The sequence below is a fragment of the Capra hircus genome, chromosome 1, assembly GCF_001704415.2.
Source record: "Capra hircus breed San Clemente chromosome 1, ASM170441v1, whole genome shotgun sequence".
NCBI classification, from domain to species: Eukaryota; Metazoa; Chordata; class Mammalia; order Artiodactyla; family Bovidae; genus Capra; species Capra hircus.
In genome coordinates, this window is record NC_030808.1 from 116,942,294 (window position 1) to 117,014,382 (window position 72,089).

The window sequence follows — 72,089 nt, forward strand, 5'->3', positions numbered from 1 at the left end:
CATTATGTGATTTAAAATTTTCTAGTAGCTGCATTTTTTAAAAAAACAACAATAAAGAGGTAAAATTAATTTTTAAGTGTATTTTATTTAGCTAATATACCCAAAATACATTAGGGCTTCCTGGTGGCTCAGACAGTAAAGAATCTGCCTGCAGGGTAGGAGACCTGGGTTCAAACCCTGTGTCGGGAATTTCTGGAGAAGGGCATGGCAACCCACTCCAGTATTCTTGCCTGGAGAATCCCATGGACAGAGGAAACTGGCAGGCTACAGTCCAGGGGTGCCAGAGTTGGATGTGACTGAGCGATATACTAACTTCACTCCAAAATATTTTCATTTTAGTATGTAATCAATATAAAAATATTAACAAATTGTTCTGCATTCTCTTTTTTCCATAGTAAGTCTTTGAAATCTGGTGTGTATTTTACACTTATAGCACATTACAATTTGGATTAACCATACTGAATATGCCCAACCACACATGACTAGTGGGCACCATATAGACAGGGTTGCTCTAGACCCAACACCCAATTTTGCGGATATATGAGAAACAGAACAACATCTCTCTCCATCAAATAATACAATTAACCTAAAATCTGTGAAATTCTACATGAAGGATTCAGTTTCTTCAACAAATAAATGGTAAAGGAAAATAAAGGAGAAGAGAAATTTTTATAGATTAAAAGATTCCTAAGGGACATATTAGCTGCATAAATACAATCTGTGGACTCTGTTTGAATTTTTATTTCAAAAATCAAACTGTAAAGATGTCTTTGTAGTCATTTGGGGAAACTGAATACCAGAGACTGTCTTTTGGATGATATTATTTTTTAAATTATTATTAACTTTGTTGGCTGTCCTTAATGTCTAATTCCTTGTCCTTAATGGGATAAGTCTGAGCTTATTTAATTATGTTCAAAGCCTTCCAGTGAATGTTCCCACTTTACCCACCTAATCTCAGCCATCACCATTGAAAACTAAATCCTTCCTAGGAGGAAGTCTTCGCTACCCTCACTCCTGTTAGGAATTCATGATCCTTCTACTGTTCTCATCTGAAATAACCATTCTCTCCAAAACTCAAAGACTTACACTTCCTTGAAGTCAACACTTCCTTCATAAACACTAATTTCTTTCCTCAAAATCAAATATTCACATGTGTTTGGAGTAACCCTAACTTACTCAACTCAGTTTCTCCAGTAGAGCTTACGTGTTAAGATGCTAGACATCATGCCCTTCCTTACAGACAACAGACAACTTAATAGACAGCTTTAGGAGTATCTGGCCAGCCCCAAACTCCCCTTCTCAGAATTCTTTCCACCAGACAAGGGTGGGCAACAAGTAGCCATGTTTGCATTGATCAAGGCAGCCAGCCTGGCCTTAGCAATTGGACAACGAACAGTCAGCTGCCCAAGGCTAAGCCAATCAGATCCTCTCCTGAGATCTGGGCTCAAAACTAAGATCTAACAGTGACTCATCTTCCAGGGGACCATAAACTCCAACTGTGCAGGCTGACTACATTTGACCCTGTGCTCTGGGAAGCATTGAGAGCTAGTCTGCAGACAGAGGAAGAAAAACAAATAGACTAGGAGGAAGAATTGGAGAGCCTCTTCCCGGAGGCTTTTGCTTTTCTGATTCCAATGCTGAACCCTGCCAGCACTGCTTACCCTGTTTTCCATGTGAGACCTCCTGGATTAGTCTAAGATAAGTTCCTTGCAATCAAAAGAGCCTAGGCAGACTTAACCCCAAACAGGGCACACCCCAAGCACTTTTATATGTGGTGAATTCAATGCAAGGGAAACGATTTACATGTTATCATATGGTATCCAGTCATTCATTTGCCAGGGTGATTTCTATTTGTGCTTCAGAGGTGGCAAAAGAGGTGCTGGAGGAGGGAGGCCAGTGATGGGGCAGCAGGAAGCAGAGTCCCTGATGACTTAAACAGGGATGGTGTGAAGGGCAGGTTATGGGGTGCTGAGGAGAGAACTAGGCTGAACCGACAGTGGGGGAAGTGAGGACAACACTTCGAGTCCCAGACAGGCAAACAGGAGCAATAACGCAGCTGGGCACCAAGTCCAGGGAATCAGAAGGGGAAGAAAGGTATATGCGGAAAAGCCAGAACTGGGAGGAGAGATACATGCATAGGCTTTCTGTCATTTATGTAGCACAGACAGTTGGAAAAACCAAGTTTACAAATCACCTGCCTTCCATTATAGAATCAGATTCTCCCTTTTATTGCCATCTCTTTTCTCAGACTCAATGACAGCCTGCTGTTAGATTTTTAATCTGACAAAACTGATGTTAAAGGAGGGGAATGTATTGTTTGAGGCCTCAAGTTTATGTCAGTTCTGCTGGTTCTCAAGGATCCACATTCTGTGTTGGCCCTACATGCGTGCAGTTCTCTGGGAAAACTTAGATCAGGCCTAGGGATGTGGGGAGAAGAGGGGAGTACTGGGGACCCTTTCCACTCTGCCTTTCTTCACTTCTCACTAAGGACTAAGTGTTGTTTTACTCTTAAAGGGAGAGACCTAGGAATAAACAGTCCTGGGAGAGCTGCCTGGTATACAACTCTACCTTAACAGCTAGTTCAGACAGAAGAGGAGAGCAGGATCAGATTAGGGTGTATATAAAGGAGAGAGGACAGGACTCCCAGGGGAGGTTAACAGTTTTAAGAGTATCTGTTCCCTCTCTCTAGGCTGCATTCTTTACCCCCTTCTTTGCTCATCACACTCTTACTTCAAGACCCCCCAAAAATGTCCATTTTTCTTATCATCCTCATATTTGTCCAGGAAGCATATTTCACCCTCCTCTCTTTTCTCAATCCCATTTTGACATTTATCACACTATACTAGAGTTTCCATAGAATTTCTGCTCTTAGCTGAGAAGCTAAGAGCACAGATACTAGAGTTAAAACCGCCTGCAAGACCAACAAGGGGTTAACCTCCAAACTATACAAACAGCTCATGCAGCTCAATATCAACGAAACAAATAACCCAATCAAAAAGGAGGCGGATGATCTACATAGACAGTTCTCTAAAGAAGACACACAGATGGCCAAGAGGCACAAGAAAAGAGGCTCAGCATCACTAATTATTAGAGAAATGAAAATCAGAACTACAATGAGGTATCACATCACACTAGTTATAATGGCTGTCATCAAAAAGTCCACCAACAGTAAATGCTGGAGAGGGTGTGGAGAAAAGAGAACCCTCCTACACAGTTAGCGGGAATATAAATCTCTACAGCCACTATGGAGAACACTATGGAGATTCCTTTAAAAACTAAAAATAGAGCTACCAAAAGATCCAGCAATCCCACTCCTGGCCATATTTCTGGAGAAAACCATAATTAGGATACATGTACCCCAACTGTTCATTGCATCACTATTTATAATAGCCAGGACATGGAAGCAACCTAGATATCCATAAACAGAGGAATGGATAAAGAAGATGTGGTGTATACATACACACACACATACAATGGAACATTACTCAGTCATAAAAAATGAGATAATTCCATTTGCAGTGACATGGATTGACCTAGAGATTGTCATACTAAGTGAAGTCAGACATAGACAAATATCATATATCACTTATATGTGGAATCTAAAAAAAATGAACAAATGAACTTGTTTTCAAAACAAAAATTGAGTCACAGATATAGAAAACAAACTGACTGTTACCAAGGGGGAAGGGTGGGATGCAGGAAGGGATAAACTGGGATATTGGGATTGACATATACACACCACTATATATAAAATAAGCAACTAATAACCTACTGTATAGCACAAAGGACTCTATTCAATACTCTGTAATGACCTATATGGGAATAGAATCAAAAAAAGAGTGGATATATGTGTACATATAACTGATTCACTTTGATGTACAGCAGAAACTAACAGCACTGTCAATTATACTCCAATAAAAATAACTTAAAAATAATTATATTCTGAAAAAATAAAACTCCAAAACTGGTACATCGAAAAAACAAAAAGAAAGTGAAAGTGAAGTTGCTCAGTTGTGTCCGACTCTTTGTGACCCCATGGACTGTAGCCTACAACGCTCCTCTGTCCATGGGATTTTCCAGGCAAGAGTACTGGAGTGGGGTGCCATTTCCTTCTCCCCCCCCAAAACAAAAACATCTGCCAACTCCTAGTTCTGCCATGTACCAGCTTTATGACTAAGACACTGAAGATACTGAACCTCCAAGATCTTTTACTTTCTTCATTTATGAAATAGGATTGTGGTACATGCCTCATAAGGTTATTATGAGGGTTAAACATTCTGTCCTTAGACGGGCGTGGCACGTATAGTAGCATCGTACACAAGAATGAGCCATCACTAACATTATTCCCCTCTGAGCTACTAACTCCCCAAGAAGTCAAGCTTGGGTTTGATTTCACCCTTGGCATCCAAACATGACACTATTGACCAAAATAAATCTTTGCACCTGGTCAGCTGGCCAATGACCATGACTACTTGGCTCACAACTCCACCCTCACCTCTGTCACAGCACTTAATTTCTGCTGGTCCCAGGAAGCCTCCCTCTGAGCACCAGGCGCCGCCCCCCGCCCCCCCCCCCCCCCCCCCCCCCCGCTCACCCCCCCCCCCCCCCCCCCCCCCCCCCCCCCCCCCCCCCCCCCACCTCCCCCCGCGCCCAGCCTGTCTATTTCCTTCTCCCCTAGGTCTCCAATTTCTACAGACACATGGCCTTTGAGTTACTCTTACTAGAATACCAATTTCAGCAAGACATCTCCCAGACCCAAAGCCCTGATCAAAGCTCCTGGTCCTTCCCATGGCAGTCTAGCAGTGCAGGGACCACCTTTTCTGGCTGGCTGACTGATCCTTTATGTATGACTTATTTTGGAACTAATCCTACAGCTAAATAAATTATACACTAAAATAATCCTAGAAGGCAAAGACAACCGTTTTTTTTTTTAAATTACACTTGTAACACATGAATAAATCCTCATTGCAAAAAAAAAGGAGGGGGAGGCAAGTGGAGGGAGAATAGAGAAAGATCAGAAAGACAAAAGAAAAAAGAAACTACAGAAATACAGAAAATACAAAGCAAAGCTGCCCCATACCCATACACACTCTTCCATCATGGTCATCAGTTCACTGTCTCCTTCCAGACTTTTCTATGCCCTTTTGTATACATAAAGTACTCTTGTTTTGCTTGGTTCCTTTTACATAAATGGGGTCATTTGGGAGTTTCTTGGTTGCAGTTTGCTTTTTTCACATAGAAATTTGTCTTAGAGATCTTTTCCAAATTTCAGAGATTCTGTAGGATGGCTTTACATAGTTTGTTTTCCTGTTGATGGATATTGAAGTTGTTCCAAACTAAGTGCTGATTTCACTGCAGCACATCTTTGATCACATGTTAAAAACACAAATTTAAATCAAAATAAAAACATGACTTCTAGATATCTTCTAGTATTTCATTTAAAAAATTTTACAGCTGTGTATAATACATATAATAATCATAAAAATCTTATTCCTAGGTTTGTTTCTATATATCTGAGTAGCATCACAGTCCAGGCAATTGAAGAGAAACAAGGTAGAGGTTCTGTATGTTGCATTTCTTTTGACACACAAGCTTTTGGACCTTGGACAACTGTATTAGTTATATACTGCTGCCGTATAATGAACTGCCCCAAACCTACTGACTTAAAACTGGCATTGTTTTAAAACTGTCTCACAGTTTGCATGCATTAGCTCAGCTGGATCCTCTGGTTCAGGGTCTCACAAAGGCAATCAAATTGTCAGCCAGGCCTGGAATCTTTGCTGGCTGTTCGTCAGAGACAGCAGTTTCTAGTGGTGTGAGGCTTTTCATAGTCATAGGGCTACTCGTAACATGGCAGCTGGCTTCACACACATAGAGGGCTCGGAGGGAGGAAGACAGAGAGAGCAAAACAGAAGTTGCAGTCTTTTGTAACCTAATCTCAGAAGAGGCATTGTATCACTTTGGCGATATCTATTCATTTAAGGGCGCGAGGGGATAAATTAGGAGTTTGGGATTAACAGATATACACTACTATATATAAAACAGATAAGCAACAAGGTCCTACTGTATAGCACAAGGAACTATATTCAATACCTTGTAATAATCGACGATGGAAAAGAATCTGAAAGGAACGTATCACTCTGTGGTACACCTGAAACTAACCCAACATTGGAAATCAACTATATGTCCATTAAAAATAAATAAATAAATAAATAAGGTGAGTTAGCACATTTGGCTCTCGTGATTACACTGAGGGCATATACCAGGAAGAGGGATCACCGGAGCCATCTTAAAGACTACTGCTGCTGCTGCTGCTAAGTTGCTTCAGTCGTGTCCGATTCTATGCAACCCCATAGACGGCAGCCCACCAGGCTCCCCCGTCCCTGGGATTCTCCAGGCAAGAACACTGGAGTGGATTGCCATTTCCTTCTCCAATGCATGAAAGCGAAAAGTGAAAAGTGAAAGTGAAGTCGCTCAGTCATGTCGGACTAGTAGCGACCCCATGGACTGCAGCCTCCCAGGCTCCTCAGTCCATGAGATTTTCTAGGCAAGAGTACTGGAGTGGCTTGCCATTGCCTTCTCCGTAAAGGCTACTAATGACAAGTAACTTGGCTTCTCTGTACTTTAGTTTTGTCGTCTGTAAACAGCTACCTTATAGGAGACGTTATGAGAATTAAGAGAATTAAAATACATCAAGTGCAGAGAATAGTACCTGGTACACAATGAACACTAGAGAAATACAAACTAAGTATGGATACAAAAAGTAATGCAAATGCATATACCTACTCCAAACAGTGCACAGTACTAAGTCTGGTGGTGGTTGTTTAGCCACTTCAGTTGTATCTGACTCTTTTGTGACCCTATGGACTGTAGCCCACCAGGCTCCTCTGTCCAAGGGATTTCCAGGCAAGAATACTGGAGTGGGTTGCCATTTCTTTCTCCAGGGGATCTTCCCATCCCAGGGATCAAACCTGCATCTCTTCTGTCTCTTACATTACCACTGTGCCACCAGGGAAGCCCAAGTTTGTGGCAGTTGTTCAAGAAATACTTGCCTTAAATGATCCCCTTTTAGTTACTCAAAAGAAGCTTGAGCACGCGGAAACTACCCCAGAAACAAAAGTACTTTCTAAAGGTAAAAGTACCTACCATAATTACCAGGGTGAGAGGTCACACAGTCACCTCCAAATTTCCCACTAGCTCTCCTCTTATCAGAAATTTCCACACAGCAAGCTCCAGTGCACTCCTGAGTCATCTCTATGTCTAAACAGAAAAGGCCGACCACACTTCGCTCTGAAAAGGCACACCATTTGCCCAACTGCAGAAGCTGCCTAATTAGCAAAACCACACAATTTGTAACTTACAGAAAGAAGAGTGAGAGCGTGTCTACTTCACCGGGGCCTTTCTCACCATGCTCAGCAGTTTAAGTGAGATTAGGGGTCACCTGCGAGCTTTTACAAATAAGACCCACCCTGATAAATATATAGGGAAAAAATATATAGGGATAAATATATAGGGAAAAAAATAGGGAAAGATGGGTTACTCGGTCTACCCCTAATCTGAAAAGGGTAATACAGAGCGGGAGGTGGGTTAAGGAGTGTGTCTTGCTTCACACATGTCCCTTTTGTGTAATCCAGGCCTCAGTGGGTGGGGGAAGGCAGCCAACCAGCAGATGTGGTAAATGGGTCAGGAATCAGGTGATAACAAAAGGCTGGACTCCCCACTGCCCTCCCCAGGCCACAAAGCCCCCAGCAACAGCAGCAACTCCCAAGGGCAAGTAAACACAACTCCACTCAGCACACGTGGCCTCCTGAGAGGGCGCTCCAGCTCACAGCACCCAGTGTGCAAAGGCCACCTCTATCTGATTCAAAAGCCCCAAGGAAGCAGGAAGAAGGAAGCAGGACCAGAAAGGCCAGCCTGGCAGCCTGGAGAGGGCACTGATGTAGGTTAGCCAGCAGGCCTGTCCACGCTCATCTACTCACGCTCGGCAACTGCCTCAGCAATTTTTTTAATTACCCTGCTCAACTTATTCAGAAGTGCAATGATGTGAAGGAGGGAGGAGGCATCTGCCAGGGTTAAGTGTCGATAGGTCAGTTGTTTTTTCTTTTAAGAAAAATAAACCGGATCCTCTCTGCAGAAAATTGCTGTTCCCATCTGAAACCAAACTGCTTTTAGACCAACCAGGGCCTAGCTGGCTGGAATACTGAAAATTCATATCAACGTGGCAAGGGTGGGGACCTCGCTTCTCTGATGAGAGCTAGTAAGACGGGAGAATGGGAGCCACCTGCACTGAGAGGTGGAGAGAGTGAAAGCACATGTAATAAATTCCATTTGCTTGGGTTTTAAATTAAAAGTGGAAAACATTCTATTTTCTCCAATAAATGTGAAACTGGGTGTTTTTTTTCTATTGTCTCTATTGTGTTCTTTAGGCCATAAAAAGGTAAAAATGGAACCAACAATATGATTAAATTTTTCCTCTCATGACCAGCTAAGGAAAGAATTTAGGTGAAGTGTACTCACAAAATTCAGCACTCTATTAGAGGCTGTACAGCTGTCTTCTGTGTTGAGTGTGCTACCTTTAACTCCTTAACCAGACTATAAGTACTTTTTGTGGTATAACTGAAAGGGATATAGATTAGTACTTAACAAGAAAGGCCCTACGACTTCCCTGGCGGTCCAGTGGTTAAGACCTCATCTTCACATCTAGTGGATATGGGTTCAATTCTTGGTAGAAGAGCTAAAATCCCACATATATCAACAAAACCAAAACACAAAACAGAAGCAACACTGTAACAAATTCAATACAGACTTAAAAAACGGTCCAAGGTCAAAAAAACAAAAAGCTTGGGGAAAAAGGGACTCTGAAGCTTTCCCAACATGATCAGCTATGTGATCTTGAGCAAATTAAGTCTTTCTGTGGCTCAGTGTCCTTGACTATAAAATGGAAATGATAACATTAGTATCCATCCTGTAGGATTATTGCAGAGGCCTGAAAATCATCCATTCCTGGCACATAGTGGACATTTAATAAACATCAGTTATTATTATTATTATTATTATTTTTGTATTCCCAGAGTACTCTTCCAAAAACTCAGACTCAGCCACATTACTGTGCCTTTCAAAAACCTACAGAGGCTACCCCTTGTCACTGATGTAAAGGTCTTATCAGGCCAATTGAGGCTCCCATGTACCACCCCTAGGCCCCCAAGTCCCAATACCTTCTCTCAATGTGCTTTAGCTGCTGCTACAATATCTTTACCACCACCCCACATACACTCACCTATTCATCTGAAACTCTCTTTCATGAGTATTTGGCTATTAGCATATTGTTCCCTTACTATTAGTAGACTAAACTAGAACCACTGTCAGAGTCCAACAGTGACTGCTGGTACATAATAAATGCTCAGGAAACATTTACTTAAGATTGAGCAACGTTATCTATTAACTTTTTTCAAGATTTAGATCAAATGCAACAAAATCCTTGCATGTAATCTTTCTATATACCGTGTATAAGACTAAACTTTCTTCTGGCTTCTAACAGTCTATTTTTTGGACAAATTTTATTCACTGAGGACTCATTAATATTATTAAACATTCCCTAATACTACGTTTCAAAAATAACTGCTAAACGTTTAAGCAGCTATTATGATGGGCCAGGTTCTTAGCATATAACAAACTCATTTAATCCTCACTAACCCACCCATAAGATAGGTACTGTTTTTATTCCACTTTCTCAAATGAGGAAACTGAGGCACAGAGAAATAAAGAACTTGTCCAAAGTCACATTGATGGTAAGCAGAGGCCCATTTTTCACCTAGTCTTTACCACTGCCTCGCCTACAAAGAAAGACCTGAGTCCCAGCTACATAGTTCATTGCCTCAATTCCAGTGTCAGTGGGTCAAAGTTGCAGAAAAGCAATTCAACTCCGTACACGTTAACTCGCGGTTCTCACTCCAGGGCTTCGGCTGAGCGTGTGGGGCCAGGGCCCACACCTTGCCATCAAAGTCTTGGACTTCCACGGGATCTCAAAGATAAAGATGCGTTATACTGGAGCATCATCCATTGTTTTCCCGAGGTTTCAGGACCCTAGCCGCATTTCTGGCATTCTTAGATTCTGGCGATCTCGAACTCCTTTTAGTTAACTCTGTCCGTGAACTCCCTCCCTGGCCCTCTAGCAAGTCAGAGGCGCTCAACTCAACTCAACGAAGGCTTTGGCAGGGCCAATGGTAAAAGACTAGTTTACCTCCTTTCCCCCTAGGAAGAGCAGGACCAAAGAGTGGTCCAAACATATCCTTAACATCCCAGCACTAGATCCTGCGCCCGCTGCAGACCCATCCCGAGCCCCTTGCCCTGCTCCCGCCCAAAGCTCCGGGTCTACGAGCCGGCCTGACCGCGGTCACGCCTCCCCCGCGTGCTGCTGACTCAACCCTGGGAAAAGAAACCTCTCGGTTTTTTCCGACCTGTCCCTGGGGCACCCGCGTCCCGCCCCGCCCCGCCCCCCACCCAAGCCCCCGCCCCGCCTAAAGTTATCCTTCGGCTCTGAGCCCGCGGAACGCGTTGGCGTGACTCCCCGGGGTGTGGCCGAAGAACTCAGGCGACGCCTTGCCGAAGGGCGGACTCCTCCGCGGCCCGGAAAAGGAGACCCCGCGCGGCGGCAGCGGCGAGCCGGGCATGCTCACTGGCGCGGGCCGGGACCGCAGCCCAGGCAGGAAGCGCTGGCGCTAGGCGGTCCCCAGCGCTGCCAGCTGGAGTCGGGCGGAGCCGGAGCTCCAGCTCCGGGTGGTTCTGCCAGTCCCCGCGCGCCCGGGCGGCCGCACACGTGTCCAAGCGTCACGTCCGCGCGCGCCCCCGGGGCTTGCGTCAGCGGCCGCTCCGGTAGCTGGTGGGCCGGGGTTCTGCGCACCGCTCGGCTTCGGGGCCGCGACACCGCCGGGAGGAGGAGTTTGGGGGCTCGAAGGGGTGTTCGGAGCGCCGGGGACCGCGGAGATCGTCAGCGCGGTCCAGCCGCCCATCCTGCCCGGCGCCGATCGTCTCCGCTGCTCGGTCCCGGGCTGGGCGCGGTGGCGTTGCCCAGGAGCCCGCCGCCCGCGGGGCGCGCACCGCCTTGACCCCGGCGGCCCCGCGGCAGGCAGGCGCCCGCAGTTCCATGGTTGGTTCGGAGCGCAATGAGCCGCCCGTCCTCCACCGGCCCCAGCGCTAACAAACCCTGCAGCAAGCAGCCGCCGCCGCAGCCACAGCACGCTCCGTCCCCGGCTGCGCCCCCGGCCGCCGCCACCATCTCGGCTGCGGGCCCCGGCTCGTCCGCGGTGCCCGCCGCGGCGGCGGTGGTCTCGGGCCCCGGCGGCGGCGGCGGCGGCGGCGGCGGCGGCGGCGGCGGCGGAGCTGGCCCAGTGTCTCCGCAGCACCACGAGCTGACCTCGCTCTTCGAGTGCCCGGTGTGCTTTGACTATGTCCTGCCTCCCATCCTGCAGTGCCAGGCCGGGCACCTGGTGTGTAACCAATGCCGCCAGAAGTTGAGCTGCTGCCCGACGTGTCGGGGCGCCTTGACGCCCAGCATCAGGAACCTGGCTATGGAGAAGGTGGCCTCGGCAGTTCTGTTTCCCTGCAAGGTAAGCCCAGGTGCCAGCCACGCACCACCGCCCGGCGACCTCCTGGGACTCCTGTGTCCCCAGCCCATTCGCGGGCGCTGAGAGGCAGTGGGCTTCTCTCTTATTAACTGGGGGGAAAAAAAAGTTTACACCGTGTTCGCCCTCCCCCATGCCACCTGTCCACTTTGGGAGCAGCTCTGGGCCGACTGCTGCCCGATCGCTGACCCCAGCCTGATTGGCACGCGATCACGCTGTCCCCACCCGGAGCCTGCGTACTCTGCAGACGTGTACTCAGCCTGGGTAGAGCTGGGCCGCCGAAGGAAAACTTGGACCCAGAAGCTGACTATCTGTGGGGGACAGAGGAGGGGGGAAAGGAGCGAATTAAACGCACCCCTCGCCAGCGCTGGGCTTGGAAGGACTGGTCCTGGATTCCTCCTGCCCCCCGCGTCTGCCTTCTGCGCACCCCTGACACGTGGGAGCCCTCGGGAGTGTAGCTAAAAAAAAAAAAAAAAAAAAAAAAAGGGCGCCTACAGCCTGTTTTCCTCCAACAAGAAAACCTTGTAAGCCACGCCTTTCCCTCTCCTAGCCTTCCAAGGACTGATGAGTTGTGTTATTTTACTAAGTGGGGTGAAAACAAGAGTTGATGGGGAATTTAACTGGAAGGGCACGCAGGAGCTGTTGTTACAGTTCTTTAAAGCCCACCACTTTATTTTTTGTTTAGTTAAAAAATTATCAGTGCTCTTGCAAAAAAAAAAAAAAAGGGCACATCACTGAGACAAGTGAAAGACCCAAACGTCTCCTTTCCCACCGATGTTAGGTTTAGTATGCATCTGCATGGGGTTTTTTCTAACCATGTATAAATACACTCTGCGCAGCTGAATATAGAATGGTCGATGTTAATATCAGGAAGGTTTATATATGCACACGTAAGTTTTTCTCCAAAAATGGCTTCTGCAGCTTGCTGGCTTAAATTCGTTTCATCACACATATTTTTATATGTCTGCAGCCTAAGTCTATCTCATTGTATTTTAAATGGCTGCATAATTTTGCATTGTGTGGTCATACTGTAACATCAGTTTACACTTTTGGGTAAAAATCTTCAGGAGCAGTTTCAGGAGCAGATAGAAACATATCTATCTATATTACCGCATTATAACCTAGAATTTTACCATACAGTTCATTTTTTTAAACTTAGAAATAATGTCATTAATATTTTTGGAGTTTTTTTGATAAAGCACCTCATGGGCCATTTAGGTTCTCTGGCATTGATTTCTCTTTGCTGCTGCTTACTTTTATAGGGCAAGGGCTTATTTTTAAATTAAAAATAATCCACCAGAGAACTGAAGCTTGGGACGAATGTCAGTAAAATGAGTGATTTAATTTGGTCTGTGTCCTGCCACAAATAGGGTTTAAAATAGCATATTCAAATAAGCGTTTGAACTTGTGTTTGAGCTATGGGTTTTCAGTCAACCCTAATAAATTATCATGCTTTGAACCACCCCTCATGCAATGCTTACTAATGCACCCAGCCCAGTAGTAGTTTGTCATAAAATTTACACAAAACAGTTTCAAAATTTTCTTAGGGTCGTGAACAAGGTGGCAGCCTAGTGATCAAGGGAAGATTTGGTGATTGGTGACATAAGAGTGGATATTTGAGGTTTGAGATACTTTGTGGAAGCTGGGTGAGTAGGTGGGGGATGCCCCACAGGGTTTCTGGGGAGCCATCTTCTCACCCTTCACTTTCCCCTAGGCCTTTAGTGGCTAACAGAAGAAATCATTTCAGATGAATAACATTTTACAAATGAGCATTTGATATCAGTCAGCTATCCCTATCTGCCTGACAATGCAGGAGATGCGGGTTCAATCCCTGGGTGGGGAATATCCCCTGGCGACGGGAATGGCTATCCACTCCAGTATTCTTGCCTGGGGAAATGCCATGGACAGAGGAGCCTGGGCGGGCTACAGTCCATGGGGTCACAAGAGTCAGACACAACTTAGCAACTGAATAAGCCGTCCCTAATTTATTTTTTAAAGCAGTATCATAAGAGCATTATGTTGCTTGCTCCTTAGAGAATGGGGGCAGTTGTAACATACTATATGAAGTGTGAAGTTTCACTTTCAGAATCCAGAATTATTGTTCCTACTGAAGTATATATTCTTTCTTAATGTGATATGTCTTGAAGAAGAGTTCTCTTGGGAATCAAGGGTATCCAGTGTTTCTGTTTATGTCACTGATTTTTAGAAAGGTCCCATTCTGTAGGACTGCAGCTGGATAAAGCCATTGCTTTGCAAGCTGAAGTTAAACAAGGTCAACCATCCCCCTATAGACCAGGAACCCAGCTTAGAAAGTGACCTTGGGGGGAGGAGGTCACTTTTGTGTAAATACATACATGTGAGATTTATAAAGCTGGAATATGCACGCCTCAACTTTGATTGATCAGTAATCCAGACTATTGACAGGGGAACTCAACCAGTTAGTCTGGATAAATCAAACTTGGATGGATACAGAGACCCAGCAAACAAATGAAATGATATTCGTTGGGAAGGCTGAGAGCAATAGGGAGTGGTGAGGCCTATGGCAAACTCCGACACAGTGGTCTGCTTAGCCAGCCCTATGATTCACACTTGCTCCTGGAAGTCATAGGGACTGCCTTGTCCCCAGTTGGTCTGAGTTCATGGGCTGGCTCATGGGAGAAAACCCGTGTTGGGTAAAATACCAAAAGCCAGCTCTCAAGAGTTGCCTGGCACTGCCATTGTTTGCCTGAGAGACTACCTCTGAGAGCCTGCTATTTTCATCTGTAATGAGGGGATTGGACTGTTCAACTTCTAAGGACCCGTAGGTTCTGGAACTCCATTAAAAGAAGGGAGGCTCTATGGAATGCTTGTTAAGGCCCTCTGCGTGCCAGCTCCTTTGTGTGGGTTATCTTTTATGAGTCTACCTTTCTTATTCTCAGATGGGGAAACATGCGCCTATAGAGAGGTTAAGAGTTAAGTGACTTGAGATCACACGGTGGACCAGTTCATAAACCTTCATCCTGAAGGCACACATCCTTTGATTTGGAGTCTGAGGTTATACTCGGAGGCTCCAGATCACAACCTGAGGTTGACACCAGTAACAAAATCATCCGACTGGATGAGGTCACCAGATGGACACATCCCAGTGAGACAACATAGCTGCTGACTATAAAGTTTATTGGGAGAAATTTTGTAGGGCTTGGGGGGGTGGGAAGATCAAGGGGTGAGGGGGAATAGCTTATACACCCAATATTTGGGGGGATTTCAGTCTAGCTCTCGGAGAAGGCAGTGGCACCCCACTCCAGTACTCTTGCCTGGAAAACCCCATGGATGGAGGAACCTGGTAGGCTGCAGTCCACGGGGTCAAGAAGAGTTGGACACGACTGAGCGACTTCACTTTCACTTTTCACTTTCATGCACTGGAGAAGGAAATGGCAACCCACTCCAGTGTTCTTGCCTGGAGAATCAGGGATGGGGGAGCCTGATGGGCTGCCGTCTATGGGGTCGCACAGAGTCAGACACGACTGAAGCGACTTAGCAGCAGCAGCAGCAGCAATCCAGCTCTGAATTGCTCATGCTGCCACTGGCCCCAAAGTGGAAAGAAAGTGAAGTTGCTCCATTGTGTCCAATTCTTTGCTGCCCTTTGGACTGTAAGCCACCAGGCTCCTCTGTCCATGGGATTCTCCAGGCAAGAATACTGGAGTAGGTTGCCGTTTCCTTCTCCAGGGGATCTTCCCGACCCAGGGATCAAACCTGGGTCTCTTGCATTGCAGGCAGACGCTTTACCCTCTGAACCAGGGTATGAGTCACCAAAAATGGGAGGGGGTCACATAATTAAAGGCTAGAGTCCTGCCAGCACCTGTGACAGAGGGCACCACATGCACTGTTAGCTCAGATCTCCTTTTAAAAAAGGATCTCTATCAGAGTATGGCTCTCTGCCACCTGGGGTATTTTTAGTCCATTCTATGACTTGTGCCACGCCTGGGAAGTTTTGACATCCTGTCCCCTTATCACAAACCCACCATCATCTCTGGAGAGTGTGGATGCAGGGGGAGAAGTGAAGGCTGACACATTGGGGCCCCCCACTCAACAGTGTATTTTAATATCAGCCAACTATTTCTCTCCAAAATCATGAGAAATGCTAAAACACACTCCAGCCCTCTTTCACTATCAGACATTTTCTTTCCACTTTTTCTTTGGGGCTTCCCTGGTGGCTCAGACGGTAAAAGAATCTGTCTGAAATGCAGAAGACCCAGGTTCGATCCCTGGGTCAGAAAGATACCCTGGAGAAGGGAATGGCTCCCAGCTCCAGGATTCTTGCCTGGAGAATTCCCCTGGCAGCTACAATCCATGGGGTCGCAAAGAATTATTTCTCTCCAAAACCATAGGAAATGCTCACACACACCCCAGCCCTCTTACACTATGAGACATTTTCTTTCCACTTTTTCTTTGGTTTCTGTAGAAGTTTCTTGCAGCATTATCTCCAAACACTGAACTAGAAAGCCTCGTCAGATACTTCTTCTCTGTAGTTGGATTGTGACAGTGTTGTTTGTATTCTTAAAAAAAAAAAAAACTGAGGGACTTCTGCGATGGTCCAGTGGTTTAGACTTTGTCCTCCAGTGTAGGGGGTGTGGGTTCAATCCCTGGTTGGGCAGCTAAAATCCTACATGCCTCTGGGCCAAAAATCCAACATTAAAAGAAAAGAAAAAACAATATTGTGACAAATTCAGTAAAGACTTTAAAATGGTCCACATTAAAAAAAAAATCTTAAAGTCAGATCAGATAATCCAGTTGTAAGTTAAAATGTGTGGACTGATCTAGTCCAGTGGGGAGAAACCCTAAACACCAGCAGGGACAGGTAATGCAAGGGAGAGGGGTATCTGCCATGTGACCTTAGGGTTCAAGCAACGTCAGGGGCAGTGGAGGTGGTTGGGAGTTGGACCACAACTTTTGCTCAACTCTGGCTGATTGGCCCGGATGGGAATGTGATTGCAGCCATGCCAGATCTTTGGATTTTTTTCAAGAAAACTCAGAAATCTGCATTTTTTTAATGTTGAATATCTCGATTAAAAAAAAAAAACAAACAAAACATTGTCCAAATTCAGATGTAAAGCTAGCACTTGCAGGCCAAACCAGCCGTGTCTGTAGACCAAACTCCACCTTCCAGGGTGTAACCTCTGACCTGGTTCTCTTTCAGAAAACATCCACTGAGCCTGGAAGTTCTCATTTGACTCTGAGAACATATGAACTCTGGAATTCTGATAGGTCCCAACTGTTACAGTTTACTGCCTTTTCATCTTTGTTTTGCTGAGAGAAAATGCCAACATTCTGGCCTTTGGGAGACCTGAACTATTGTCCTATTGACTAGATGTTTGACACTTTGTACAAGTCAGTCTATTTCTTTGCACCTGAATGTCTTAAGAGCTGGACAAGATGACTATACCAAGGATCTTTTCCTGCCTAAAATTCTGGAGTCTAGTGAGCTGTTCAAGAGAAAAGGCACTAGTCAGGAGACAGAACTGGGTTCTCATCCTGGCTTTCTGTGATCTCAGTCCTGTCACTAGCTCCTTAGATCTGTTTGTTCGTCAGTTAAAAAGAACAGAGATAACCTTGAGCTGGTGGGTGCTCTCAGGTCAGATTAGCAATGCTGGCGAGGACTTCTGTGTCACCAAAACAGATGGAAGGTGGGTGGGATCAGAGCAGTTGCTAGGTGATGGGTGATCAGTCACCTAACAGTCTGAGGGGATAAGCCAATTTGCCATAACCATTTCAGGGATCTCTTCCGAACCTCAAAAATTCCTCTAAGACAAAATCCGTTACTTTGGAAGTTATCCCTTCCGTCCTCATTCCTGGCTGAAGTTGACTGGGTTGGCTCATAGAAGCTTGAGCTGGCAAGCACTGGGGTCCACATGTGTTTTTGGTGAGGCCCAAGATTTTCCAGAAGACAATGGACAGCTTTTGAGTGTAAAATCAAGGACAGAAGCACTAGAATGCGTGAAGAGTACTCGGAAGTTTAATGATGATTCTACACAGAGTTGGCCAAAGATTTTTCACAGGTCACCAGTCCTGGAACTAGAGTAAATCATTGTTAGTTAAGATTGATCTTTGGTACAGCCAGAATGGACGAAAACCAAAAGGTACAGGAGGTCTGACCTATAGAGTCCCCAGGTTAGGATGGATTAGAATTGCCCTTTTTGTTTTTTTTTTGTTGTTGAAAGCCCTATATAAAATACACATGACCATAGGAAGACCTCAATGTAAAATATCTTTATTGTCCAACTTGTGCGTCTGACAAAATTTGTAAACAGTGGTGTTTCTCATCCACACCCATAAAGTCCTCAGTCTTTGAAAAGGGCACATAGTAGGTATACATGTGCCAGAGTGAATGCCAGCATTCACCTGAGTATACTTTCTAAAGCTCATGAGAGATGCTGAAAATTCCCTAGCAGAATTTCATCAACTTTGCCCCACACATCCATTCTCCATTTGTTTCTTAAAAACTGTGAAACTGACATTCTCATTGCCAGTTGGGTAAAAGTTTTATTGTAATCATTTTTATACTGTATAGTGTCCGTGAGATAAAAGATCACCCCGTTCCTAGTTTTTAGCTGTTGAGATGAATGGAAGGTACACCTGTATTAAATGTGTGGGCCTGGGCCCTATTTCAAAACTTTGAATCAATGGAGATGGTGTCTTTAGGTCTTTCCTTCTCCCACTCCTCGCCTTCACCTCTTAACTCTGGTAGTTTTGAAGGCAGGCCCTAGTCGAGCCTCCTGGTCCCAATCCTATCTGTCTTTACTGTACTGGTTGGTGACCTCTCCAAGCCTCAGTGGCTTGTTGCTAAAATGGGGTGATGATTGTGGTAGTAATTCATGCAGAGTGCCCAGCACAAAGTAAAAACTAAATAAATGTGCACAGTTAGAAACTAACAGAAAGCAAATGACTGGAGTCTGAGGTCAGGTCCAGTTGCTCAGTCGTGTCTGACTCTTTATGACCCCACAGACTATACATATATACTCCATGGAATTCTCTAGGCCAGAATACTGGAGTGGGTCGCCTTTCCCTTCTCCAGGGGATCTTCCCAACTCAGGGATCGAACTCAGGTCTCCCGCATTGCAGGCAGATTCTTTACCAGCTGAGCCACAGGGAAGCCCAAGAATACTGGAGTAGGTAGCCTATTCCTTCTCCAGGGGATCTTCCCGACCCAGGAATCGAACCAGGGTCTCCTGCATTGCAGGTGGATTCTTTACCAATTGAGCTATCAAGGAAGCCCTAAAAAGAAAAAAAGGAATCTTTTTTTCTCCCATCAGTTCTCCCATCGAGCTTCTCTTCCCTATTCCTAGTCTTATAGGGTTTCCATAGAACTAGGTAAGTTGGCTCTGGCATTGGTTTTTCAGTGATGAGAGTTTTTAAAAATTTCTTTAATGCTTTTAGAAGAGAAAACCTGCTTAGATTAGGGAACTTTTTTATGCATATATTTTGTTTTTAAAAGTTATGATCTTTTTTAAATGTAAAACATACAGGAGATTTTAATTTGATACTATTTTCTATAATCCTGCCCACCTAGAATAACCACTACACCATTTTTGCACATGTCCTCGCAAACTTACCTCTACATCAAAACTTACAAACCAGCAACAACAAAAAACCGACAATGAAAAACAGGTAAAACAGGAATTTCACACACTATTTCATAACCTATTTTTTCATCTAATACATTGTGACTGCTTTTCCACACTGATAAAGATTCCTTAAGATCCTGTTTAATGACTATATAGTATTACAATTCCATTAACTCTGGAATGTTATGGAACATGATGTTGGTTATGAATGTATCAGAGTTATTTAATCAAGCCCCTGTTTGTGGTCATTTAAATCATTGTTTTCTTATTGTGCTTAAAAAAAAAAAGTACTGCTATAACTGAATCCCTGTGCATAAGAAAATAATTATTTCCTAATGATAAACTCCTACAAGTTGAATGGTAGGAACAAAGAGCATGTGCAGAAATCAGCTTTTGCTCATAAAGCCAAACTGCTTTTTCACATAGAATCAAATGGGCACCGAGTGCCCATTTCTCTCCAGCATCACCAGCAATAGGTGTTATCCTTTTGCTTTAATGCTAGTGCCTACTTTTTCTCCCTCATGTAACATCAGGCCAGAGTTGGCTCCTCCTGATTACCCATTAACTTTTCATCAGACCCGCCCAGGCCTTGGAATACCCTGCAGCCCCAAGCGCTCTCTTCCTACCAAAAATCTCCCTAGCCAACCACTGCCTCCCCTACCACCCCGTCCTTCTGAAATTGAGTCTAATTGTGGAGACAGATGTTCCAACAGAGCCCTTCTGAGTAGTAGGAGCAGAGGAGTTTGGAGGCCTCCCTCAGTTGTGGTGTCAGAGCTGTATTAAGGAGGATGAGCAGGGTGTCCGCAGGAAAGGAAGGGATGGAATATCCAGTGGGGCTCGTGGGAGGCCAGTGCTTGTATAAAACATTGTTTACCTGGTCCGAGCTGGGCACATTGTCTCGTGTTATCCTCCTAATTACTTTGTAAAGGAAACAGGACATGGTTAACATCCCCTCTAAGAAATTTGCTCAAAATTTGTAAGTTTGAAAACGTCCCTGGTGGTCCACTGGTTAAAACACTGAGCTTCCCCTTCAGGGGATGTGGGTTCCATCCATGGTCTGGGAATTACGATTCCCACATGCTGAGTAACACAGCACTGGGAACAGAAGCCCCAGAAGGTGCCTTGTAATTATACACAGTGTCTTTTCTGCTACCCCTCTGCCTGGCTGAGGTGATCTTCCCATTCCAGGCTCACACAGTAGCTTCTGGAGGGATGACAGTGGTACCCCTGAAGCTGCTAGGTGTAATAAGGATGCCTAGTTAAATTTTAATAGATAAATAATTGCCTGGAACATTCTAGGCTGCTTGTATTTTTATTTGCTAAATCTAGCAGCCCTACCACTTAAGCTTTCTTGTGAATTCAGTTGTATCCTTTGAGAAATAAAGCATCCAGAGAGATGGAGCAGCGTTTGAAGGGTGGGCAGGGCAGTGAATGTGATCTCACAGATGGGAAGCTGGCAGGAAGAAGGGTGTTGAGAAAGGCTGGACAAGGTCCATAAAGCCTCTCACTCCAGCTCCTGCTTTTGTTTGCTTCAGCAGAGATTCTGAAGGGACCTCACGAAACTGGTTCTCCAAGTCCACGGGGGAGGGGGGGGGTGTTGCCTGCTAGCTCGAGCTATGGTCAGATGAGAGGTATACTTGGTCAAAAGTCAACTTTTGTTTAACACTTCCAAGATAAAAAAGAAACCCCTGCCATCAAAAGGAGTCTTTGTACGTGCACACACATGCACAGTTGCACACACACACCTCCCCAAAAGCAGGATGTTCTCAGATGACTGCGATAATAAGAGGCCACATTCTCCCACCAAGTCACCTTCAGTAAGAAAGCCCTGCCACATGGGGTTTGTTGACTTTTTCTTAGGCAAAAAGGAGAATTTTTAAGCCCAAGGTTTTCATGAGCATTGTCTTCTCCAGAAGAAAGTTTATAAAGTTCAGCGTCAGTGTTTGCTTGGCCTCACCACTGTTTGACAGTTCAGGGACTGAGTGACACTCTTCTCATACTAACATCTGTGAAACTAAGACTGCACTCTGATAATTCTGTCTTTGCACTACCTCATAGCAAAGGTGAGGAATGTACTGTAAAGTGAAAATCCGCTGAGGTTCTTAGAGAAAAGATGCTAGACAAACAGATGCAGGGTGAGTATTATAATGAAGTCACAAAAAGAGATGTCATTTCTCCTGCTGCTCAAGTCTGAACTTCTCCACTGGTAATAACAGTCAAGGGCTGATTATTTGGCAGGTAGTCTTATAGACCCACTCAGAGGTGACAGGGTAGGCAGGCTCAATCCAAGGTCACACGACACTGGTTACTTGAGTTCCAATCACAGCCATTCTACCAGGGGTTGTAAACACACTAAGCAAAAGTGACATACAGCATCAGAATGACGACAGCATCCTGTTTCCCCATCTAGGTAAGGTTTCAGAGAAGCTAGAAACACCCCCATCGAAATAGTTTATGTAAATAAAGTATGTGAAATGCCTTGGTCAAAAATTACAGAAGTCATTCAACCCAGAATGAATGAAGTCTAAAATGTACATGTTTTTCTTACATGGTCTCAAGATCTATTGAATTATTTTTTAATTCTAAGTTCCACAGTAAGACTTAATTAAAGTAAAAGTAACATGGTGGAGAGCAATCATCTTTTGCAGATAAACCTAATATTTATTCATCTACAAATAGTGGGTGAACAGGAAGCAGGCAATAAATCCGTAAGTCAATAAGCAAAATTAACAGACCCATAAATTAATTGGAAAATAACATGGCATCATTCAATGATATTTTGGGGGGAAGATAAAAAAATTTTAGTCACAAAAGAGCTAGCTTGGATTGCTTGAAGTCCTGTTAGAAAGTGGTAAAATTGGACTTCCCTGGGGGTCCAGTGGTTGAGAACCCACCTGCCAACGCAGGGGACACCGGCGGGTTCAATCCCTGGTCCGGGAAGATCCCACATGCCACAGAACAACTAAACTCACGTACCTCAGCTCCTGAGCCCATGAGCCACAACTGTGGAAGCCTGTGTGCCCCTGAGCCGGTGAGCCACAAGAAGAGAAGGCACTGCAGTGAGAAGCCTGTGAACCACAACAAAGAGCAGCCCCCGCTCGCCACAACAAGAGTAAGCTCACACGCAGCAACGAAGACCCAGAGCAGCCACAAATAAAAATTTAAAAATTTTAAAGAAAATGGTAACATTTAAGTGTAACTGCTGGTTAAGATTTAAGTTTTACCACTATTCGGGTCTAGACTAGGGTTAGCTGCACCTCCCACTTGATCAAGTCTAAACAATGTTGAGAAACAGAGACTTCAACCAATAGCCTTTTATCATCTGCTGAGCATACCTGTTATACTGTCAGGATCCATCCTTCCCACTGAACTAACTCTGATTCCCTTCATGGGGTCACCTCCCCAGTGATAAAAGGGGTTTACCTGTTTATGAAAGGGGTACAGGTATGTTTCATACCTGGAGCTCCTCTTCCAGATGTGGTCTGGAAGTGAACAGGAGTTTCCCGTGGGGCACTAAGGGTGGTGGATCATGAACCTGGAAACCATCATCCAGGGCCATAGATCTGTCAGGTGCCCACAAACCTCTGGGAGGATCCGAGGAGCAACAGAGAAGGCTCTGTCTTCCTTGGGTGAGGAGGGGGTCAAAAAAATGTTGGTAATTATAACAGTCGATGTCTTCAGTGCCACATTTTGTTGGTTCACTAAAATGAGTTCCAAGAGCTTCTAATAAAAGATAAACTATTAGTTTAGTTGCATTTACATGCAAGTATGTAGTTAAAAGCATATTTTCTTTAAAAAAAACTATCACAATAATCATTCAGATCTGCAAAAAGAATCTCTACCCCCAGAAGGATGAACATGCTTAGTCTCTGGGGTTTTTTGTTAATATTTATTTTTATTTATTTGGCAGTGCCTGGTCTTAGTTGTGGCACATGGGATCTTAGTTCCCTGACCAGGGATCAAATCCAGTCCCCCTGCACTGGGAGGTGCAAAGTCTTAGCCACTGGACCACTAGGAAAGTCCTTCTGGATTGTTTTATATGATTTCAGATTTACATGACACTTGCAGTAATAGTACAAATTCCCATATTGCCTTTATCCACATTCACCATTTACCACCTCTTTGCCCCACTTGCTTTATTGTTTGTGATCTCTCCATTCATATATATATATATATATATATAAAACGTGGAAACTGCAGACACCCTGTCCTTTTATCCCTAAGTACTTACCTGTGTTTCTCCTCTAAAATCAAGGACATTTTCTTATGTAATATGGTACAGTTATCAAAATCAAGAAATGTGATATGGCGTAGATATTCTTATCTAGTCCAGAGTCCATATTCAAATTTCAGTGGTTGCCCCAGTAATGCCCTTTGTAGCGGTTTTGGTTTCCCAGGCCAGGGTCAGACGTTTGGTCCTCCGTGTGCATTCTGTGATGCTTACAGCTTATTTAGATGGAAAGAAAGTGCAGTTTGCTTTTGCTTACCCCAAGACAAGGTCATTTCTTGGGTCTAATTCAGAAGTTTATAAGCATCAACAACAAGTATCTATTATGTTTATTATGTTTTGTTTTTCTTGAGATGTTCTCATTTGAGGTACTGGCAGATAGTCTGCTAATACACTTCCCTGTTTCCTAGGAGGTAAGCAGGTGGAGGCAAGGCGGTTACCTCACAGTCCCCAGAGGGACCTGGTTGGTTCCCAGTGCCTCCAGTGTCATAGACTGTTGATTGTTGAGAGTGCAGCAAATCGTCCTTAAATTGCCTGGACTCAGATTTAATTAAATAGGTGAAAAAACTTGTTCTAAACCAGTCATGGAATCCACGACCTTCACTAGCACCCAGGCTAAGAATTCAGTTTATATACTTATTCCTTAAACAAATATAACATGCCTGTGTTTCTTGAATAAATACCAGGTGTCTAGTGATTGACTGTGTTTCTGACGTACCTTGTCATGTGTATTTGTGTGTCAAGGGTCTCTGTGCCAAAAAGGAGAAAACCTTGCTAAATTCCAGCTTAAATAAAACCATCTTCAAACCCCATGTCCAGGGAAAGAATTGGCACTATTTACTGCTTTCTGCAAAGACATCAGAATGAGGCACCAGGGTCCTCTGTCGCCTTTTCACAGCGGCAGAATGTGTTTGTACAAGACTTTTGAGCCATCGCAACGTGAAAAATTTCTAAAGGAAAAGTCAGAAGTGTTATTTCAACATTGCTTTGCTGGGCCATCTCTCCCCCTGCCGTTCATTCTTCTTTAGCTTTGGGCTTGTGTGTGTGGTCGTGCCTCCCCTAGCCCCCAGCCTAAAGAGGGGTTTACTTAAAGCACATCCCACCTCGTGCCCCACCCCCCAGGGGAGATGAGCAGATATTTCCTGGGGGGGATATCTCATTTATAACCGCAGATGTGTCCCAGGCTGCAGGCAGCCCTCTGCAAAGCAGCCCAGGTGCTTTATCTCAGAGACAAGTGTGTGCCTTGAAGAACCAGTCGTCTCAAGAAAAACAGGCATCCTTTGAACCCTCCCACTGGGTGGGCAGGCCCTGGCCAGAGCGAGAGGAGGGAAACCTCAGGACTTTCTTGCCAGATGCCAGAGAAGGGGGAGGAGGGGGGGGGCCTGATTACTGGTTACTTGTTTGTGACATGCTGCTGCCTCGTTCCTTAGGGATAGCCGCTTTTGGGGCTGTTTTTCTCCTTGCAAACCTGGAAGAAGTTATATTTGAACCAGTTTCCAGAAACAGCATATCTGTGGGCCCTGGGTTTTGTGTGTGTGTTGGGGCTGGGAGGGCTTGGGTGGGGAGATCAAGGCCAATTTCTTTTTCTGCAAATATTGGTTCTTTGACCCCTGAGCTGCTGTGTTCAGAGAAAGAGCCACAGAGGATCCAGAAACTCAAGGCTCTGACCCTGGTGTGGCCATGGATGACCACATGGCTGGGATGAGTCATCCTGTAAAACGGGTGGAACCAGTGCCCCAGCTTCCAACCATGCTGCTCAAGCCATCGAGGTCTAGCTGTGTGTTGCGGCTGGATTATTTCCTGAAGTGCCCCGGGTAGCACCCACTGGGCAGGGCAGTGACCAGCCAGACCAGCTTCCTGCTGTGGCCCCTCCTCACGCCTGGGAGTGTGCCTACCCAGCCGGCTGTGTCACTCACTGAAATCAGAGGCTCCCCAGCTCGGGTGATTTTGCCACCCAGGAGACAGGTGGCCATGCCTGCTGACATTTCTGGTGGTTACCATGTGGTTGGGGGGGGACTCTCCTGGCATCTTCAAGGCCAGGGATGCCACTAAACACTCCCCAGTACACAGCACAGCCCCCAAACCAAGATGCATTTGCTCTTTGCCAGTAGTGCTGCTGCAGAGAAACTCTGGAAATGAACTAAACTGTAAGTAACGTCCTGGACGGAACCTGGACCCGCCTGCTCATTATGTTTTGTCCCCAACACATGCTCTGTTCACCCTGCGCTAGAACCAGATGGAACTATTCCTTCCACAATCTGCCTTCTCCCCCGGGAGGCTTTCCATACCCCCCTTCCTCAACCTGTCTCCACTTTGAAATCACCTGTCACCCCTGCCCCCCTTCTTCCTTTGCATAGGTGCCTGTATTTCTGATGTGCTGAGCTGTTTATTGTTGCATGGTACAACCCCTCTGACAGCAGATGCCACAGGGGCGGGATCTGTGCCACAGAGGGTGGCAGCCCTTAGAAACCCTTGGCGCTTATCGAGAAGACACAAGCTTGCTCCTCAGAGGCCCCTAACCATTCTACAGGCTGCCTCAGATTTGTAGACCCCAAAGGCAGCCCTGTGACCCTTGCAGGAGCACTGATAATGTGATGACAAGAGCATCACTCCAGAACAATGGCGAGACTGTCACAAGTATCGGATGTGGCACGAGAGTGCACGTGTTTGTGTACGTGTGAGTGCACACATGTTTAAAGTCTAGATCTTTGCTTTTTAGAGACCATCATCTCTAATTCGGTCGTCCTAACAGTGGCGCCAGTGGTCATGAAGACACGCCCTCACCCATGATGGAAAAGAGAAGGAATAGATTGCCATTAAAGTTCAGCTTGTTGAGAAAAAGCAGAATAAGCACGTAACAGTTTAAAGTTATATTTACTTAAGTTAATAGAGGCTGCAGTAAGATCTTTTCTCACAAGGTCACTGTCCACAGAGATGCTAAGTAATGCCTGGTCTATCTGTGTAATTTGGGGAGGTCCCCTACTGTCTATATTTGGGTGGAAGGAAAAGTATGTGACTTGTAAGGCAAACAAATAATTCAGAATATAAATATTCCTACCTGAGTTACACAAGAAAAAGTTCTCAAATGATTGCTTGGTGATAAATATTTGTTGTAGGTTTGACTTGGTGAACCTGGAGTAGTTTGGAGCTTTGGGCTGGGGAAGGGGGCAGGTGGTATTTTTTCTGTACATTCTAAGCCAGACTTCATCTTGTTGCTGAGATTATTCCTGGGTAACTGTGGTAAACAGCACCTTCTGAAAGGTCTTCAGATCCAAATATTGAGGGTTTGTTTCAGCCAGGAAATTGGCCAGGTTCTGGGCTAATTTTTGCTATTTTTATTGTGTTGGATGTGTGTTTTTAAACAGTTGGCAGAAGTGTCTCACTCATCACTCACAGAAGAGTTTCAGAAGGCTCTGTATTCTGAGCCTCGCCCTGGATTTAAAACACAGTTAATAGAGATTTGTTTTTTTTAGGGCCTTACACTGCTAGGAACACAAACTATAAATATATCTGGATAAGTAAATTTGTTCCTTCTTCTTGATTAAGTTTTATACCCATGCTTTTAAAATTAGTCCATGGTTTTCAAAGATGAATAAGCAGTTCCTACAGGCAAAGTATTAATAAATAACAGTGAACTATTTCTGCCAATTTCTACTGAAGACCATTATAATTCACTTTAGGTACGGAGGAGGAAGGAGCTGCATGTCTCCTCTAAGCCACCTTCTTCTTCCTTATTAGGGGAGACTCATCTCCCTAAGGGTGGTGGCGGCCTTCTCTCCTCCGTATCTACTTCTCAGTGACTGCAGCTTAGGGTCTTGTAAGGAGAAGACGTTCAGGGCCTGCTTACTGCTAGTGATTTAATTCAGCTGCAAAGATCAGAATTTGACCTATTTTTAAAATTCATAAGGGTTTATTCCTTAAGGACGGGTAGGGAGAAGTAGAAACAGCTGTGGGGTTTGGTTTTATGTTTTCAGCCTTGGACACAGCATCTTAGAAAAAATGAAGCAGAGGAAGTCCCTGGTGGTCCAGTGGTTAGGACTCAGGGCTTTCACCGCTGTGGCCCTGGGTTCAATCCTGGGTCAGGGGATGAAAATCCTGCAAGTCACCCAGTGGGACCGAAAAGAAAATTGATGTGGCCCTGCCATCATTTGATGTCTTCATGTCTCAACAGGGGGTGAGGGACTCCAAGTGCAGGAACCCAAATGGCAAAGCTGCCACTCTGGGCTTGAGGGGGAGGAAGCTGACTTCTGGTTTCACCTAAAGAGGTCATTCAGGTTTCCTTATTCTTGACAAAAATACAGCATAGTCCTCTGAGCAAGTGTCTACTGGTGGATTCATTCTCTATCTGGTGTCTGGGAATTAGCAGGGTCATTCTCATGAAGTTTGGGTACAGAAGTCTTAATTCCTGTGGTGTGGTCTTTTCTCACGATAGATGTGATTTATCCATCAGGAATGTGCAGGGAGAAAAAGGCTTTGTTCCCTCCCTATTAAGGCAGCATTTGAAAGACAGACTGACTGTGTCAGAAAACCCACCTAGGACAAGCGCCCACTCTAGCACCCACTCTAGTTCCCCTTCCTCCCGGGCCTGTCAGGAGGACCTGACCACCCAGTCACAAAGAGGTGAGCACAGGCCTGAGGAGGGGGTCTGAGGCAAGCCCAGCGGACTCTGAGAGGAGAGTGAGGCCCTTCTCACTCCAAGCTCCACTGGCTGGAACCAAACTGAAAAGTTCTTGAATGTGATTTCTTTTCCTGAAAAATGTATGTCCAAAGCCCACCCTTGGGGCAGGGGGTAAAAGGTGAAGGTGAGATCACAGTTCTAGCCATGTGAGGGGTCTCCAGCCCTCTTCTGCACTGGGCTGGTCACTCCGCCAGCAAGAGCAGGGGGCCACAGGGCAGCTTTCCCACAGCCCACCTGCTGGTCACAGCTGGAGCCAGGAAGCAGTGGACGGGGCCAACAGGGGGGAATTACACCATCTGCAGAACTGTCGGTGAAAACTAGTCCAAAGATGACGTTCATCCTTGTCCTACCCCTAAGCAATTCTATGGTGCTAGTGGTAAAGAACCCGCCTGCCAATGCCGGAGATGCGGGTTCCATCCCTTGGTTTGGGAAGATCCCCTGAAGGCAGGCGTGGCAACCCGCTCCAGTATTCTTGCCTGGAAAATCCCATGGACAGAGGAGCCTGGAGGGCTACAGTCCATAAGGTCACAAAGAGTCAAGCACGACTCAAGTGACTTAGCACTCAAAGCACACAAGCAATTCTAAATTGTTTTTTAAAATTCTTTAAATTTATAGAAAATAAGGGGAAAGCCAGGTTTTCTAGGGCTGGCTCCACAATTTTGTTTGAAACATTTGTAAGAGTACTTGAGTTCTCAGTTTCAACAGTGCTGGAACGGGGGCAGGAATGCAGCTCATTCCTGGCCGGGATGGGCCCCTGATGTTATGCATGGCAGTGCGGAGGATGAACAGGCACTAAGACGTTTCAGTCTGCAATATTTAACTCACCTGGAACGAAAGTAGTTGAAACAAAAGTGCAGTTTGAGTCTGGAAAACCTGAGGTTTGCAGCCTCAGAGGTGGAAGAAGCCTCCAGTGTCTCACTGTGCTGCTTTCTGTCCCTGCAGTATGCGACCACGGGCTGTTCCCTGACCCTGCACCACACCGAGAAGCCGGAGCATGAAGACATCTGTGAATACCGTCCCTACTCTTGCCCTTGTCCCGGTGCTTCCTGCAAGTGGCAGGGGTCCCTGGAAGCCGTGATGTCCCATCTCATGCACGCCCACAAGAGCATCACCACCCTTCAGGGAGAAGACATCGTCTTCCTGGCCACAGACATTAACCTGCCAGGAGCTGTGGACTGGGTGATGATGCAGTCGTGTTTCGGCCATCACTTCATGCTGGTGCTGGAGAAACAAGAGAAGTATGAGGGCCACCAGCAGTTCTTCGCCATCGTCCTGCTCATCGGCACTCGCAAGCAGGCGGAGAACTTCGCCTACAGACTGGAGTTGAATGGGAACCGGAGGAGACTGACCTGGGAGGCCACGCCCCGGTCCATCCACGATGGCGTGTCCGCAGCCATCATGAACAGCGACTGCCTGGTGTTCGACACAGCCATAGCTCATCTTTTTGCAGATAACGGGAACCTTGGCATCAATGTGACTATTTCTACATGTTGTCCGTGACACACCGACATGATTTGGGCATGGCGCTCTCTGGTTAATAAAGGTTTTTATAGGTGTTTTATTCACAGTGTCTTCACAAGTCAGGACCAACAGTTTCCCCGTGTCCTGTCTGAATGGCAGCTTCCCATCTGGCACTGGCCCAGCGAAGTTCATTAAACCGGGACAGAGGAGGTTGGCCGGTTAGTCCTTTGGAGGCTACCCTATGATCGGAAATCAACTTGATTATTAAATTTTACTTCCTTCCTGAACAGCACCTGACAGGTTTCTCGGGCTCCTCTAAGACCAGGATGTTTGTTAGGAATTGGAGGCTCCTTCCTGCCTCCCTATATTGGTCCCTCCAAGTTGACGAAAGCACAGTGACTGTCAGCAGAGTCCTTAACTTTGCTTTTACCTTGTGTTTAAGGAGGTAGGAATTGTTTTACTACATTTTAAACAGTGTTTCTCAAACCGGATGGCTAACCAGTGTGCACAGAATCAATGGAGTGCTTATCTGAAACATGCAATTTGGGGAGCCTGCGAATTTAACAATCTCATCAGGGGATGCTTTCCAACAGTAAAGTTTGAGAATTACTGGGTTAAATTGTGGGAAAGGGTCCAGATTTTAAAGGTGCTTTCCGATTACCCTCTACTGATTTGTCTGTCTTTCTACTATTTCATCCACACACACTCCCACTCCCAGATTAAAACAAGAACCACAGATCCCCACAAACACAGTCCTGAGATATAGTCACTCTCTTGTGTTTGGGAGGGACTGCCTAGGAAAGCAAAAAGGGTAGCCATTGATAGCTCTCACGTAGTTAGTTTTTGCTCATCACTAGTACAAATGACCTGTTTACACCTGGCTTCCCTCAGAGGCCCTCCTTAACTTAGATGGTGGGAAAGACTAGATCAGTAGAGTTGGAAAAGCTTTATAACCAGTGTCATATGCTTGCTATTTAAAGGTATGTGTTGGGTTTGGTTTGTTGGTTTTTTTTTTTTCCACATTCACTTTAGTTTTTTAATAAATATTTTTCAAAAATGAATATTCTGCTTCATCTTGAGTGGAATGATGCATACTTATTGGGTATCTACTGTGCAGGTGCCATGAAGCTTCACCCCAGCACCCCTTGGAGCTCTCACTGTTTCTGTATGGAGAAACAGGCATTTGTCCAAGACCACAGCACAGATTGCTGGCACCACTGGGGTCTGAACTCACTTCTCTCAACCACAAAGTGACATGGGTGTGGCAGGTCTCTTTTGAGTGGTTCTTTCTGTCTGACAGTGCCAGGGCTTGTAGAGAGAGAATACTTTTCCTGGTTTACAGAATCAGAAGGAAGAGGTTTGGTTGTGATGTCCGGAGCACTAGGTTTGAGCCAAGGTGACCCACTCCCTTGATCCCAACCCTGAACTCTCAAAGGAATTCACAGTTTTAGCCCCAAATGCCCGGCAAGGATGGACTGCTTCCCTTAGTGGCCCGATGACATCAGAGAAGTGCCAGGTGGGAGTGATGGCTTTAGACTTACTTCATATTTCAGGTGAGTTGCAGGGCTGAGTTTTTAGCCAGGGAATAGTTTAGCAGTTAAGAAATTTGCTAAAGTAACTTACCTTCAAGACTGTTCTTCACATGAAGGTGAAAAGTAGTATGCATACACATGTGCATGCTGTCAGTTCGGTAGTGTTCGACTGTGGGACGCTCTGGACTGTAGCCCGCCAAGCTCCTCTGTCCATGGGATTCTCCAGGCAAGAATACTGGAGTGGGTTGCCATCCCACTCCTCCAAGGGATCTTCCTGACCCAGGGATCAAACTCGAAGCTCTGATTTCTCTTGCATTGGTAGGCAGGCTCTTTAGCACCACGTGGGAAGCCCCCCCAACCAAAAAAAAAGCAGTACCACGAATCAAAGGACAGGCTTATAACAGGTTGAGTAAAGAATGAAAACCACAGTTCTCGTCATGGAAAAAGTCATATTTCAAGCCGGTACACAGAGGGCTCCCTGGAGGTAAGACTAAGATCCTGGAGCAGGCAGACTTTGACCCTCAGGGTGGAGCTGGTCCAGGAATGGCTGCCTGGTGCAAACGTGACACCCAGGCAATGTGTTTTGTACAGAAACTAGCCAAGCTCACCAACATCCTATGGTGCCCATAGCTCACCCTTCTTGTTATATGTAATGGAGGAAATCAGGACCAACTGGTCAAGGAAGTACCAGAGGGTAAAACTATAAACAAAAGATAGTAAAGGAGCAGACAGTGGAATCAAGTCACCGCAAAAGCATAAAATGTTAGATGATCAGCATCAAAAGGTCAAGGGATGGGCCAGCAGTCATACAGTGCACTAATGGGAGCACAGAATTCAGGCTTCCTGACTCCCCATTCAGACACTGTCTGAAAATAAAGTCGTAGGCAACAAAACTGAGCTTTTACTTTCCATAGTTTTCTGACTCTTTAGTCTCTGTCACTGGATATCTGTGAACTTAACTTTTATTCTCCAACTTTTTTTTAAACTTAACCATTTTCTGCCAGAAAACAAACAAAAATCCCCAGGTTGTTCCCTGTTTTAAGAGGAAGTGAAAAATAGTGAAACATCATGTAAATTAAAATCTTTCCTTTTAGTTCCAATTGTAAAATGCAATTTAAAATATGTGATAGGATTTCCCTGGTGGCACAGATCCCCGGTCTGGGAAGATTTCACATGCTGCGGAACAGCTAAGCCCATGTGCCAGAGCTACTGAGTCCTCGTGACACAACTGCTAAAGTCTACACGCTCTAAGGACCTCGAGCCACAACTAATAAGCCCACATGATACAACTACTGAAGCCCCTGCATCCAGAGCCTCTGCTCTGCAACAAGAGAAGCCACTGCAACGAGAAGCCACCGCAACGAGAAGCCCAAGCACACAGCTAGAGAGTAGCCCCTGCTCACCACAGCTAGAGAAAGCCTGAACACAGCAAGACAGACCCGGCACAGCCAAAGTTGGTTAATTTTTTAAAAAACACAGTGATAAGCATTTGTCAAGACTCATGATCCACCTAGGTACCATATTAAAAAAAAAAAAACCTTTCTCTTTCCCATGTTAGTTCTGTATTCTAATTTGATAGAAATCTGGCTGATCGAGCAAGATGCTAGATTCAGCCTATATCTTATACTGCCTGAACCATTCTAAAGGAAAAAAAAAGATTCTAATATACCTTGAAGAAAATGTTAATACTCATTAATTCTGGGATGCAGGGACCCGGTATGTGTTATATTAGTGTTAACATTATTCTCTGTTTTTTTAAAAAAAATTGTTTTTAAACTAACCAATTGAGATCACAGGTTCCTAACTTTTCCAAGAGGAGGAACTAGCCGTGGTTTCCCTGGATTCTTAAGATTTAGAGGATTCAGAGGATGGTGTCCTCATAGCAAACCGTCCAGTGCAAATCATGGGAATATTGAGAAGAGACCATGGAACCATCATTACATCGTGGAACACACCTAAGTAGAAGCTGAAACTCCACCCTTAAACAGCAGGGCTTCCCACGTGGCACTGGTGGTAAAGAACCTGCCTGCCAATGTAGGAGACATAGAAACGCAGGTTCGATCCCTGGGTCGGGAAGAGGGCACTGCAACCCACTCCAATATTCTTGCCTGGAGAATCTCATGTAACCTGGTAGGCTACAGTCCATGGGGTTACAGAGAGTCGGACACGACTGAGTGACTTAGCACACATGCACTTGTCTTGGCGTGCACTTTGTCTCATCCCAAACAAGGGCAATGCCAGAGAATGTTCAAACTACCACACAATTGCACTCATCTCACACACTAGTAAACTAATGCCCCAAATTCTCCAAGCCTGGCTTCAACAGTTTGTCAACCATGAACTTTCAGATATTCAAGCTGGATTTAGCAAAGGCAGAGGAACCAGAGATCAAATGGCCAATATTTGCTGGATCATAGAAAAAGCAAGAGAATTCCAGAAACACATCTGCTTTATTGATTATGCCAAAGCCTTTGACTGTGTGGATAACAACAAACTGTGGAAAATTCTGAAACATATGAGAATACCAGACCACCTTATCCGCCTCCTGAGAAATCTGTATGCAGGTCAGGAAGCAACAGTTTTAACACGGAACAACAGAGTGGTTCCAAATTGGGAAAGCAGTACATCAAGGCTGTATATTGTCACCCTGCTCATTTCTATGCAGAATTCATCAAGTGAAATGCCAGGCTGGATGAAGCACAAGCTGGAATCAAGATTGCCGGGAGAAATATCAATAACCACAGATATGCAGATGACACCACCCTTATGGCAGAAAGAGAAGAGGAAGTATAGAGCCTCTTAATGAAAGTGAAAGAGGAGAGTGAAAAAGCTGGTTTAAAACTCAACATTTGAAAAACAAAAATCATGGCATCGAGTCCCATCACTTCATGGCAAATAGATGGGAAAACAATGGAAACAGTACCAGACTTTATTTCCTTGGGCTCCAAAATCACTGCAGATGGTGACTGCAGCCATGAGATTAAAAGATGCTTGCTCCTTGGAAGAAAAGCTATGACCAACCTAGACAGCATATTAAAAAGCAGAGACATTACTTTGCTGACAAAGGTCTGTCTAGTCAACGCTATGGTTTTTCCAGTAGTCATATATGGATGTGAGAGTTGGACTATAAAGAAAACTGAGCACTGAAGAACTGATGCTTTTGAACTGTGGTGTTGGAGAAGACTCTTGAGAGTCCCTCGGACTGCAAGGAGATCCAACCAGTCAATTGTAAAGGAAATCAGTCCTGAATATTCATTGAAGGACTGATGCTGAGGCTGAAACTCCAATACTTTGGCCACCTGATGTGAAGAGCTGACTCACTGGAAAAGACCCAGTGCTAGGAAAGATTGAAGGCAGAAGGAGAAGGGGACTACAGAGGATGAGATGGTTGGATGGTATCACCGACTCCATGGACATGAGTCTGAGCAAGGTCCAGGTGTTGGTGATGGACAGGGAATACTGGAGTGCTGTGGTCCATGGGGTCGCAGGGTCAGACATGACTGAGCGACTGAATTGAACTTGTCTCGGCAGCAGAGTCCTGCACTTCCTGTAAAATACCATTCCAAGGAAATTCTCCTTGTCCCTGACTATAGGCTCCCAGGCTTGCCAAGTAGCTGGCAGTGTGACCTTAGGTCCATGAGTGACCTCTCTGCAACACGTGGTTTCATTTTCTGAATGTTTTTGCTCTAGTACTAATTTCCTGAGACAGCTGAGCTACTTAAAGTTGAGGTGTGTAGGTCATTTCAGCAGGGCTCTGGATGCCATGGTTCAGGGATAATTGATCCAGCGTGTGTCATTCAGAGTTAGCAGGTGAGTCATGCTCTAGCCACTTCTCAGTTCCCACGGTTTAGAGCCAGGGATGGGACTTGGGCATTGAAATCAGCTTTGCTTTGTAGTTCTGGCTTGAGGGGCCTGTGGCCTTGACTTTTCCTGACTCATGCATTCTGTGTTTGAAGTATGATTATAATTTCACTGACCTATGCTGACCCCAAAGAAAGGGAGCCAGGAGTTCTTTAAGAATAGGAAATCTCACCGCCCTCAGTATTAAACTTTCTGCTTCTGCTCCTCATTTGAAGCTTAAAATTTGTGAGGACTTTTCTGGTAGTCCAGTGGTCAAGAACCTGCCTTCTGATGCGGGGGACAAGGGTTCCATCCCTGGTCGAGGAACTAATACCACATGCCGAGGGGCAACTACTGAGTCCTTGAGCTGCAACTAGAGAGCCTGTGTGCCCTCGAGCCCTGCTCTGCAACAAGAGAAGCCCTCACGTCACAAGGAAGATACAGCACAGCCAAAATAAAAACAAATAAAACCTTTAAAAAAATTCTTATTTGTGAATACATTTGTCTTGGAGTCTCCAAAAGACAGGGCAAGAAAGAATGTTAGATGCTGCTGATACCAACACCTGCTACCGCTATCACTATTTTACAGAATGAATAGATGAATAGAGACATACAGAAGGGAAGTCACTGACCTAAAAAAAAAAAAAAAAAAAACTAGTTAGAATTTTCCATGGTGATAACATGGTGTCTTCTGTATTGAATGTGAAAGTCACACAGTTGTGTCCAACTCTTTGTGACCCCATGGACTATATATAGTCCATGGAATTCTCCAGGCCAGAATACTGGAGTGAGGAGCCTTTCCCTTCAGGGGATCTTCCCAACCCAGGGATCAAACCCAGGTCTCCGGCATTGCAGGTGGATTCTTTATCAGCTGAGCCCCAATCTGTATTGAACAAAAGGGGAAAAACTATAAAACTATTCGATCTACAAACTGACATTTTATGATACTCAAGACAAATGAAAGAGATTTGCCCCTAGTCGTGATTCCACCAACTTCTTCCGGCTCCACTGCCACCACCTGAGCCCGGAGCACTGTCAGAGCTCCTAACAGCTTGGCCTGCCTCCCTCCTGTCCTGCTCCAGCCTAGTCTACACACAGGCAATCGCAAGGCTTTTAAGTCAAAATTGATGGTGCCACAGACTTGGCAGTATTTTCTCTCCAGGAAGCCTTGTTCTTTCTCTTCACACCACTTTCCACAATGGCAAATGGATATTGTATTTGTTCAACATCTGCCCCCACCCTCTTGACAAATTCTAAGGTGAAAGAGATTGTGAAGGTTTTGTTTGTCCCTGGTATCCCCGGTACCTGGGCATCTGTTAATACTGACTGAATAAATTACTCCTAACGATTAGTCTCAGAGCAGCACTTAAGAACCCATACCTTAAGAGCTAACTTTCTCTGTTTTTAATAACAAAAACCCCCAGGGAATTTCCACAGGTAGGCAGGGAACAGAGATGGGGAGATAATCAAACAGTCCTGAGAAGGGAGGAAGCCCGTCATTCTCTAGGCAAGGACACTGGTCCAAAAGTCCTGCGCCTTGAGATGGCTTACGTCACCGTGTCACCTGACACTGAGATCAAAGGCAGACTCTGCTTTGTGCAGAGGACAGAGATCAGGGTTCCCCTGACTCACAGGGAGCTCTATCAGATTAGGTCAGCCTGGAAAGTCCACCAAGGCAACAGCAGTTGCCATTTGTTGCACACCTGTTGGTACAAAGTGCTTGGTCTATATTAACCCATTTAATCCTCCCCATGTCCCAATGCAATAAAGGTTTACTATCCTCAATTTGCGGAGAAGGCAATGGCACCCCACTCCAGTACTCTTGCCTGGAAAATCCCATGGACGGAGGAGCCTGGAAGGCTGCAGTCCATGGGGTCGCTGAGGGTCGGACGCGACTGAGCAACTTCACTTTCACTTTTCACTTTCATACATTGGAGAAGGAAATGGCAACCCACTCGTGTTCTTGTCTTGAGAATCCCAGGGACGGGGGAGCCTGGTGGGCTGCCGTCTATGGGGTGGCACAGAGTTGGACACAACTGAAGCGACTTAGCAGCAGCAGTAGCAGCAGCAGCATCCTCAATTTGGAGTTGAGGAAATTAAGACGCAGAGAGATTAAGTAACTTGTCTGAACTCACACAGCTGGCAAGCAACAGAATTGGGATGTGAACCCAGGCCTAGTCCAAGCTTCTTCCCCATGGCCCACGGTCCATCATGTTGGCACTCAGCCTTTACATATTTTGACCATCAACAGAAATACAGATGGAGATGACAGGATATAGAGATGCAGGAAGCTTGGTGGAAACAGAATAGAACACCTGTGCTTTAGAACTTCTTTCTCTACAGCCTTTCCAGAGTCTTCTCTACAGTCTTTCTCTACATTAGAAGGGCACAGAGACCTAGAGATGGTTCAGACGCTGACTATTCAAAGTGTGGTCCAAGGACCCACAGCATCGGCACCACCCGGGAGCTTGTTAGAAGTATAGCATCTCAGGCACACCCAGACCTGCTGGATCAGAATCTGCATTTTAACACAGACCCAAGTGGACTGCATGCAGCTCCAGTTTGCAAAGCACTGGTGTAGACTAGGGGTTCTCAACCCACTTGCCCTTTAGAATCACGGGGGGAGTTTTAACATGTTAGGACCTGAACTGGAATCCCTGGCAGTAGTAGGGCTGTGCTTCATGTTCTTTCTCAGTCTTCCCAGCAGAGTCCAACATGCAGCCAGAGCTGAGAACTACCAGTCTAGCCCAACTGCATGGCCTTCTTTTCTTTTCCCCTTGTTTTTTATACCACAGTTAAAACAAGTGGAGTGATCCACCAAGCATGATGAAAAGTGAGCGGACTTGAGAGATTAAACAGGTCAAGATTCGGATCCTTGATTCTGTCATTTATTAGCAGTGATGCTTTAGGCAAAACACTAGTCTGCTTGGATCTTAGTTTCCACATTTATAAAATGGAGGTAATAAAGCCCACCTTAGGGGGTCACTGTGAGAAATACCAGCAAAGTATGGAGAATGGAATGTTTGCACTTGGGTGTAGTAGGGCCCTAATAACTGGCAGCTACCCTGACTGCCCAAGTCAGAGCACCCCAGGGCAGCAGCAGATGGCTGTCCCAGGAGTAAAAAGCTGGCACATTGCAATTCTTCCCCAGCATATTCTCCAAGTATGGAGCCAATGTCTTGAAAGAACATTCATTAAGACTAAGATAAAAAGGCTGAGCGCCAAAGAATCAATGCTTTTGAACAGTGATGCTGGAGAAGACTCTTGAGAGTCCCTCAGACAGCAAGATCAAACCAATCAATTCTAAAGGAAATCAATGGACCCTGAATATTCATTGGAAAGACTGATGCTGAAGCTAAAGCTCCAATACTTTGGCCACCTGATATGAAGAGCAGACTCACTGGAGAAGACCCTGATGCTGGGAAAGACTGAAGGCAGAAGAAGAAGAGGGTGAAGAGGATGAGATGGTTGAGTTGATGGCATCATCGACTCAATGGGCATGAATCTGAGCAAACTCCAGGAGACAGTGAAGGATAGGGAAGCCTGGCATGCTGCAGTCCATGGGGTCACAGAATCAGACACAACTTAGTGACTGAACAACAACACTGAAAAGATGCAGAAGAAGAGGCTGGAAGTGAGATCCAAGCGGAAAAGAGCAAAGGCAGTCTCCTTTGCCACATGTTCCAGCCACTTGGCCCCCCTGCACCAGCTCGTACCTCTAGTCCCACTCCGTTCCCTTCCCCTCCATTCCAGATGGCTACCCTGATTGGAGAAACAGCTTGTGCCAGTGGTCAAAGACCTATAATCACTGAGTTGTGTTTGTGTGTTGTTTGTTGTGTGTGTTTTTGAAACTTACCAAAAAAAAAACACTTTTCTGTACTGCATGTTTATCTGTATTTACTGGAACAGTAGAATTAACACAAGTAAAAAGAGCTCCTTTGACTGAAACTCTATAAGAAAACCCAAAACATGGCTTTGCAGCTTTACCTGAGAAAGTCTGGGGCTCAGAGGGTGTAAGAAAGAAAGGTATTCTCACTCTTCTTTTAGCAGTTTTTTTTAAAAAACATGTTTTTCTGTGGTAAAATTAGTTAACATCAAATTACCATTCCAACCATTTTTAAGTGCCCAATTCAGTGGTATTAAGTACACTCCCATAGTTTGCATCGTTTTAAGAGTTTTATTCTTATATTTCCTTTTCTTCCCACACACACCTACATGTGTGCACACACAGTATCTTCACAACTTTTCAGCTCTGGAACCTTTCACGTGTAAAATTAGAAATGACCTGTCAAGGTGTCCCAGGGCAACACGCCTTTTCTTTTCCTTGGGAGGAAGCTGATGTAGTGAGTGATGACCACGTGTCAGGTGCTTTCACGTACTTTATTCCTAACAACCTCGTAAGTGGGGGAAGGGGGTGTTATACCCATTTTTTACAGATGAGGAAACTGAGGTTCAAGGAGGAAAAGTAGTGTGTACACATGGGGGCGGGGGGGAAGGGGGGGTACAGCCGGCATTCAGATCCATGTCTGTGGGATTCCAGAGGCTATGCTCTTTTCCACTTTTTCTTAGGAAAACATTTTTTTTCTTCTTATAAGAAATAATGAGTTATTATTTTAAGAAAACAGTAAAATGTAAAGATAAATATAAATCACTAACAAACTCCTCTCTCAGAAACAGTCACTTATATGTATTGAGGTTTTCCTGTCTGATTCTTTCCATATTCCAGGTCCATGGTGTCCCACTGAAAGTGGGACAGGAGAGGGGATAGCAGAGGGATGTGACAGAGAAATTTCATGTGCTTTGTCTCTAGAGATGTATGTGTTGCTTGGATCTTTTACATCAAAATGTATTTATCTATTAGTTACGCAGTAAAAGAACAGAAAAACAAATGGAAGTGAAACCCAAAGAAAGAAAAAAAACTGTGTTGATCAAAAAGGGAGAATTGTCAACCCTAGAAATATTAAAAAGGAGAATCCAAGAGACAACAATTGGTTCATAATAAGAACTCTTCAAGGTAACGATAAGGCTTGTTAGCAGGAATGTTTCTTTTTTTAAAAAATGTTTTTAATTAATTAATTAATTTTTTGGTCTCAAGGCATGTGGGATCTTAGTTCTCCGACCAAAGGTTGAATCCACACTCTCAACAGTGAAAGCACAGAGTCCTAACCACTGGACCACCAAGAACTTCCTAGGACTGTCTCTAACATGAAGACAGATACATTAGGCTTCCGAAGCAGGATGCCATTAACCCTCCCGAGCCAGCTCCTCCTAGTGTGGTGTCTAATTCTGTGCCTGCCAGACCACTTCTGAATAGAATTTAACTTCCCATGGAGCTCACATACAGTGTAGGAATGTTCGGGTATACTACTGTTAATGTTCCAACTATCTGACAGGACTTTCTGCTAATTAAATTAATTGCTTTTCAAATATTTCTTCACTCTCTTAGAGCTAACTGGCCAGTCGACATCACTAAATTATGTCAACCCTGGACACTGCCTGGATTCAAGTTCAAAAATATAGAAATCTGAACTTTCTAAATCTGTAAGTCTAGACTGGATTACGGGAGAGGACAATGTAATGCCATTTCACAGACTACTTTCTAGGATGAGAAGCATGAGCAGCCACACCTTACACATGCCTAGCCACACCTCTTACACACCCAGTATGTAACAGAAAGCGCCATCAGAGCACCATCGTTAACATGCCTCATGTCATGTGGACAGGGCCAATGTTGGGCCACTGAACAGCAGTGTGACGTGGGGGTGGGGCAGGGCAGATTCTGGGGCAACTGCCAGCCACAGACACTGGGGGGAATCCCCATCCAGCAAGCAGAAAAAGATAGTATCTGACGCAGGCGGTAGCAGAAGATGCCACCAGTCCCAGCAAGCATTCAGCCTGTGAATGCAGGCGGGAGTGAGGCGTGGTGAGGGCTGAGAAGAACAGCAGTAGGTGGGGGGTGGGGATCCACGCAGGAACTGCCGCCAGGTGAGTCCATCTGCAGGCATCAACACTGGTACCTGGTCACTAGACTAGGTTTCTTTCATTCATTCATTCATTCAACAAATACTTACCACATTCCTCCTCCATGTGACTCACACACCTACACACCTAGCTGGGTGTGCCAGGCATACAAGGCCTGACTGCTCTTTACTCACTTCTCAGGGTTGTGTCATCAGCAAGAAACCTTGAGGGATGAGGTAATGTCTCCCTTCGGATGAAGGACAGGCTTGCACACTGCTGACTGTCAGAGTCATGAATTCCCCCAAGCTCTGTGTCCTTCGCCCAGAGCACAAGCTCCTTGTGCAATGCTCTCACCATCTGGCCCAGGTCCTGTCTCCCTCCTGAGAACTAGGAGCAAGAGAAACCTGGCACACACATGCTGCTTGATGTCTTGGGAGGAATAAGGTCCTTAATTTCCAACCTCCGAGTTTCATGTCTCCTGCCAGCACCCATGCAAGAGCCAAAGGCTAACTCATTAGCCTGTAAGCGGGGCAGAATCAAATTCCAGACCGGACAGCACTTTGTGTGTGGTGGGCCCTGTGCGGGCCCTTGAGGTCATAGCCATGCACAAAACCAGCCTGGCGCCTGTTCTCATGGAGTGTACATGCAACTGGGGGAGACAAACAGATGAGAAACCAAACAAGAAAATATAAGAAGCATGCTACAGAGAACAGGAATGGAGTAAGATGCTAAAATTGACCAGATGGCTACCTTAGATGGAGTGGCCAAGGGATGCAAATACATGCGAAGTCACCTGGAGGGAAGCATCTTAACAAGAAGAGAATGGCAGGGGCAAAAGGCCGGAGGCCGGGTCAGCCAGCAAGGCCGGAGGCCAGTGGATACAGGGAAGTGGTCTGAGGAGGAGGTCCATGGGAAGCTAGATCCTTGCCCTCAGAGGCCAAAGCTAGGGGACTGGATTTCTTTCCAGCGAAAGGAAGCCACTGAAGAATTTTAAGAAGGAGCGTAAATGGCATGATTTAATTTTTAAAACTAGCTCGAGCTGCTTTGTGAAGAAACATGAGTATAGTGGATGCATGCAGGAAGGAATGAAACATTCAGGAAGCTACTGTATTAGTTCAGAGGCAACATGATTTTGGCCTGGACAAGAATGGGAGAGCTAAGGAGAAGGGGGTACCTGGGGGCTGTGTTTTAAAGGGAGAGTCAACAGGCGTTACTAAAGGATTGGATGGGGAGATGGGGTGGAGAAGTGGTTATAGGAATAAGAAAAAGGAAAGAGCCAAAGGTGGCCACTCTTAGGTGTTTATCCTGAGTAACTAAGTTCCATTTACTGAGATGAAAGAGACAGGAAAGGGTTCGTTCAGGGGAGAAAGCCAGAGAGAGACTCGTGGTTGAAGGCAGCAAGCAGACAGATGTTTATCTGAGTCTGGAGTTGTGAGGGAGGCCAGGCTGGAGGGAGCACTTGGGGCCATCAGCATCTGTAGAGTTTCTGAGCTGTGGGGTGGGGGGAGAAAACCTGGGGAGCGATATGCATGGAAATGAGGGAGTGACTCAGTCTTGTGTCCCAAAACTGCCAACCTTGTGGAGGTGACATGAGGAACCAGAGACAGGAAAGGAGACTTTCAGGAGTGGCTGTCAACGTTGGGGGAAATCCTGATGGTCCAGTGGCTAAGACTCCATGCTCCTAATGCAGGGGGCCCGGGTTCGATCCCTGGTCAGGGAACTAGATCCCACATGCCGCAACTAAAGATTCTGAGTGCTGCAATGAAGACTGAAGATCCTGGGTGCTGCAACTAAGACCCAGCACAGCCAAATAAATAAAAATGTGTTTTTTAAGTGGGGGGAAATCCCAGAGAATATGGTGTCACAACCCCCACCCCCAAGAGAATACTGGACTCAGGTAGAACAGAGGGGTTGGTTGTGGAATGCTACTGAGGAGAAATGTCAAACTGTACTTCCCTGAGAGCCAAGCGCCATGTCCTGCTCAAGTTACCAGTGGCTGGGGCAATGATATCAAGTAAGAGGCACAGTGCAGCCGAGAGGGCAGAGTTTCCATTACACCAGACGAGCACACGGGGCTACCCAAGTCCCAGAATTACAGTGGCTTCTGCAACAACAGGAAAAGACGTCCCATCCAGAGTGACATGAGTGCTGACCCTCTGCCTAGCCAACCCACCCTCTCACCTTTCCGGAGGGAGGCATACTGCTGGGGAGGCCCTTCACTTTTCCTGACCTTTCTTATCTTTCCAGCTATGCTAATGCCTCTCACCCTTCAAGGCCTAACATTTCTACTCATTGAAGGCACATCAGTCAATTGATCTGTGCCCAGTCCCGTGCTTTTACACCCCTAATAGAATTTAATCCTCACAAAACACTTTGAGGTGAGCAGTTTCATTCCCATTAACAAAGAAAGAAGCAGCTCAGGGAGGCTAAGGGATTTGGCTCAAAATCACACAGTTTGCAAGTGGTGAAAACGGGATTCAAACCCAGGACTCTAGCCCTTCCAACAGCCCAGCCAGCCTACAGATGTGGCTGAGATATGGACTCTGCAGCCCAGCAGTAGTCTGAAAGCAAAAGATGAAGAGGTACATTCAATTGTTCAGTCATGTCCGACTCTTTGCGACCCCATGAACCGCAGCACGCCAGGACTCCCTGTCCATCACCAACTGCCAGAGTCTACTCAAACTCATGTCCATTGAGTCAGTAATGTCATCCAACCATGCTATCCTCTGTTGTCCCCTTTTCCTCCTGTCCTCAATCTTTCCCAGCATCAGGGTCTTTTCAAATGAGTTAGCTCTTCACATCAGGTGGCCAAAGTATTGGAGTTTCAGCTTCAATATCAGTTCTTCCAATGAACACCCAGGACTGATCTGCTTTAGGATGGACTGGTTGGATCTCCTTGCTGACCAAGGGACTCTCAAGAGTCTTCTCCAACACCACAGTTCAAAAGCATCAATTCTTCGGTGCCACGCTTTCTTTATAATCCAACTCTCACATCCATACATGACCACAGGGAAAACCATAGCCTTGACTAGACGGACCTTTGTTGACAAAGTAATGTCTCTGCTTTTTAATATGCTGTCTAGGTTGGTCATAACTTTCCTGACAAGGAGTAAGCGTCTTTTAATTTCATGGCTGCAGTCACTATCTGCAGTGATTTTAGAGCCCCCAAATAAAGTCAGCCACTATTTCCACTGTTTCCCCATCTATTTGTCATGAAGTGATGGGACCGGATGGCATGATCTTAATTTTCTGAATGTTGAGCTTTAAACCAACTTTTTCACTCTCCTCTTTCACTTTCATCAAGAGGCTTTTTAGTTCCTCTTCACTTTCTGCCATAAGGGTGGTGTCATCTGCATATCTGAGGTTATTGATATTTCTCCTGGTGATCTTGATTCCAGCTTGTGCTTCCTCCAGTCCAGCATTTCTCATGGTGTACTCTGCATATAAGTTAAATAAGCAGGGTGACAATATTCAGCCTTGAAGGACTCCTTTTCCTATTTGGAACCAGTCTGTTGTTCCATGTCCAGTTCTAACTGTTGTTTCCTGACCTGCATACAAGTTTCACAAGAGGCAGGTCAGGTGGTCTGGTATTCCCATCTCTTTCAGAATTTTCCACAGTTTACTGTGATCCACACAGTCAAAGGCTTTGACATAGTCAATAAAGCAGAAATAGATGTTTTTCTGAAATTCTCTTGCTTTTTCGATGATCCAGCAGATGTTGGCAACTTGATCTCTGGTTCCTCTGCCTTTTCTAAAACCAGCTTGAACATCTGAAAGTTCACAGTTCACGTATTACTGAAGCCTGACTTGGAGAATTTTGAGCATTACTTTACTAGCATGTGAGATGAGTGCAATTGTGTGGTAGTTTGAGCATTCTTTGGCATTGCCTTTCTTAGGGATTGGAATGAAAACTGACCTTTTCCAGTCCTGTGGCCACTTCTGAGTTTTCCAAATTTGCTGGCATATTGAGTGCAGCACTTTCACAGCATCATCTTTTAGGATCTGAAATAGCTCAACTGGAATGCCATTACCTCCACTAGCTTTGTTCGTAGTGATGCTTTCTAAGGCCCACTTGACTTCACATTCCAGGATGTCTGGCTCTAGGTGAGTGTGAATGATCACACCATCGTGATTATCTGGGTCAAGGAGATCTTTTTTGTACAGTTCTTCTGTTTATTCTTGCCACCTCTTCTTAATATCTTCTGCTTCTGTTAGGTCCATACCATTTCTGTCCTTTATTGAGCCCATCTTTGCATGAAATGTTCCCTGGTATCTCTAATTTTCTTGAAGAGATCTCTAGTCTTTCCCATTCTATTGTTTTCCTCTATTTCTTTACACTGATCGCTGAGGAAGGCTTTCTTATCTCTCCTTGCTATTCTTTGGAACTCTGCATTCAGATGCTTATATCTTTCCTTTTCTTCTTTGCTTTTCACTTCTCTTCTTTTCACCTCTATTTGCAAGGCCTCCTCAGACAGCCATTATCCTTTTTTGCATTTCTTTTTCCGGGGATGGTCTTGATTCCTGTATCCTGTACAATGTCACGAACCTCTGTCCATAGTTCATCAGGCACTCTATCTATCAGATCTAGTCCCTTGAATCTATTTCTTACTTCTACTGTATAATCACAAGGGATTTGATTTAGGTCCTACCTGAATGGTCTAGTGGTTTTCCTTACTTTCTTCAATTTAAGTCTGAATTTGGCAATAAGGAGTTCATGATCTGAGCCCCAGTCAGCGCCCGGTCTTCTTTTTGCTGACTATATAGAGCTTCTCCATCTTTAGCTGCAAAGAATATAATCAATCTGATTTCAGTGTTGACCATTTGGTGATGTCAATGTGTAGAGTCTTCTCTTGTGTTGCTGGGAAAGGGTGTTTGCTATGACCAGTGCATTCTCCTAGCAAAACTCTATATCCTCACCTACATCCACAGGTGGATTTCTCCAGTCAAATCCCAGGCATTGTATCATTTCATCTCTCTTTATATATATATATATATATATATATGTGTGTGTGTGTATGTATGTATGTGTGTGGGTATATATGTATATATTTAAGTGTAGAAAAACTAGGACTTTAAAGTAGATGACAATGGTTTCAGAGTATATAACAATACTTTAGAATATATAACAATACTGCTATCACACATATAAAAATTAGTGATAACTCCTTAGTATAATCAAATATCCAATCAACGTACATGTTTCTCTGGTCCATGTATACTCCAAATTGGGATCCTTTACTTGAACTGGGATCCATGTTAGAGTTTTACACTGAACTGATGAAATGGTTACATCTCTTAATCTATAGAATCTATAGATTCTCCTTCCATCTCTTTTCTTTCCATGAAATTATTTATTCAGAAACCCAGGCTTCGTACAACAGAGTTTCCTATAGTTTCATTATATCCCCAGAATATCATTTAACATATTCTTCTGCTTCCTGTATTTTCTTTCAATAAGTAGTTAGGACAAGAGGCTTGATTAGATTCCTATTTAATTCATTTATGTATGTATGTATTTTTGACTGTGCGGGGTCTTCGTTGCTGCCCAGACTGTTTATATAGTTGCAGTGGGTGGGGGCTACTCTTCACTGCAGCCCATGGGTTTCTCACTGTGGTGGCTTCTCTCACTGTGGGGCGCAGGCTTTAGGGTGCAGGGGTTTTGGTAGTTGCGGCACATGGGCTCAGTGGTTGTGAGTCACGAACTGCGGAGCAGAGGTTCAGCAGTTGTGGCACACAGGCTTAGCAGCTCTTCAGCATGTGGGACCTTTCTGGATCAGAGGTTGAACCCATGTCTTCTGCACTGGCAGGTGGACTCTTTACCACCAGGGAAGCTAGCTGGCTTCCCTTCTTTCTTTCCTGACGGCTATGCTGGGTTTCGTTGCTGTGCTCGGGCTTTCTCTAGCTGAGGTGAATGGGGCTGCTCTCTGTTGCGGTGCACAGGCTTCCCACTGCAGCGGCCTCCCCTGTGGCGGAGCACAGGCTCTAGGTCCACGGGCTTCGGTAGTTGCAGCACTCAGGGGCAGTAGCTGTGGCACACGGGCTCAGCTGCCCCGCAGCACGTGGAATCTTCCCGGACCAGGAACTGAACCAGTGTCCCCTGCATCGGCAGGCGGACTCCTATCCCCTGTATCACCAGGGAAGTTCTGTTTTATTTTTTAACCTGTTTCACAGGTGTGGGGGTACTGTGTACTGCCATAGTAGGAAGGACAAAATACTCTTTTCCTTCTCTCCTTCTCCTTTTCCTTTCTCCACCACCGTTTTCTCTCTCTCTCTCTTTTTCTCTCCCTCTTTCTCTATTTAGATGATATTATCAGCCACTGATGGCCCATATTGATTTATTAGGGATTACAGAATGACATTCCAAACCTATCATTCCTTTAATAGCTGGAAAACTTTTACAGAAACTTCTTCTTTTCAACTATTTCGGTTACCATAGGGTACACTTTAGAGGAGCAAGGTAAGATAAATACTTATTTTCCTCCATCAATTTACAAAATAATGAGGTGATTTCTTGGCATCTTCCAAAAGTAACCAGTGAAGAAAGACTTTTAAAACATCATTATGAATCATGGATTTAAACATTTTTAATGCATTTCAGTCCACTGTAGTTATTATTGTTAATAATCACCATTCCATCTTGGCCTAGTGAACGCTTATGTAGCTTGGTTTCTGAGTCTTTTTGACATGACCATAGATAGCAGTCTTTGTTGTTCCAAGCTTTTCCTGCCCTCAACCTAGAATCAATTATGTCTCCAAGGGACCTTGGTCTCTTTTAGTAGAAAATAATAATTCAAGATCACTGTCTAATGCTTACTGCAGTATTGTTACACTAGACAAGACATGGAAATGACCTAAATGTCCATTGGTCAATGAATGGGTGAAAAAGAAGCGGTACATATACACAATTGAATAGTATTCAGCCATGATAAAGGGTGAAAATTTGAGATTTGTGACAACATGGACAGATCTGGAGGGTATTATGCAAAATGAAATAAGTCAGACAGAGAAAGCCAAGTGCATGATCTCACTTATAATGTGGAATCTAAAAATGAAAACAAAAATTTAGAAAGCTCATAGGTTCAGGGAACAGATCTGTGGTTGCCAGAGAAAGGAGCTGAGGGTGGGCAAACTGGGTGAAGGGGGTCAAAAGTTACAACGTAGATAAGTCATGGGAAAGCAATCTATAGCATAGTGACAATAGTTACTAATAATAATTACAATTGTTGTTGTTGTTTACTAGCTAAGTAGCGTCCGACTCTTTGTGACCCCATGGACTGTAGCCCAGGCTCCTGTGTCCATGGGATCTTCCAGGCAAGAATACTAGAGTTGGTTGCCATTTCTTTCTCCAAGGGATCTTCCTGACCCAGGGGTCAAACTCAAGTCTCCTGGCTGGCCGGCAGATTCTTTACCACTGAGCCACTTGGGAAGCACATAGTTAATAATACTGTATTACATATAGGAAAGTTACTAAAAGAGTAAATCTTAAAAGTTCTCACTACAAGAAAAAAGGTTTTATAACCATGTATGGTGACAAATGTTAAACAGAGCTATTGCAGTGGTCATTTTGCAATATTGAAACATTCCTTTGTATACCTAAAACTAATAAAATATTATATGTAATTATACCTCAATTTCAGAAAAAAAGGTAAAACATTTTGAAAAAATCACAGTCTAGGCATTAAGAGCATTCCCTTTATTCATAAAATAGTTTGAAAGCATTTCCTGCCTTCTACATAAATAGACTTTAACTAGACTTCTCAATGCTTCCAGGAAAATAAATCACAAACAAATAAACCTAATCACAAAAATCTGATTTAAAATCTCCCCTTGTTTTAGACAACAATGCCAAGACAATTCAATGGGTGAAAACAGCTTTTTCAACAAATTGTGCTGGGACCATTGGATATGCACATGCAAAAGAATTAAGCTGGATCCCTGCCTCGCACCATGCATTAAAGTAAACTCAAGATGAATCAAAGACCTAAATGTAAGAGCAAAAATTATAAAACTCTTAGAAGAAAACCTAAGGTGTAAATCGTTATAATCTTGGGTTAAGTGATTGTTTTTGGACGTGACAGCAAAAGCACGAGACACAAAAGCAAACTGAGGTAAATAAGGCACCATCGAAATGAAAACATCTGTGCTTAGAACACCCATCAAGAAGAGAGTGAAAACCAGTGCACAAAAATTTTTGTAAATGCTATATCTAATAAGTCTAGTATGCAAAATATATAAAGAATTCTTACAACTCAACCAAAAGGCAACCCTAATTTAAAAACTGGCAAAGTCATGACTCCAAAGAAGACACACAAATAGCCAATAAACACATGAAAAGATGCTCAGCATCGTCAGTCACCAAACAAATGTAAACCAGCGCTATTTACAATAGCCAAGACACTGCGTTGTACATCTATCTAAAACTAACACAGTATTGTAAATCAAGTATACCTCATTTAGAAAAAAGAACTGCAAGCCAAATTAACAAATGACTTCTTACCTCCTAATATGAAAAGACCCTGATGCTGGGGAAGATTGAGGACAGGAGGAGAAGGGGACAACGGAGGATAAGATGGTTGGATGGCATCCCGACTCAATGGACATGGGTTTGGGTGGACTTCAGGAGTTGGTGATGGACAGGGAGGCCTGGTGTGCTGCAGTTCACGGGGTCTCAAAGAGTTGGACATGACTGAGCAACTGAACTGAACTGAATATGGCTATAATAGAATCAACAGATACTAACAAGAATTGCTGAGGATGTGAAGAAATTGGAAATCTACATAGATGATGGGTGGTTCTCTAAAATATTAAACTTAGAGTGTCATATGACCCAATAATTCTATTTCTAGGTATATATCTAACAGAAATGAAAACTTATACCCACACAAAAACTTGTACATGAATGTTCATAGTAGCATTACCTATTATAGCCCCCAAAATGGAACAAATCTGAACATACATCAACTGACAAATGAATAAATAAAACTTGATATATCCATATAGTGGAATATTATTCACCAGTATAAAGCAGTATTAATATATGCCATAAATAGATGAACCTTGAAAAGACTATGTTAAGTGAAAGAAGCCAGATATGAAAGGTCACACATTGTACAAGTCCCTATGTATGAACTGTACAGAATAGTCAAGTCTGTCAAGACAGGAGGTAAATTAATGGTTGCTTAGGGCTGGGGGGATTTGGAGGCAATGGAGAGTGACTGCTAATGGGCATGAGGCTCTTTTTGGAGTGATAAAAATGTTCTAAAATTGGTATCATTGATGCTCACATTAACTCTGAAAACATTAAAAAAACCACTGAATTGTCTGGACGTCCCTGGTGGTCCAGTAGTTAGGAACATGCCTGCCAGAGCAGGGAACATGGATTTGACCCCTGATCCAAAAAGATCTCATGTGCTGTGGGGCAACCAAGCCCATGTGCCACAACTACTGAAACCCACGTACCCTAGAACCTGTGCTCCGCAACAAGAGAAGCCACCACAATGAAAAGCCTTTGCACTGCAATGAAGAGTAACACCTCCTTGATGCAACTAAAGAAAGCCCACATGCAGCAACAAAGATCCAGCACAGCCAAAAATTGAATCCATATAGTGGAAGGAATCAATTTGTTGTTGTTGTTCAGTTGCTCAATAAACAAATAATTAATCAATAAAGCATCAATAAATAGTAATAAATCAATAATTTTTAAAAGCCATTAAATTGTAAGCATCAAGTGGGTGAACACTACATCTCAATAAAACTCTCATACACACACACACACATATATATACACATACATACATACATACAAACATACAGTTTTTAATCTGGTAATCTGATGCCTCCAGACCTTGAGGCAACATTCATCTGTTTATTCAATACATATTTACTGGGCATCTACTGTTCAATCATTTATTTACACAACAGTATATACTGACCACCCATCTTGTGCTAGGCACTGTTCTATACACATAGGATCCAGCAAAATGTGCAAAAAATATCTAGCCTTTGAACTACTTACATCCTCATGGATGAAAACAGGCAATAAAGAAAAGGAATAAATAGGAGGATTTGTACAGTGTGATACATTAAAAGTAATTGACACTAGGGAGAAAAATAAAGCAAGGAAGAGAGATGGTCGGCAGGCGAACAGAAAGGAGGGGCTGCAGTTGTAAGCAAGGTGGGCAGGGAAAACCTCACTGAGAAGGTGACATCTGAACAAAGATCTGAAGGAGGCAGGAGAATGAACCATGCAGACTGCTGGAGGAAGAACATTCTAGGCCAGGAAAATGGCAAGTGCTAAAGTCCTGAGGTGGACAAGCCCAGTGTGTTCAAGGAATATCTAGGCAGCAGAGTCAGTGAGAAGGAAAGTACAAGACACGAAGTTAGAGAAGTAAGACGAGGGACAAACTCTGCTCTTTCACTGAGGTGGGGCATGTGTGTACATCTGAGAATAGCAGAAATGATTCAGGATCTTGGCTCCACATGGTGCATGTGTGACTTGCCAAGTTTTAAGATAAGGCTACAATCTGATGTACTGGAGCTGACACATACCAGTGGTGAGAGAATTTCTGAAGAATCTGGAGACCCACTGAAGAAGCAGTGCAGTTCTTATTAAAAACTAAGTTACAGCAATTTGTAATTTAATAAATTATATGAAACACGAAAGTATTAAATACTCACACATTCCTAATTATTTTGCTACATCTAATGACTACCCGGGCTATTCTGGTCATTTACATCTACTGTGTCTGTATGGTGAAAATACTATAAAAGGCGTGCCCTGCCTTTCTATTCCCAAATCTGCATCACTCTCAGCAGTGTCGTGTCGGTAATTTGAAATGTGCCATAGTAGGAATATTTATACCACAGGAATTGGCAAATGCTACAGACTGGGGTTTTATTTCTTGTCTTGTTATCTAGATCTAAGAAAGTGAAGGAGAAAGTGTTAATAGCGCAGCATTCACTTAAAAGTGTGCCACATTTGGGATCCATTACATTGCAAATAGAACCAAAAAATGAGGAAATATTTTCCCAGGATTCTAAAACTCTTACCCAGTTCGGCAAAAAAGTCACTCGTATCCTTGATGAAGTGGATGAACTAGTGAAATCCTGACAAATGTGTTTGTTGCTTCACTTTAACCCTGTCAGCATCAACCAACATCCCTATCTTAGGGCTTCCCCTGGGTTCAGATGGTTAAGAATCTTCCTGCAATGCAGGAGACCCAGGTGTAATCCCTGCGTCAGGAAGATCGCCTGGAGAAGGGAATGGCAACCCACTCCAGTATTCTTGCCTGGAGAATCCCATGGACAGAGAAGCCTGGGGGGCTACAGTCCACGGGATCACAAAGACTTGGACACGACTGAGAGACTGTCACTTCCATAGCTTAACATACTCGTTCGCTGGCTTTGGGAACTTGGAGCCCCAGGGTCCTGAACCGGACAACAGGGGTGACACCACAGGGATGTTACAACAGTGAGCTCGGGGAAGCCTGGGGTCTGGCACAACTGGCTGAGTAAACAAGGGCCCCAGTGAGGAGTCTGGTCTGGGCCTGGCCTCCTCCCTGATCCAAGCTGGGCACCGCCTTCCAGTCCACACCTCCTCCTCGTAAATATTCTCTCTCTCTCTCCCTCTCACACACACACTCACACACACAGCAATTTTCTTCCCTAATCGCCTCCCACAGCAGCCAGCCCATGCTCCATATGACTCAGCATTCTGAACCTAAAGTTGCTTTTCTGCTCTTGTCCCCTGGAGTTTCAGCTGGTTCCTGAAGGAGGCCAGCTGCCCTGAGAGAGCTGGTGTATATTTCTTTTTTTTTTATTTCTTTTTTTAAACTTCTGGGGTGAGGGGAGGGTACTCAGAGTGTTCTTTTTGATTTGACAGAATAAACTTCGGTAGATAAATACAGGGAAAGAGTCCTTGTGAGAGTCTTCATTCCTAAGTATAGCTACATGGTGAATAAACAGCTCACAGTGTAACTAAGAAGGCCTGATGTGTCTCTGGGGTTCCTTCAGCCATGGCCCAACAGAGGCCTTGCTGACAAGCACTGGCCCTCTGTGGGCACATAGGAGGACGTTCTGGGAACCAGGAGACCAAGTGGCCCTCCCCACTGTGCTGTGTCGGGCTGCTCTGCTTGCAAGGAATGGAGACCTGCCGAGTCTTTAAGTGACAGGCATTTACTGTCACAAGAGTCACAGCCACCTCAGCCGGCACGGGTGCTAGACAGGCTCCAAGGGCTTTATCTCTGCTCCTACCCTCACCACCTGCCCTGGGCCCTGGCGGGCTGACCTCTGGGTTTTGTATTCTCATAACTGCCTTGTCCTTTGACCTCCAATTGAACTGGCCTTGGGGGAGGTGGGGGGCAGGAGATCAGAGTTGGAGTGAGGGTTGGGGTTTAGTTCAGAAACAAAAAGACCCTCCAGGGCTCTCTGGGGATCCTTCACTGTCTCACAGGTCCTGGTACAGCCACATCATTGGGACTCAACCACCATCTCCCTGCTCGTCCTGCCATCAACAATGCTGCTCCCCTCTGCTCGCCTTGTCTCGTCCTCACTGCTTCTCTCTGCTGCCATCTCTGTGCGTCTTTTAATTTCAAGTCCCCAAGATGGGGTCCTCTTGATGGGGCAGCTACCAGTCACCCTGTCCCACTGTAAAGTCACTGGCCTGTCCCTGAGCCAGGAGCAGCATGGTGACCACAGTGGGACGGGCTCAGCATAAAGACCCCCACAGCAGGACTGCTTCAGAGCAAAGAAAACAGAAACACACATAAGCAGACTGCACAGCGTGATCTGGGGCGATCAAGAAGGGTGTAGGACATACCTTCCTGGGCCTGCCAGCTGTTCCAGAGATTGGCTGTGGGGCAGGATGGCCTGGGTGAGGCGAGACTCAGCTGCCCAGAGCTCCTGTACTGAGAGACTCAGACTGAGGCATGTGCCAAGGCCATGCCAGCCAGCACCCACACCTGGTCAGCAGCCACAGCCCAGCAAGGGCCACCTAGAACAGAAGGCCAGACCGGGAAAGCAACATGTAAGGAGCCACTCAGGGCCCTCCCTGACCTTGTGGGCATGTGCACATTCCAGTCTCCCTCAACTTTCCAGTCCCCAAACAGACCAAGTTCACCACCCTACTTCTCTGCCTGCACCACTCCCTCAGCCATCTTTGTATACAAAAACAAAACAGAACGTCTTCCACCACTGTCTCCCAGCAAATTCCTTCCTTAAAAAGACATTCTGGAGAAAACCTCAGATGCCCCAAGCCAGACCAGTTATTCTGTCACCTCAGGAGCAAGCCTGGGCCTGATTCCTTTTTGTATTGGGGGCCCTTCTCTCGACAAGGAATATTCTAGATGTTCCCTGTGAATGAATATTAAAGAAATGAAGAGACAAGAGCAAGGAACATGATCAGAAAATAGAACGGGACTGTCATTCCTGCCAACAAGTGAAGCATTAGAAGAGGCTTCGATGCCGTGTATTTGGGGAAATGATCCCAGGAAATGAGGGTGAGGGACTGGGGGCGGGGAACAGACAAGGAGGGAAGACCAGCCCAAGGATGGAGGTGGGCTATCAGCCGAGCACCGCTGCGGACACCTGAGGCACAGTCCTGTGGGGACTTCTGAGGAGTCGTGTGGAAGGACCTGAGAATCACCCAGCTGACAGACAGGAAGGGGGCTCTTCACCCTCCAGTTCCCATCCCCACTTACCAGAGGCTGCCCCACTGATGGTCAGTCCCTTGCATGCCCAGAAGGCAACCAGGACACCAATGTGTCCACACTGCAGAGTCAGGGACATGTGAACAATTCTCCGTGCAGCTACGTGAGAATTTCCGGGTCACATGTGTACAAAGCTGGCTACCATGGCAGCAGCTGGAGAAAGGAGATGGGCCAAAAGATGAAGAGCATCCACACAGGGCTGCACAAGGAGTAGGAGATGTTAAACTGGAGAAACAGGGTGGAAGTTACATTCAGAGGACCCTGAACATCAGCCCAAGCAGCACAGCTTTACTTGGCAGGCTGCCAAGAGCCACTGAGGAGTTCTGTGCAATACAGTAATATATATGGCAGCAACAATGGTTGGCCTGAGTTAATTTCAGTCTGTTCCCTCCATAAAATAATAGCTCTTCACCAAGACTTCACCAACTAAGCATATAAACACAGTAAAAATCAGTGCATCAATCAAGAGCCACGTCTAAACCCCTCCATCAGTTAGGTTCAATTCAGTCACTCAGTCGTGTCTGACTCTTTGCAACCCCATGGACAGCAGCACGCCAGGCTTCCGTGTCCATCACCAACTCCTGGAGCTTGCTCAAACTCATTGCATCGAGTTGGTGATGCCATCCAACCATCTCACCCTCTGTCATCCCCTTCTCCTCCTGCCCTCAATCTTTCCCAGCACCAGGGTCTTTTCCAATGAGTCAGTTCTTCGCATCAGGTGGCCAAAGTATCAGAGTTTCAGCTTCAGCATCAGTCCTTTCAATGAATATTCAGGACTGATTTCCTTTAGGATGGACTGGTTGGATCTCCTTGCAATCCAAGGGACTCTCAAGAGTCTTCTCCAACACCACAGTTCCAAAGCATCAGTTCTTCGGTGCTCAGCCTTCTTTATGGTCCAACTCTCACATCCATACATGACTACTGGAAAAACCATAGCTTTGACTAGATGGACTTTTGTTAGCAAAGTAATGTCTCTGCTTTTTAATATGCTGTCTAGGTTGGTCATAGCTTTTCTTCTAAGGAGCAAGCAAAAAAAACCCTCCATATAGAAACACTGAGTCCCAGAGACTTCCCTGGTGGCCTAGTGGTTGAGACTCGGCATTGCCATTGCAGGGGGCACATATTTGATCCCTGGTCAGGGTACTAAGATAAAAAGATAAATCAAAAAAAAAAAAAAAAAAAGGAAAGAAAGACTAAGCCCCAGTTGGGTGCTACTGTGTCTCTTTACCTTCCATGAAGAAACCCTATAAAAAATTTTTTGAAATGCTTAGTTCTTTATTTATGTATATCCCTGGTGGCTCAGACAGTAAAGTGTCCACCTACAATGCGGGAGACCATGTTCAATCCCTGGGTTGGGAAGATTTCCTGGAGAAGGAAATGGTAACCTACTCCAGTACTCTTGCCTGGAAAATCCCATGGACAGAGAATCCTGGTAGGCTACAGTCCATGGGGTCGCAAAGAGTTGGACATGACTGAGCAACTTCACGTTCACTTTAAGACTTAAAGAAAGAGAAGCTTGGGAACCTTTGAGGAAAAAAACGGTTAAGGGAGCCTTCTTTGTTGTAACCCATAAGGGGTCTTCAGATGATTCCACTCAAGTTTAAAAAAAAATTATAAAAATAATAGGTGAAAAAAACCTTCAAATTGGAAAGCATCGAGAGAGGCACATGGAGAGTACCTGAGGTGCAATGACATGAGTTTTGAATAATTCTATCAGGACACATACAATGAAAGCTGGCCTGAGGGGCCCCTAACACTTACGCTCTGATGTGCCCCCTACTCCACCATAGCAAGTGTTTCTGTTCTTACCTCCTGACTCTGGCGACACATGTACACGAGTATGCTCCAGGGTTACTTTCTTGGTGTTTTTTTTTTGTGATGAATTAGATTTTCCTGAATAGTCCAAGATCAAAGGCAAGATGAGAGATTAAGATTTATTTTCTTGTGTGAGTCATAGCCTGGATCACCAAACACAGAGTTCACTAAATGTTTTGAGTGGTGATGACACTACTGAGACAAGATTATAGAATTCTGTGTGATGTTTAATTAAAACTTTTCACCTGATCCAAGGGCACTGTCACTGTGGGTGACAATGTAAATTACCCATCACCCAGCAATTCTGCTTCTGGGAATTTATCCTAAAGAACTAATAAAAAATGTGGGGTAAGCTTTTGCTACAAGGTTATTCACCAGGCCGCTCTTTAAAAGAGCAAAATTTAGAAATAGCCTGAGTTCCCAAAGTGGGGAGGGATTAGTTAAATAAAGATAATACCATCATGTAATGGAATACCATGTTCTATGCCATAAATGTAAACACTATATATCTATATATGTGTGCATATATATATATATATATATATATACACACACACACACACACATATATTTATATTTTATGCTTTGACACAAGGTAAAAGGAATTTGTGGTATCCCCAGGTTTGGGTGGATGAGAATGATGAGCAATTTAAGTGTTCTTTTTGCTGCTTTTTCCTTAGAAGCATGAACTGCTTTTTCTTTTTGGCCACAGAGCACTGTATGGGCGATTTTAGATCCCCACCCAGGAATTGAAACTGCACCCCCGCATTGGAAGCACAAAATCTTAATCACTGGACCACCAGGGAAGTCTGAGACTAAACTCTTTTTTTTTTTTCCCCCTTAGGAAAAATAATTAAAGAAACTTCACTGGGGTTGTCTTATTGCTCACACTCAAGGTGGTCCTAATTTCCCTTTTTTTCCAGCTTCAGCTCACAGAGCAGTCTGGTCCAGTAGACACTTATCCGGCTTCACTGGGACATGTCAAGTATTGCAAACTTCTGGGGACAAAAGATGAAGAGGGGCTATAGTCCCTGCCCTTGGGGGACTAATTTCAACTGGGGGCACATATACCTCAACAGAAACTCATCAGCAATTTCAGGGAAACCTAGGATTTGAAAGACATCTAGGTCTCCTAGAGATGAGATATTATGTTAAAATGCTTTGAAAGGCAGCTCAAACACTTCCCATCCCTGGGACCACCTAACAGGAAAAGCTATGTGTCCTCACATGTACACAAAATTTGTAGCGTGTGAGGAAATGGTTATATACCCTTTTTACGCAGACGTACATAGCTCAGTTCAGTTCAGTTCAGTCACTCAGTCGTGTCGGACTCTTTGCGACCCCATGAATTGCAGCACGCCAGGCCTCCCTGTCCATCACCAACTCCCGGACTCAGAGAGTAAAGAGTCTGCCTGCAATGCAGGAGACCTGGATTCGATTCCTTGGTTGGGAAGATCCCCTGGAGAAGGAAATGGCAACCCACTCCAGTATTCTTGCCTGGAAAATCCCATGGATAGAGAAGCCTAGCAGGCTACAGTCCGTGGGGTCGCAAAGAGTCAGACACGACTAAGCGACTCACACACACACACACACACACACACACACACACACACACACACACAGGTAGAATCTGACTAATGCTGAAGCCATCCTTCTGGAAGCAACACCCTTCTGAAACAGTAATAATTTTTCCTTCCTACAGAAGAATACCATAAAGCATTATATTAAAGGAAGACATTTCCCTTTCCTTTGACTCTTTTTTAAGGTCCGAATTTCAAGTGTGATTTTTAACTGCAATTGCATGTTGCCCCCTAGTGTTCATCTACATTATTGCACTCTGTTGTAATAGGGTGGGGATGGAGTAGAGAGGTAGGTCTATGCCCCTCAGCTTCTCAGAGGGAAAGTGTATCAGACATGTGACAGAACTGTCAAAAGTACTCAAATAACTGCCACTTAAATTGCAAAACATAAGCCACAGTTCTGCATTTTCTTTAACCACATAAAATTTGCTAATTTTTGGTTGGGATAATAATAAAAAAATATTTATTGTATACTTCCCATGTGCTGGGCACAATATTAAGTGCATTGTATATATTAGCCATTTAATCCTCACAATAATCCTAAGAGGGGAGAACTATAAGCTGCTCTGAGCTCGTGAAGTGCCATGAATGGAAGGGAGGGGGCAGACATAAAATGTCCCATCAAAACTGAGAACTTCCAAATGTACTAGATGTACTGAGAACATCAGTTTGTACATCAGAACATGTACAAACATGGTATGCAGAGCAAGAACCCTGGAATAAACGTGTAGACAGCAGAGTCACGGCTTCATGCTGTTGTTAGATTGTTAATAACATCTGGGTGGTGTGCTTTTGGTTTACCCTTAAAAGTAAACCATCTTTTTCTTTTTAGCAGCTTTACAGAGATAACTCACATCCCATATAATTCACCCCCTTAAAAGACACAATTCAATGGTTTTTATTAACATGTTCACAGAGATGTGCAATAGCACAATTAATTTTAGATCATTTTCATCATTCCTCAAAGAAACAATATGCCACGAGGAGTCACTCCTCATTTCCCCAAATCCTACTGAATCTGCTGTCAATCTCTACAGGTCTGCCTATGTAGCTTATTCTATGTTTCATAAAAAATGGAATCACAGGGTCCTTTGCGACTGATTTCTCTCACTGGACATAGTGTTTTCAAAGTTCATCCACACTATTGCATATATAAATGCTGTATTTCTTTTTATTGCTACATAATATTTCATTGCTTAGATACGCCACATTTTAATCATCCACTTAGTTTATGAACACAGGTTGTTTCCACTCTTTGACTGTTATGAATAACACTGATATGAATATTCATGCACAAGTTTTTATGTGAACATACGTTTTCATTTCTCGAGCATACACCTAGGAGCGGAATTTCTGCGTTATATGGTGACTCCACTTTTAACATACCACAGAACTGCCAGACTGTTTTCCAGCATGACTGCACCATTCTGCACTCCTGTAAGTGCATATGAGAGTTCAATTTCTCCAGATTCTTCCCAACAAGTCTTTTTTTTTCTACCTCCATCTTAGTGAATGTAAAGTAGTGTCTCGTTGTGGTTTTGTTTTGCGTTGTCTCTGAAGGCTAGTGTTTCACTTTTCTGATACTCGTAATACAGAAGCCACATAGGCCCAATTAATATAATCTAGTTTTACTTTTATTAACAGTCTAAATGCCTCAGATAAAATATGAGCAAAAAATAATCAGAGGAGGTGGAGCTGAAAATTCTGAAAATGGCAAGTCATTCATTTATTCTTTTATTTGAGCCCCTGTTAGGAGAAGGCAATGGCACCCCACTCCAGTACTCTTGTCTGGAAAATCCCACGGATGGAGGAGCCTGGTGGGCTGCAGGCCATGGGGTCGCTAAGAGTCAGACACGACTGAGCGACTTTACTTTCACTTTTCACTTTCATACATTGGAGAAGGAAATGGCAACCCACTCCAGTGTTCTTGCCTGGAGAATCCCAGGGACGGGGGAGCCTGGTGGGCTGCCGTCTATGGGGTCGCACAGAGTCAGACACGACTGAAGCGACTTAGCAGCAGCAGCAGCAGTAGAGGGACGAGGCTATGTGAGGTGCTGGGAAAGGGGTGGACAGCCACATGGGGGCAGTTTCTATCAGAGGAGACAACTAAGCAACTCTTTACACAATGAAATCATTACAGTCACAAAAAGCTCTGTGAAAGAGAGGTGACAGAGGCTGTGAGACACGTATCAGAGGGTCCTGACTTCGTCTGAGGGCTCAGGGACGACTTCTCAGAGGAAGGGAAGTTTGAGTGGAGATCTGCAGGGCGGGTTCACTGTTATAGGAAGCAGGGGCTGTGTCGTAGGAAGGGTGGAAAGGGAGGGGCTGAGCAGGAATGACAACTGAAAGTTCCAAGGTGAGTGGTGGCTGGGGAAGCAAACCATTACAATGTTCAGTCATGCAAGGCATTACAACTAGTGTTCAGAGTTCTGACCTTCTCCCCAAGAACAATAAGAAGTCACTGTTTAAAGGGTCTTGAGTCGGGGAGCAGGTATTAGGACTATATATAGGATTTCCAGTGATCACTCTCACTGCAAGGACTACAAAGAAGGAATAAAAGCAGACCTTCCAGGAAGTGAATTAAACTATTCCAAGCCAGAGAGAAAGGTAACTTGAGTCTAGGGCTGGAAATGGTAGAGAGACTTGAAAATTGGGAGATATTTTAAAGAACTTGGTGAATGATTAAATTCAGGGGCTAGGAAGTGGAAGACGTCAAGGTTGACTCTGCAGTTGGACAGCTGCTGGGGCCATAGACTAGATCAGGGAAACTCCAGGGAAGAAGCAGGTGGGGGATGGGAAGATCATGAGTTTATTCCCAAGAAGCTACAAGCGCCCAGGAAACACCAGGTGGAAAGGTGGAGTAGGCAGTCTGATATGACAGTTTAGAACTCACAGGAAAGATCAAGCTAAAGGTACACACGTGGGATGCTCAGGATGTTCGTGGTAAATGTAGCCTTGAGAACAGATTATTAAAGAAAAAAGTATGGAGTTAGAAGGAAACCCAGGGATGAGGCACGTGTCACTGCAATATTTAAAGGACATACAGATGAGGACTGGTCAGCAGAAGAGGCAGGCTGAGGAGACAGTCAACTGGTAGGATGAGAAATAGGAACATTATTCAAGTCAAGAGATGAGAGACTCATACACTGCCATGTACTATGTGACACACACTGGACTTAGCTGCAAAGATCACTGGAGACCTTAGCAAGATCTAACATGGCTGGCGGGGTGGTAGGAGCTGAAGCCAGGCTGGAATGAAGTGAGGGGGGTGTGGGAGGTGAGGAAACAGACAATGCAAGTAGCCAACTCCTTCAAGAACTGTGGAAATAAAGGGCAGAAGACAGGGAGGCAGCTGAAAAGAGCAGTGAGTCAAGGAAGAGTTGACTTTAAGGTGACAAGATGAGGCATATTTACATGTGAATGAGAAGAATCCACCCTTCTAGTAGAGATGGGAGGATGAAGGTACAGAAAAGCAAGAAAGCTGAGTGACAACCCCAGTGGTCTGGCATCTAGAGCTTGGGTTCAATTCTGGTTTTTCCACCTGCTACCCATGTGGCTCAGGGCAGGATATTTGGCCTTTATGCTTCCGTTTCCTTATCTGTAAAATGAAGAGAAAATGGAACTTCCATTGGGAGGATTAAATGAAAGAATATATGGGAAGGGCTGAGGTTTGGATAGAGTCCCTTTGCAAATGCAGGATTCCAAAGTTGCATTAACTGTCTTTACTCCTCACCTGAGCTTTGCCATTAGACACACCGAATTGTTCCCTTTTAATTCTTCACAGCATCTACCATGCAATTCCTGACTCAAAGAAGATGTTGGCCATGGTAAACTATTTTTAAATAAATTGGGAGACTGGGGTTGACATATACAGGCTACTATATATAAAATCAATAACTAATAAGAAATCTACTATATAGCAGAGAGAACTCAATACTCTGCAATGACCTATTTGGGAACAGAATCTAAAAAAGAGTAGATATATTAACATGCCTATGTATAACTGGTTAACTTTGCTGTACAACAGAAACTGTAATACCATAACACTGTAAATCAACTTTACTCCAATAAAAATTAAATAAAAAGAGAAGTACCAAAAGAATGTGAACATGCGCTCACCAAAAGTCATAAACTAGAAAATTCACAGCAGCATGACTCCTAATGGCCCTAAATTGGACAGTTATCCCAAAATCCATCAACAGAATAATCAAGAAATAGACTGGTACATTCAGGCATTGAATACTATACAGCAATGAGAATATACAATCCACAACTATACAACAGCGATAAAAACGAAAGAAGCCAGATACAAAAGAGTATATGTTCTACTTATATAAAGGGTAAAAACTGACAAAACTAGTCAATACTGTTAGATATCAAGTCAGGGATTTCCCTCGGGGGTGAGTCACTCACTACTCAAGAAGTAGAGGAAGGCTGGACAAAAGGGAAGTTTCCTGCAGAGGTCAGAATGTGTACTTTAATAATAATTTTAAAAGAACATTCAATAAAAGATATATATATTTGGAAAAAATACTTAATGCTCTCCACAGCCATCTTTCAAGTTCAAGTTCCTGTATCAGGGGAGTGAAGTAAATACTGACCCTATATTCAGGGTCAGCTGCCATCAGTACAGCTCAGTCGCTCAGTTGTGTCTGACTCTTTGCGACTCCATGGATTACAGCACATCAGGCTTTGCTGTCCATCACCAGCTCCCAGAGCTTGCTCAAACTCATGTCCATCAACTCAGTGAAGCCATCCAACCATCTTAGCCACCACTGTCCCCTTCTCCTCCTGCTTTCAATCTTGCCCAGCATCAGGGTCTTTTCCAATGAATCAGTTCTTCGCATCAGGTGGCCAAAGTGTTGGAGTTTCAGCTTCAGCATCAGTCCTTCAATGAATATTCAGGACTGATTTCCCAATCCATGAGCTGGCTTTTAGAAGCAATAACCCTGGTGTTTAGTCCAAACAGTTTTCCATTTATGAATTCTTACCAAAGTAAACATGGACAGGGAATGCATGCTATCTAGATTCATTGGGTTACCTCACCACAATAAACATTTCAGGTTTTCAGAATTTAACACAAAACTGATGAAAGCAAAATGTTATCAGTTTTGACGGGTCTATACATAACATACGGTAGCTGAAAGGTAATTTGTGACAGGTCAGACTATTTATGTCAATAGGTTTACAAACAAAAATTGTACTATTCCTTTTCCTTTGCTTTTAAGGTCCTGGTTGGTTACTATCATTTTAATATTTGTTAATTTCACAGTGACATTTTTTGATGAACTATTTAGAAAGATACAATAAAACTGTGTATTTGAAAAAAAAAAGAAAAAAAAAAAAGGACTGATTTCCTTTAGGATTGACTGATTTGATCTCAGTGCAGTCCAAGGGACTCTCAAGAGTCTTCTCCAACACCACCATTGAAAAGCTTCAATTCTTTGGTGCTCAGCTTTCTTTATAGTCCAACTCTCACATCCATACATGACTACTGGAAAAACCATAGCTTTGACTAGACGGATTTTTGTCAGTAAAGTAATGTCTCTGGGTTTTTTTCAGCATCAGCCATACTTCAGGATTAAAAGTCACCCCTCTCTCTTTTCCCCATCTGTCGGCTAAATACTGAAATGCAAAGCAACAACAGGTTTTTGCATTCATCCTATTGGAACCCTAACCCCAGACTCAGAAGGTGTTTAAGAGACACCGCTTCTCAGAGAAGACTCTTGAGTCTTAGGATTTGAGATCTTCCATTTATTTAAGACATTTTGAATAAGTAGCTTTAAAGAAAGCACCTTCCAGATTCAGCTGTGGTATCCAAAAACCTCAGCCCCAGGTAGACTCACCTGGTCCGCTCAGGCAGTGTCTGAAACAGTATCTAACTGTCACGAAACTGCTCTGACACTCTCTACATGCTTGCCCAGAAAACTAGTGGAGCTTGGACTGACAGTTACTTCTCCACATAAAATCTAAACTCCTGAATGTTTCAGAGAGGCTGCTGGGTGGTGGCCATAGTCCTGCCTGACATTCTTCTACATGGGTAACCCAGGTCTGAACCTGATATAAGGATCTTTACCAAATTTTCTTTCAAACTGTACCTCTAGCTTGTTTCTGCCATGTTAGGTTTCCACCATATTAGATTTGAGAAAGTGAGAACTGCCCTGGATGAGCCACATGCTACTTGGGAGTTGACCTGAATAGCAGCTCTTTCCTCAGCATTACTTCCCACATTTCTTATTTTCTTCATACCTGGGCTCCTTCTCATTTTTCCAGTTGTGTCCCCTAACGTCCTGCTCAGGGTCAACTGCCATACTGCAGGGTTAAAGGTCATTCCTCTCTCTTTTCCCCACCTGCCTGATGAATGCCACTTGGAATTCGAAATAAAACGACCCAAAGTTTAGCTAAGTGGTGGATATCCATCATCAAAAATGAAGCCTATAAGTGAATTTCATCCATTCCACCCCTTTGGTAATTTCCTCGGGAAACGTAATTATTTTCAAATTGATCTGTCCTTGTTTTCAGTTCCTTTTTTTTTTTCCCCCACACCAGAAGGTTTGTGGGATCTTGGTTCCCTGACCAGGGACTGAACACAGGTCTGGCAATGAAAGCGCTGAGTCCTAACATCTGGACTGCCAGGGAATTCCCTTAATTCTATTCTATAAATAGTAAATGGAAATCCAGGTCCCTCGCTTAGTAAATACAACCTTTCCTAATTTTTTTAAAAGGGGAGAAAGCAACTAAATAAATTGTATTTCATTTTGTGCTGAAGAACCAAGACCTGTAATACATAAAATTTTCACTAAAAAATAAATTAAAAGCTTTAAAATTTTTATTAAATTAAATAGTTAAATTAAAATGTAAATTAAAATACACTGCACATATCTTAGTGAACACAATGAAATCTGATTATCATAGAATCTCCAAGTGAAGAGCTTTAAGGGACTTTCCAGGATATTCTATTGAAAGGGAGAGAGAAAGTATCAGGAAATCAAGAGTAAAGCGGTTCTGCTCACCTGTGTTAAGAAGTTCACCTAGTCTAGACTGAATAAGCCCCTCGGGAATACCATGGTGAAGGATTTCAGAACTTTAAAACCAAAAATATATTGCTCAATTATATTATTTTTGTTATATGCACTCTATTTTATCAACTTTCAGAAACAACGCAGATCCAAGCTAGTTCAGCACAAAATATAATGTTCTCAAAGTTTGTTCTATGGACCAGTAACATCAGCATCATCTAGATAATTGTTAGAAATGAAAATTCTCAGATCGACCCTAGAGCCACACAACCAAAATTCTCAAAAATGAAGCATATAAATGAATATAGGTAGTGCCTGGGAGGCACTACCAGGCAACCTGTATTTTAACAAGCCTTTTAGACAATTCTGATGCCTCCTCAAATCTAAGCACCACCACTCAAACTCATCTCCCCTTAAAACAGAAACATCAGGTACCCCTATTTTTGTGTGAGGTCATACTTGTGTCTCTGTTTGTCCCATCAGCCCATCCTGAGTGTGAGATGTTGTTCTCTACCTCTCTTAACTAGGGCCCATGACGGAGACTATTAACTGTTCAGGATCCATTCCACCCTTCTCTCTTCTTCTAATACAAGTGGGAAACTACATAATCAATCTTCTCTTGCTTCTAGATATGGCTCTGCAGATAATTAGTTTGGACCAAGAGTATATGAATGCAAGTGATACATGCAACCTCCAGATTATGGCTTTAAAAAACAAACGAATCTGGTTGCCTTCCTCTTCTTTTTCCCCTCCCCCCACAACTGGAATGCTAATATCCAGTTAGCATGGATATTACCAGGAATGCTAATATCTGGCTACAAGGATGAGGACCACATTGCTCTGTGGTGGAGCAACAGGACATTCCTTGATCAGAGCTGCCTCTGATCAAGAACCTAACCTAACCTACCTTCTTCTGGACTATTATGTGAGAAAAAAATAGACACACTGTGACTTTGTTTGAACTATACTTCTTTTTGTCATAACCAAGGCAATGGCACCCCACTCCAGCACGCTTGCCTGGAAAATCCCATGGACAGAGGAGCCTGGTGGGCTGCAGGCCATGGGGTCGCTAAGAGTCAGACACGACTGAGCGACTTCACTTTTCACTTTCATGGCCTTGGAGAAGGAAATGGCAACCCACTTCAGTATTCTTGCCTGGAGAATCCCAGGGATGGGGGAGCCTGGTGGGCTGCCAATTATGGGGTCACACAGAGTCGGACACGACTGAAGCGACTTAGCAGCAGCAGCAGCCTGTATCTTCTTTAGAGGGCAGAGCTTCCTTTCTAAAGCTATAATCCTTTTTCCTTTCCTAAGGCTGAGATTTCATGCCTTTGTTTCCATACCTTTTATATATATTCCCATTCAAAACAGTTACCACTTTACATAAGGACTTCTACTTTAACTAACGATAGGCTAGTGAAACTTGGACCAACTTTCCTACTGAGGACCTCTATGAAAGCCAGATGCAATTAATTTCTAAAAATCTACTTAAAGGCACTGAAGAGCTAACAAGGCAGTTAAAATCACTAAGCTAAGAAAGTGGAGAATGGGTGAATCCAAAGAGATGAATTTGGATTTGCTGTTTCCCTGGGTACTTGCCAACTCTAGAAGAGGCAACTGAGAGGCAGAGAAAGATTTTTGAGCCTTGAATTGGCTAAGGAAAAAAAAAAGAGTCCAAGCCAACCAAGTCTGGGAGAGAGGTGCTAGGAATGCCCACACTTGAGGCTGAGACCCTGAAGGCTGTATTCAAACCACAGGGTGAAGTGGAAATAAAATAATCCTTGTAGAGATGCAATCTAGATTAAAACACAGTGTGTGCTTAATCGCTCAGTCATGTCTGACTCTTTGTGCCCCATGAACTGTAGCCCACAGGCTTCTCTGTCCATGGAGATTCTCCAGGCAAGGATGCTGGACTGGGTTGCCATGCCCTCCTCCAGGGGATTTTCCCAACCCAGGGATTGAACCCAGGTCTCCCACATTGCAGGAGAATTCTTTACCATCTGAGCCACCAGGGAAGCATTAAATCACAATAATCACTGAAACTGGATTAACGTGATCCTGGATTACGAGCTTTCCTAGGTTCCTTCCTACAGCAAATGGAATTCCTCTCCAGAAACAGATGATTTAATCCTAAACCTCCAAATTAACTCCTACAGTATTTTCAAATAACAATGCATGCGTGCTAAGTCTCTTTAGTCAAGTCCAACTCTTTGCAACCCTATGGACTATAGCCTGCCCGCCAGGTTCCTCTGTCCATGGGAGTCTCCAGGCAAGAATACTGGAGTGGACAGCCATTCCCTTCTCCAGGGGATCTTCCTGACCCAGGGATCAAACCAGCTTCTCCCACATTATAGGAAGATTCTTTACCAACTGAGCCACCAGGGAAGTCTGGTACTAAAAAAAAAAAACACAAAAAAACCAAGTGACAAGATTTATAGGAACAACAGCAACAAATGAGCAGAAAAAGAGATGACAGAAGCAGACCTAGAGGATTCTAGATATTGGAGCTATCAGACATAGGCTTAAAAATAACTATGCTTACATGTTAAAGGAGACAAAAGACTGAAAGTTTCCATTCAAAAATATTAAAATATTAAGGACAGAGAAGATTTTGTAATATAATATTCTATATTCCATATAATTTCCCAATCAAAATTCTAGAATTAGGAAACCATGTGCTGTGCCAAACCCTGATTGTGGCAAGAAGCTGTGAAAGATCATCCCAGAGAAACTCGAATGAAAGGGTGCTTCTCAAGGAAGCAGAACAAAGACATCTCAGTGATCACTAGCCACCATTACTCATGAAATTAAACCCGGGGAAATGTGACCTTTCATAAAGTTTCCATATCAAACTCATCCCTAGTACAGAAACTCAGCTATCACATTTTCCTCTCTGCTCAGCCATGTTCATTTCCTAAACAAACCCCTTTTTCTTTTGTCTTGGGAAGCCCAGACCCCATCTGTTTGCAAATTTTCTGGTCTGTATTCAAAATCTAAGCTCCCACAACTTTTCCATGAAGTTTGGAAGGAGTTTCTGGGTCAGCAAATGGGATGCTGGGACAGACCAGAAGAAGGCCCTCAGCACTGCCCCCAAAGACCTGAGGTTACTTCGTTGCATCTGGAAATAGCAGAACACATTTCTACTTCCTCTTCCTCCATGCCTTTCCCCCTACCTTCTCTCTGCCACCCATACCTGCCTCTCACCCTACTCCTACCAGTGGAAATGGGGGTGGGGGTGGTGAAAGGGGAGTAGGCAGCTTTCCAGCTGCTCTGAGGCCTCCCATACTGAGCCATGTTTGGGCACACTTCCCCTCACCTCCTGAGGGAAGGGATACTCCACAGGAGTATGGCTGGGAGGGAAGGGGAATTAGTCCTCCAGGCCACAACTTAGGGACATCATGAAAGTTCCTCAGCATTATATGGGTATTTATTCACTTTTCAAAATAACTCAGGTAATATTGTAAATACATATTTGTTGCAAACTATCTACATACAGGTATACATACAGCTAAAGTCAAAGGGCTTCTTCACTCCTTCCATCCCTCCTTCATTCCCGCTCCCTAGAGGAATTTGTTTTTAACGTTAAAAAACAAAAACTCTTCTCCTGCCTGTATGTGTGCGTGCCTGATAAGCTGCTTCAGTCCTGTCCGACTCCGTGTGATCCTATAGACTGTAACCTGCCAGGCTCCTCCTTTCATGTGATTCTCCAGGCAAGAATACTGGAGTGGATTGGCATTTCCTGCTCCAGGAGGATTTTCCTGACCCAAGGATTGAACTGGCGTCTCTTGAGTCTCTTGCATCGGCAGGTGGGTTCTTTACCACTAGCGCCACCCAGGAAGCCCCATGTATGTGTGTACGTGTGTTTATCTCCATCTGTATCTGGAGAGCTACCTGCCAAATGCATGTTTGTTCGTTTCCTTAGTCTCAGCTACTGCACTCTGTAGGCTAGAACAAAAAATTGCTTTAAACTCAGTCACCTGTGCCAAATAACAAACCACTCACAAAGGTAGTGACTTTGAAAACAAAACAGAACACCATTTTACTTCACTTGCAGTTCTGGAGTTCAGCTGTGAGATTCTGACCTGGGCCCGCTGGTTCATCCCTTTGGTCAGCTGGTGGGTGGGCTGGGCTGTTCATTCACAGTAGCTGGCTGGCTGACTAGTGGGTGCAGGACCCTCTGCTGCAAACTGCTCCGCCTGCCTCGAAGGGGGCTAGCATCCGCCAGCAGCTTAACCCACGCGCCAGCACCTGAGGGCTTCCACGTTCCCAGCAGCATAAACAGGTAAGCCTCCCAAAGCGGAAGTGCGTACGTACTTCCGCATACATCATGTTTGCAAACACTCCATTGGCCACAGCCGATCACGTGACCAGAAACAACCTCAAGGAGTGGGAAAATGGACTCTAACCTCTTGAAGGGAGAAGCTGCAAAGTTACCATAACAGTGAAGGCAAGGAGGGGAGGAATTTGCAGCCATCTTAGTGTTCAATGGACCATATTCCCTAAAGACCTGTGTAAGACACTTGGGAATTCCTAGGAGTGTCTGACCTGGCCAGAAGAACAAGCTAGAATGTCTATGGGAAAGGAACATCCCGATTTCAGAGTCTTCGTGCTCAGGATGTTTAAGGGGAAAACTCCTCTCTCAAAGGCAGAGCCTAAGAGGGAAGGCAGTCAGTAGTTCCGGTCTAAGAGGTGGTGGGTAGTGGAGTCCAGTCCGGAGCAGCTATGATAGGAACAGAATGGGATAAGAGCTGTAAGTTTGTGAACCCAAGCAAGGGGCACTTAGCAACCAGGATGTGAATTATCCTCTTTGGAAAAGTCAGGGCAGCGGCCTTTGCCGTTGACATTGTGCCAACCAGGCAGGTAAGGGTTTAAGTGATTAACTTGGGAAAGGCAATGAGTGTGACCACTTTCACACCATTTATGGAGAAGTTTATATTAATTATACATATTTTAGTTAATGTTTGGTCATTAAAACTTGTCCTAATGTGTTTACTTCATTAAATTTGCTTCTGCTTCTTGGTCATCACCCCGCTACAATGGCTCACTGGAAACCTTGGCTCTTTTGTTTTCCTCAAGGTGGGTATTATGGACTGAATGTTTTCATCCCCTCAAAATTCATATGTTGAAGCCCTGACGCCAAGGGTGACTTTATATGGAGATGGGTCCAGCTAAGAACTTAGGGTTAAATGAGGTCGTGGGGGGAGGGGTTCTGATCTGATAGGATTACTATTCTTCCAAGAAGAGACACCAGAGAACTCACTCCACACACCCCCACCCCCACCCCCAAGTGATCATGCACCAAGGCAAGGACTATGAGGACACAGCAAGAAGGCAGCCAGAAAGAAAATTTGCTGGTCCCTTGGTCATGAATTTCTAGCCTCTAAAACTGCGAGAAAATAAATTCATGTTGTTTAAGCCGCCCTTAAACAGGCTGTGGTGTTAGCAGCCATAGCCAATTAAGACAGTGAATTTAACCCGGTCCTCCAACTGCTTCCCCTCCTTTGCCAGTTCTTCAGTATTCTCTCATGGTCAGAAGTCTGAAATGAGTCTTATGGGGCTAAAGTCACCGTGTTGGCAAGGCTTTGTTATTGTTTAGTCACTAAGTCACGTCCCACACTTTTGGAACCCCATGGACTGTAGCATGCCAGGCTCCTCTGTTTGTGGGATTTCCCTGGCAAGAACACCACAGTGAGTTGCCATTTTCTTCTCCAGGGAATCTTCCTGACCCAGAAATCCAACCAGAGTCTCCTGCTTGGCAGGCAGATTCTTTACCACTGAGCCACCAGGGAAGCCCATTGGCAGGGCTAGTTCCTTTCAAAAAAATAAAAGAGGAGACTGTAATGGAGGCCTGAGTGGTAGTTCTCTGTGAGGAGGTAACATGTGCCTTAAGACCTCAATGAGAATTCCCTGGTGGTCCAGTGGTTAGGAGTCCGCACTTTCACTGCAGGGGGCGTGGGTTTGATCCCTGGTCAGGGAACTAAGATCCTGCATGTTGCAGAGTGCAGGAGTGCTGCCAAAAAGAGAACTGAGTGAGGAGGAACCATCCGTGCAAAGGACTGAAGGAAGATCCAGAGCTAGAGCCCTAAGGTGGACCTTAGTGTCTTGGTTACCTATTACTGCTATAACAAATTACTACAAAGTTGGTAACTTAAAACAACATAAATGTATTATCTTACAGATAGCACTGTTTAGTTAGTTTCCTTCTCTAACTCCTTCCAGAATACTAACTTTATGAAGGCAAGGCCAGGCTTCCCAAGGCAGCTCCAACCAGAGGCTCCTGCTTGGCAGGCAGATTCTTTACCACTGAGCCACCAGGGAAGCCCATTGGCAGGGCTAGTTTCTGTCAAAAAAATAAAAGAGGAGAATGTAATGGAGGCCTGAGTGGTAGTTCTCTGTGAGGAGGTAACCGATGGTCTTACCCCCATGTGTATCCTCAGAGCCTAAAGCACTGAAACAAAGTATTTAATGGATAATTCTCTAACTGAATATAAAAATAATTGAATAAACTGGGGTATATTTACTTGATGTGATGCAAAAATTAACAAAACAATTGTGACATCATGTCAGATGAAGAAAAAGCAAGATATAAAATTGTATATAATCACAAGATGTAAAACGAATATACAGAGAAAGATGAGTAAAGGAAATGCCTCAAATGTTAATAGTGTTTTCTTCAGGCTGTTAGAAATGGGAGTAGGTTTTTCCCCTTCCTTTCTTTTATTTTTATTTTTTGAATTTTCAGATTTGTTACAATGACACTATCCCCTCACCCCAGCTTTACTGAAGTACAATTGGAATACATATTATTAATACTTTTTTCAGTGTCTAGGGCTCTGTGTTAGAAATGATCTGCCAGGTCATACCTGAGTGCTTTCCAGTAGTAATGTCATCAAACTCTAAGACACCCCCTTATGCCTGTGTGGTGGCATAAGTCACATTTTATTTTCTGTTAGAATTATTTGGAAGCTAGTCATAGTTCCTTCCCATCTGCTGGCCAGGGGCAGAGACTTTCCTTACTCACGTGTGCCCCCAGTGGTATTTCTTTTG

At 44.4% G+C, this 72,089-nt stretch overlaps 1 protein-coding gene across 1 annotated transcript; it reads left to right on the forward strand.

The window, feature by feature from the left end:
* Window positions 10,253–30,650, forward strand: SIAH2 (siah E3 ubiquitin protein ligase 2). The gene is made up of 2 exons (XM_013965774.2): window positions 10,253–11,606; window positions 29,071–30,650. Exons 1-2 carry the CDS (start codon window positions 11,163–11,165, stop codon window positions 29,626–29,628), a joined length of 1,002 nt encoding a protein of 333 aa, XP_013821228.2. The 5' UTR covers window positions 10,253–11,162; the 3' UTR covers window positions 29,629–30,650.

Excerpts from the sequence above, each read along its gene's own strand:
- SIAH2 (XM_013965774.2), top strand. The coding sequence starts at position 11,163 with ATGAGCCGCCCGTCCTCCACCGGCCCCAGCGCTAACAAACCCTGCAGC. Across the intron at positions 11,607-29,070 it reads CAGTTCTGTTTCCCTGCAAG|TATGCGACCACGGGCTGTTC; the intron begins GTAAGCCCAGGT and ends CTGTCCCTGCAG.